This window comes from Argentina silus (genome assembly GCF_951799395.1).
Source record: "Argentina silus genome assembly, chromosome: 22".
Taxonomy (NCBI): domain Eukaryota; kingdom Metazoa; phylum Chordata; class Actinopteri; order Argentiniformes; family Argentinidae; genus Argentina; species Argentina silus.
In genome coordinates this window covers 9,201,275-9,271,627 of record NC_139676.1, presented here as the reverse complement: position 1 = coordinate 9,271,627, position 70,353 = coordinate 9,201,275, and the positions used below count along the sequence as shown (strand labels likewise).

Sequence of the window (70,353 nt, the reverse complement as noted above, 5' to 3'; positions counted from 1 at the left end):
CTTTAATCAGTGAAGTGTATCACTGGTCCAAGTTCAAATGCTGTTCAGGGAACGTGGAAGTCAGTGAACAGCTGCTGCCCCGTGGAAGCGTACAACGAAGACTTCGGCAGAGAGCTGTGTGTTAAACTGTAGGTCCAAATCATTTATCCAAACGGGTTGAGTCGTTTGTCTGTAATCATCATGAGAATAGAAAGAGGAATGAGATTTTCTTTCTGTACTGAAGGCGGTTTGGTAACCTTGAGGTCTGCAAAATAAAAGTAAGTGATATAAGTGATACGCCTCAGAATGTACGTCTGAATATAAAACCCCTAATTTAGCACACTGAACAATACCTTCATATACCACAACAAAATGTACACCATCTCTAATACCAGTTGGGCTTGAAGAACGAAACAAAGAACAAACCTTTACGTGTCAATCCTCGGGTCAATTTAGTTGAGATTAAGAGTCCTGTCATGTCTCCATGTCTGGGGATTAAGAGAGTTTGTTGGCATTCTGGACTATACTTTGTGTGTGTGTGTGTGTGTGTGCGTGTGTTTATGTGCGTGTGTGTGTGTGTATGTACGCGTGCGTGCGTGTGTGTGCATGTTTGTGGGTGTTTATGTGTGTGTGTTTATGTGAGTGTGTGTGTGTGTGTGTGTGGGGGGGGGGGAGGGTGTTTATGTGTGTGTAGATGTGTGTGTGTGTGTGTGTGTGTGTACACTTCTCCCCTTCTTCCCTCCAATAAACCACACTTGGCTTAGAGCTCAAACCCCCACCGAGCCCCCTGTTGCTATCGGATATGCCTTTATTGCCAGCCGTATCTCTGCCAGCGGTCTCCACTGATAACTTGATAATGAGACCAGCCAGGCAAATGTTTTAGACTTAACTAAAGGGACTATTTAAAAAATGGATTTGGAGGATTTGGAGGCATGTGTTGTTGCACGCTTCTGTTTGACAGGGGCTGGCGTTTCAGGAATGGAATGCGGCCGTGTGTGTCGGGCTTTGAAGAGAGAGAGTGAGGGAGTGGGAGAGAGGCTGAGGGAGAGAGGGAGAGAGGGAGAGAGGGAGATAGCATTACCTTAGTGATGACATTTTAACCGTTAGGAATGAGGAGTGGATGAAAGTGGGTGGAAGTGTGAATGGACCAGTGGGTTTTTATGAAAGTGAGCCGGTGCTTGGAAGTGAAAGAAAAAAAAGGGCCTGCTGCTCATTGGGCTTGATAGATTAAACTCACACACACACACACATGCAAGCACAGACATGCACATACATATACACACACACACACACACACACACACACACACACACACACACACACACATACACGCACAGACAAATACACACACATGCACAGACACAGACACACACACACACACACACACACACACACACACACACGCATGCACAGACAAATGCATAGACTTGCACACATACGGACACACACACACACACACACACACACACACACACGGACCACTTCACCAGACCGAACAAACGACTGGACCCCGGATGCTCCTAGAATTTAGTTAACCCCCTGACTTCCAGGCACAAAAGTGGCTTCTATAGAAATGGGACGAGGATGTTAGTTCTGTGCAGCTTCCATGTGAATCGAAAACTTTTTCCCTCCTTTTCATCCTATACTCCTTTCATTCCAACACAAACGGACAGACATCATTCACATCCCATCTCGTTCCAGTGGCCGACCCACAATGGCTGAGGAGCTGCCATTGAGCAGGATTGGGAGAGGAAAGTTCTGGTTCTTTTTCTAAGTCCATAGTCACCTTTTGAACAGCAGACTGTGAATAAGCTTTGGCTATCTTAACGCATTCAATAAATCCCATTAGGACAACTTGAGACACTCTAAGGTCAAAGACACACTCTGAGGGCAAAAACGAGAGCCTCAAATCTCGTCAAAGATAAAGCCAGCTTTTGTGGCCATTTCCCCTTGTGATCTCCTTCTCTTTATCTATCCAAAATGGCGGCTGGTGATTACACACATCCATCTGCGAAGCATCACGTTGGGGTAACAAAACAAACGTTGTCTCCAGCTGGCAGATGTCACTTTGAGACGGCCCTCTTGTAAATCTCTGCATGAAAGTTATGGAGGGTTTTGTGCAGTGGTTAACGTCTACAAAGTGGAGATCCCGTTAAAAAAAAAAAGCCCCTATAACACATCTGGCGTGTCGTTCATAATGAGAAAGCTCTGGAGGTGGCCAGAGGAGAGGAGAAGCAGAGAGTGTCTCAGTAAAACTGTTAAAGAGCTGAGAAGCCTGCTGTTTGGTGGAGTGGAGACACTTTAATTGGACTGTTTATTGTTTTTTCTCTTTTACTCATCTTTCGTTCATCCCTCTCTTTCTGGACGTTTCCCTCTTGTACCTATCTCTGTGTCTCCACATCGCTATCTGTCTAACCCTCTCCATCATTCTGCTCTTTCTCTCTACCCCCCTCCATCCTCTCTGGTCTCTCTCCCTCTTTCTCTCTTTTACCCCCCCCCCCCTCTCTCTCTCCCTCTCTCTCTATCATATACATGGTAGTGTCTGTTGTCCACCAGAGACTGATGTGTCTCCACCTCACTCTGACAGCCTCTATCTTTATCAGTGGGACCATCTAAATCCAGGCTCAGATCTGCGATTCATTGCTGACAGACTAGCACCCCATAAACACTCCGTGGAATGGTAAACGTGTCACATACACACACACACACACACACACACACACACACACACACACACACACACACACACACACACCAAAATGCTCCCCCTCACCACTGAGGACATGTGAGTGATAACCACTAGCACTGCAATGAATGGAGGAGGATAGAGCAGAGTTAAAGCAAAGCCCCCATGGCTGTAAACTAACCCAGATGACTGGAGATTAGAGTTATGGGTCCACTTAGAGGGAGCGTAGGGTCAGTATCTGTGAGGCAGACACTCGGGGGAAGTGTTTGTGGGTCTTAGCAGCTATCTATCAAGGAATTAGCCTAGCTTGCGGCTGATTGGGTTGTTTACGTTCAATCATATATTTTCATGGTGTTTCAAACGGACGTTTTTGTTGGTTATTAGGGCCTTCCTGAATGATTTCCAACACATAAACGATAATTCCCAGCTGAGGTTTTTAGATCAGAAAGGAAAAAAAAAAGTAAGTCTGTGACATTTCACTGCACAGCCCATTACACGTCTACTGTAGGAGTAGAACGTTTATTCAACTGAGATGCTCAGTCCTTGGCAACAACCAACAGATACACAGAGCATCTGGATACTTGGGTGCTATACTGAGAAAATGCATTTACTGTACATCCTCCAAAATGCTCCTAATGGCTCACAGAGGAATAGAGAGATCAAAGAGAGGAGAGAGAGAGAGAAAGAGAGAGAGAGAAAGAGAGAGAGAAAGAGAGAGAGAGAGAGAGAGAAAGCGAGAAAGAGAGAGAGAGAAAGAGAGAGAGAGAGAGAAAGCGAGAGAGAGATAGAGAGAGAGAGAGAGAGAGAGAGAGAGAGAGAAAGCGAGAGAGAGATAGAGAGAGAGAGAGAGAGAGAGAGAGAGAGAGAAAGAGAGAGAGAGAGAGAGAGAGAAAGAGAGAGATCAAAGAGAGGAGAGAGGGGGAGAAAGAGAGAGAGAGAAAGAGAGAGAGAAAGAGAGAGAGAGAGAGAGAGAGAGAAAGAGAGAAAGAGAGAGAGAGAGAGAGAGAGAGAAAGAGAGAGAGAGAGAGAGAGAGAGAGAGAGAGAGAGAGAGGAGCAGCATCATTGCCTTCTCAGCCGTATGTCTAACAGCCCTGAACAAGCGGAGGAGTGGAGGAGGACCCAGGCCCACAGGGACCGCAACCGCACTACATTGTTCCTCGACTCCGACCGCTCAGATAAATCTAATTACGACTATGCAACATATGGACTCTCTAATCTGAATCTGAATCTGCTTTTATTATTGTTATTATTATTGTTATTATGGAGGGGTAATGCAGTAAAGACATGTATCCCTTAGCACCCATAATTGATTTGAACTCTGTTTCCAAGAGGAATATGGATATGAAAATGAAACGGATAGTCCCTCTGGGAAGGCCGATCCGTATTTGCACAGCTGTTCCGAGGGTAGCAGAGCATGTTCCATAAGGTTTTAAACAGCGAAGCAACAATGTTTCCATTAAATGGTGATCTTGCTAAAAGCCCTGGAACGGTGTCCTCTGTTGGTCTGAGATTTTGAGAGTTAAGTTGTTATACAGTGACTGTTAATGCAAAGATAACAGATACCGCGACCTCCATTGAGGCAGTGTCTGGGGATCATTCCAGGCCTCACACACACTCACTGGCCAGTCCTAGATACAGTAAAATGATAAAGATACACATTCCTAAATGCGTATTCGTCTGTACTGGTTCCTGTGTATTCGTCTGTACTGTTGTTGATATGATTTATATGATTTATATGATTTATATGTATATCTGACCTACGGTGTCATTGCAAATATGTTTAAAAAAAGGAAGAAAAACTTGTCATAATTGGAATAAACACAGATGGCTGTAAAGCCTGTGTGACTATGGATCTACTGGTGCCTGTTGGTCTTCAGTGAAAGCTAAGGCCATCTTTCACCTCTCGCCCCGGATGGCCTGTATCAACAAATACAGCCTAGCTGAGAGCCATGTCTTTCTGTACCCACAGACGCGCATGCACGCACGCACGCACGCACACACACACACACACACACACACGCACACACACACACACACACACACACACACACACACACACACACACACACATACACACACACACACACACACACACACACACACACACACACACACACACACACACACACACACAGACACACACTGTACCCTCCAAGACATGCCGATATGAAAGAGTGGATCAGTTCTCCAGGCGCCTGGACCAGGGCGAGGCCTCCTCTCCGCCTGATGTATGGCGAAGCCATGTTGATTTAGCTGTAGATCATCATAGTGTCGTTTAAACCATACCCAGGGATGTAAACCTGCATCGCTGACCCGCGCCATCGCTTTTATGGATGCTCTAGACCGGGTTTAGCTGTTTGAGCTTAAACTGTCATCTCGCCTCTCACTTTGTGGGAACGCAGGTATAAAAACAGGATTGTATGTTTGCTTTGAAGGACATTGCGAGAGGGAGAGGTCAGCCGTCATAAAGTTTGACCACTAAAACGTGTAAAACGGACACTGAAATGCATAAAACGCCATGTTCAACACAGACTTCACACGTGTGGGTGGTGGGAAGATTGCGCGGTGATGGACAGTGTTTGTGTGGTGTGTCTGTGTCTGTGTCTGTGAGAGAGAGAGAGAGAGAGAGAGAACGCAAGAAAGCAAGAAAGAGGAAAAGAGACAGGAGAGACGGAGAGCTACAGACAGAGGTCTTGCGTTGAGTGACACTTTAACAAGAAACCCTAAATACAACATCAGAGACGTTAACTTCAAATCATCGCCGCATATAGAACTCTAAACCAGGCATTAGCACTTTCAAAGTGAACCTACTGCTGAGGACACAGATGCACATGATGAAACGGGGTCAAACGCGTCCTAACCCCCGCTCGTAAAAGGCAATGTGGTTACTTGAGGGGATCATGAGGGCAAAAGGAGGGAGAAGGGGGAGAAATCTGAGTTTATGCACACACACACACACACGCGCGCGCACACACACACACACACACACACGCACACACACACACACAAACAGTTCATGGAGGGGTTCCCTAATCTGCAGAGACAGGAAGAGTGGCCGGGGGGCTTCCGAACCACAGCGCCGCTTTATTGGTCAGCCGTAAACCCTTCACGATCTCTGGGCCGGTGGGTTACCCATAAAACGCTGTTTTAAAAAAACCGACCAGGAATGCTTAAAGCCAGGCGACACGGGCGCCCTCCCCCCTGCCTGACAGTAAAAGGACACCCTTGAGTCCGACAGGTTTACTGCGATCTTTAAAACAGACAGGCTTTTAGCTGCCTCCGAGGAGAGGAGAGAAGGGATTCCATTCCTGTTTATCCGAACAGGATTCCAGGCCCTAGCGAACCGGAACAAGTAGGAGCAACGCTTCCCTGCCTCGACCCAATGACTGGAGAGAGAAGAAGGGGGGGTGGGAAGGAGGGAGAGAGAGAGAGAGAAAGAGAGAGAGGCGAGTTCCATGTGTTTACCTACACACATCGCTGCACGACATTGTGAGGCTGTCAGTCCTTCGGCTCGCCTGGCTGAACGCGGTCAAGAATCCGTGCCAATTAGATGCGGTAGAACTTTCCCATATACGAGCTATAGCTGTTTGTTTGTGTAAACAAATCCCAGGCCTGACGGCTGACAGGGTTGTATACACAGCAATACAAGGAGATTAATCTTTCAATCCTTGATGTAATTAACAGTAGAACGTCAACAGCTTGCGGTCATTAAAAGCAAAGACCTCTAAGCTAGCTAGCTCGATTCATCACGTCACATATGTTTTATTGCCTCGAATTTTTTTAATCCTTCCTCATTTGAGCATCTCATGAGAAAATGAACCATTTTCACCTCTGGTGTGTTTATATTCTTCGCTCAGCACCCCAACCTCCCCGACCACCCCCACAACTTTCACCACCCCTCCTGTTGTCTTTACGCTGCTTTCTGTTATTTTTCGGAGTACTTTGGTGTCAGCGTTAGGCTCCATTATGTGAGGGCCGTGTTGGGCAATCTACAGCGGGGAGGTTCGTAACATAATGTAGAGGAGTCTTAATGGAAGTGTTATCAAGATGATCCAGATGTGAGATTCAGCAGCCCAGGAGTGGTCTAAAACCCCAGCTCAGAGTCACTTAGTGGACTTAACCACACACTTATCATCTATTAATCTTTCATTCAGGCCGTACAGGAATTCCCTATGCACAAGATGTTAATGTATCCATTGAAATTGAAAAAAATAATATTGAGAAAGAATGAACGTTTCTTGAAGTTTGAAGATTTTAATCATACAGATAAAGATTCGCATGTGCACAAAATGTATACAATACTGTAACATTGCAACATTTTCTGCTTCTGTTTCATGTCATGAATGTGGAAATGTGCACTATAATGTCCATCCCTGGTCCTCCACAGATACCTATACCATCACATTACTGTATCATGGATAGGGATCAGAAGTCCCTCTTGAACAACCTAAGTGCAGACATCATAGGAGAAATAGTACCAGTGTAATCTAGTGAGAATGTCACTATTTCCACAACCTTTTTTTCCAGGGCCAAAAGTGTCACGGTTTAGTCTTTGGTATGATGTGTGTGTGCACAGCATGTTGTGTGTGTGTGTGTGTGTGCGTGTCGTTTCATCAGTCTTCTGTTTTACCACCTCACATGCCGTGTTGATGGGAAATCCCAATGTGTCCCACAGAGACAAGCCTGCAGGCTATTTATGATCTTATAAAAACCACATGAGTAAGTAAGCGGACAGCAGTGTCCACAAAATGGACACCTGTAGAAACACCTATCATGATACATTCCAGATGATTTGATTGAATTTAGGTAATAGGTAATCCCACTCTCTTAACTGCAATTGAATTATCTTTATGTTGTTTTGGTCATCAATGGTCATTATGTTGTTTTGTCTTTATGATGTTTTGGTCATCAGTATAGCGTTTCATTGGTATGAACTAGTTAACTAGTTTCCTCCAGTTGTTGAGGCAGAAACCCTTTCAAATGGAATTTGGCGATGCACTATTTCTGCCCTAATTTATTAGCTAACGTGCTTATTGGCACATACAGTTGAGATGATAGACATATTGACCTAGAGACACTGTGCATTGTTCAGAGGTCGAAGTCAATACCTCATTTCCTCTTCTTGCTGACCTTTACGGGTGTGGTCAACCCCCCAATTACTCATGGAGCTCTTAGCCCCCCCGGTAGCCCCTCCTATAACGGGTGGGGAAGGTCAAACATCCCCTGATCCTCTCCTAATGGATGGAGCTCCCTTGAGCTGTCAATCATAGACATGTCTGAACCAATCAAGATGCTTGATTCTTCCCTCTGGGTTAGAGTTCCATTGTGAGTTAATTGGAATGGTGCAGCTTGCATCCATGATGTCATAATTAGGTCATCATCTTAGGAACGAAGAGGTGCATGTATGTGTCTTCTTGGGCCTATGGGGGATGTGTTCGTGAGTTATTGCAATGATTGAAATGTCAGTCAGATTACTTCAGATATGTTTTTTTGTGTTATATCCTTGTTAATCGAAGAATGTGAAATATAAAGGCCATGGCCCTCTAACTCAAGACAGTTAAGCCTGAAAAGTCATCTTTTGATTCTCTGTTTAAATCTATTTTTTGAGAAAGACATATACTGGACTGTACCTCTCATCTAAAAGAGATTATTAGATTGACTCTAACTGGTAGTTATAAGCTACACCATGTAGTATAGGGCTACCCCCTATGTAAGATAACAATACATGTTTTATTAAAGCAATATTCAGTCTTTGTGAGGGACCCAAGGGGGTCTTCCAAACGAAGGATCAACCAATATAGCGTTCAGCGCCTGCCTCAAGCGGGAGATTAATTTCCAATATGTCCACACGCAACTGAGAAGCAGCCAAGAACCTGACACGCTACGATCACCCAGATGTATCGCCTACGAGGAAGGTGGTGGAGTGTGTGACAACTGAAACCGCAATCTGTCAAGTCACAATTAAAAGGAAAAACGTTCCCCTTCGTCTCACATTTGGAACAGAGAAAGACAGGCTAGTTATCAGATAGTCGAACATATTTATAACACATGACTGCTAACATGCTAAGCTAATTTGATTATTTGATTATTTAACCTTTATTTATACAGGGGAAACACACTGAGACCAAGGCCTCTTTTGCAGGTGCACCCTGTTCACAATATAAATACAATTTCAAAACGACACATTATATATAAAATACAGCACAGTGCAATACAAAAATCAATACATCATATACAACCACAACATTATATGTCATATCAAGAGAATATATGATAATAAATGCCCCATGCTAGCTAGCTGCATCTGGTGTTCTGTATGGAATGCTAATGGTTTTAGCCACACCATGGGGAAGTCACGGTGTTGTGGCAGCATGATGGTTTAGATGGCTGCAGACACATGTACTAACAACAGTTCAACCTACTTACTGGTGCTTATTGACTTAAACAAATACATTTGGGTTTTATTTTACTTGAAAAACCGAGGAAATTAGGACAAAACGTTCTTACAGTATTTAAAAAAGTGACAGAATGTCAGCAGATGTTGAAATAAGGGTCATTGAGTGGTAAAAGTGGTATTTTTCTAGGTTTCTTTTCTGATTTCATGATTTTGGCCTTCCTTGATAGCGGCAATTTAAGTGAAATACAGATACAGTCAATTTGACAAAGCACACCTATATGTCAGCAACAAGTGATCCATCATCTGCTGCAACACAAGTAGATTGGACTACCTTGACACAATTCTGAATCAAGTCCAAGTCTGAATATCACATAACATCATCATTCACAACTCTCAGTGATCATATGGAAGTGATTGCCAGAGCGCAGAGGGAACCTATTTCCCCTTCCGAACATCCCCATTTATCATGATTTATAGCCAGTGTTGGACATCAGACAGCATTTGTGGGGCCTTTTGAAACTACAGTCTTGGTGGGAGTGGAGTGGGAGATCGTTTGGATAACTGACTGTAATGTTGCCATTTTATTTTTTTTCAGAACTGAATCGCCCGCCAGGTTTCTATTGTCTCAAAATCCCTCCTCTGCCTTAACTTTGTTGCACAACAACTCGCCGATCTCAGACTCTTGGTATTGCGTGAAAGTAGACACCGCCTACATCAAGACTCTCACCAACACTACATTCACGTTGGGATAATTACTAACTTCTATTTGAAGTTTCTCGTCAAGTTGATTGCTGCTGGCAAGACTCCATTCTTTGCACACTCAGAGATGGGGGACATTGTCCAGTTGTTCCATAGAGCCCCATGCCCTTGACCCTGCAGGGTAACTACATGGCTGGTAAGGCTTTTGTCACGGTCTGACAAGTGTTCTCTCCCCAGACAACATTTAATTACTGACTCACTCACAGGGAAGAAGAGGGAGACATGTTTTATGCCAAGTCCTTTGACTGGGTCTACCTACTGAGCCTTTAAAACAAAAAAAACACCAGAGTGGAGAGTTTGAGCTATTTGTTTATTTAGAGGGGAGTGATTTGTCTAGCCACGATGTCTGACAAGGTGGTATGGTCAACACAGTCCAATTAAATATGTAGACAGTGATCGGTTTCTGTTTAGGTATTAATTCAATACAGTGTTGAACTAAATACAGTATGTAGGACCTTTAGTGCTGCGTTATCTGCTACATCTGTCTATGTATAGAATAAAACATATAAAAACATACATCTATGTCATCACCTCAACATCCCATACAGTATAGAAATAGTGCCTTAAGTACATTCATAAAAGATCTTTCTCCCAGATAACACCAAACCACACTGCTGACAAATGAATGATCTGAAGGACAGACGTACTGTACACTTTCTAAGAGTAAGATAACAACGACACTGTTACTAATGTCAACAACTAAAAGCCAAGCTAGTGTTTAACCTTCTTCACAGTACGGAGTTGTCTGTTTGGACTGCTGACGCTCAGCGCCCGGGCCTCGTCGTCCATCACCCGTCGGTCTGATGTGGTTTCTGTACGGAGGACCGGGACGTGAGTTCCATAAAGCCGGGCTTGTGGTGAGTGGTGTTTCACTTCGTACGCCTGTGGTCGGTTGTTTATTGTTTTTGGCATCGAGCTCAGAGTGTTGGATTCAGATGTGATTATGCACGCTGGGTAAATCTGCAAGATTATGGTTTTCTTTTTTTTGCGGGCGGGGGCGGGCGGGGGGGGGCTGATGCTTTGGGTGTTTGAGATACTAAATCATTATTTTCAACCCTTCTCTCTCTCTCTCTCTCTCTCTCTCTCTCTCTCTCTCTCTCTATCTCCCCCCCCTCCCTTTCTCTCTCCTCCCCCCCTCCCCCCTCTCTCTCCCTCTCTCTTACTCTCTCTCTCTCCCTCTTTGGACAATGCCAAAGCAGGTGATATCATGTGTTGCCTACAACATGGACATAGTTTCCCTCTTGCTAAGCTTTCCTCTTTAAAACCCTTATAAACAGTCTGAGTGGCTACTTCAAGTGACCTGTCAGTCAAATGTCCATCAAGTGTGATCACACAAATTGCCTGACAAACTCAATAACTCAAAAATACAAACCTTTTAACAAAAGAAAGGATTTTCTACGATGGTGTTAATCAGTGTCCACTGTGCTGAAATCACAGAGGTGAGGTTTTATAATAATAAACTATAAAATCTATATATACTGTATATACATGGGACTTCCAGGAGCCGGTGTTTGGAGCCCCTGAGGAGAGGAGAGTTGGTCCTGGCTGCTGTGTAGGATATGTTCATGCTGAAACTCCAATCAAGGAGATCAACTGCAGAAGGGAACAATCTTCACAGTGTAATTCATCATCGGGACTGCAAGGTCATGAAATAACATCCATGGTTGGGGACGTGGTCTCTGGGCTATGTTTTATTAAGATAATATATACACTGACATCTGAATGAGTAAAATAAAAGCGGGCAATTTTGAATCGCTCCTCACTTGATGAGGACTTGCTGTACAGTAAATATACAGTAGGTTCTGTAAAGGATCAAGACGGAACCCAACTGGCTCGTCTGAGAAACGTCCCTCCGCGATAGGTCCTCGGGGGCCTAATTTTGAACTTGAAAATGTTTGTTGACTCAATCAAATTAATCGCGCTGGACCTCTGTGATCCACTGGCTGTTTTACTTCATCGGCAGAGTCACGCATGCTTACTTTGTGTGTGTGTGTGTGTGTCTAAGCTACATGTATGTGCGTGTGTGTGTATGTGTGTGTGTGTGTGTCTAAGCTACATGTATGTGTGTGTGTGTGCGCGTGTGTGTGTGTGTGTGTGTGTGTGCATGTGTGTATGTGTGTGTGTGTCTAAGCTACATGTATGTGTGTGTGTGCGTGTGTGTGTGTGTGTGTGTGTGTGTGTGTGTATCTACTAGGCTATGTGCATGTGCGTGTGTCAGGACATACTGTAAGTGTCCACCTGGATTTAGTAGGATCAGGGTATGCAAGCTCCCCTGCCCTCCCTAAGAAAAATGTTGAAAAAGAGCTTACACTTAGCAAAGCAGGAAATCAAAATAGGGAAATGAGGCAAGCTGGGTGGCTTATTTTACTGCCCCATTCAATTTCTCACTTTTATCCTGGTATTGTTATTATTTTTATAACAGCAAGCTCTGTGTTATTCTGACTTAATTAAAACTGGATGGAGAAAAAAGTATATTCTTGATGAAGAAGTATATTCTCCATGAAGAAGCTTCTCAAATAGACCCTTAGGGCTAGGCATTAGAGAGAGAGAGAGAGAGAGAGAGAGAGAGAGGGAGAGAGAGAGAGGGAGGGAGGGAGGGAGGGAGAGGGAGAGGAAGGAGGCTACTTCTCTTCACAGCTCTACCCTGACACCTACTGACCAGGCATTCCGTGAGGTCAGCTATGTAGACCGGGGTCCTCATGAATGAATCCGTTGTCTAACCTGATCCTGATTCTCACAGAGTTTAAAACACTAATAATATAACATCAGGAGCCTAAAGACCAGTAAAACGACACTAATCTACCCTCACGCCCTCATACCCACGTCCCCCAAGTCTGCACCAGCCGTGATCAGCATCTCTCATCGAAATAAAATCCCCAACAACCCCCCGATTACCTCAGATACTGTCAACCTCAGGCTTGTTTAACACACTGGCTCAACTTCACGACTCGTTTGGCCGGTTGGCGCTCAGCCTCAACGATCCTTTCTTCTTTATCCAGGCTGAACTGAACTGATTAAAGCAGGGCGTGTTTGATACCATTCCTCATTCCATTCCATGCATTACAATGAGCCCGTCCTCCCCCGATTTCTACCCCCACCAGCCTCCGCTGGATGAAAGGTGTACGACAGTGTGACACCTTCTCCATATAAAATAGTGACCTTGATTTAGGAGAAGATTAAAAAAAATCATAGTGATGTTTTGTCACGTCAGTAATGGGGCTCAGCCTGAGTTATTCCTCATTTATGGGGTTCATTAGTACGCCATCATCTGTATGAAGGGGGACTTTGTGGGGCTCTTGTGTTCAGTTGGCCCTGAAGTGAGATCCAGACTGGTGCCGTCTGGCTGTTAAATTGTCTCTTTAAGAATCTTAATTAACTGTCACAGTTCAGGATATGTTCAACTTTAACGACATATCCTTCATAAGCAGTCAAAATGATTTTTTTTTTACTATTTATTCACCGGTATTCACCTTCATTTCATAAGCAGTAAGTATTTTCTCTAACAACCCCAGGCCCATAGGTTAATATTTTCATATTGAAATAATAGTTTCCCCTGCCTGTTTTATATGCAGGACGGTCGAAGGTTTATGTAAGCTTTAATGTGTCAACCGTGCAGAGAGCTGACATGGTTTTGATTGGCCTGTCATCGCTGAGTTGTATTTAAACACAGGAGACGTCAGAGAGAGTTGAAAACCAATACTCCCAGACTGCATCGCAGGTTCGTTAATGGTCTTGCTGGTCTCCCCCCATGACGAGTACAGACCTAAACCTAAACAGGATTATGGGGGTTGTCAATACAGTCCTTATGGGAACCTTTAAGATGAACTCTATGTCACACTATGAACATGTTTTTAAAGCCTTTTGATGGGATTTGCTAATCAGATGACCGTGGCCATTGTAATGATGTGATGGTTACCGTGGAGATGTGTTACTAGTGGGCGCCAGTGGGAGTGTCCCTTGAGTCTATTCCTCCAAACCAGGAACTAGCGAACGGTGCCCCCAGTGTCACCACCAATTACGCTGATAGGAAAATAATTAATTTATTCCCGCTCTTTCTCAGAGTAGCGTCCATTTCCACATAAAGGCGTGGAGCGAAGTGGGGCACTTCGGAATATCAGGTTTACATCTAATTGAGTAGAAATAATAAACGTTCTAATAAGCGTTCTAATAAAAAACTGCTGGCCGAGGGGAACCGTGGGGACGTTAGCGCTGCCCTGGGTCTCTCCGCTGACAAGCTGATCCCGTGTGTTCGGCGCCGTACTGTAAAAATGTTTGCGGTAACACTTTGCACTGTTGAGATGTACAGCACCGTGACAGGCTTTCTGGAGGGTTGTTATGAGAGAACTTGTTTTTACTGTGTGTGTGTGTGTGTGTGTGTGTGTGTGTGTGTGTGTGTGTTTGTGTCTGAGACAGGCTATGCTGTGGGAGTGAGGTCTTTATGGGCCTAGGGTCATTTCTGCTTTATGTTCGCCTGTGGGTGTGTAGCGCTCATTGTAACCTTGTGAAGCAAGGATCCATGGAAAAGGAGTCACTTGCAAAGAATCAATCATATTTCGTCATCCCTGCTCCATGCAAGGCCATCCAAGAGCCATTTATATTTGACTCTGATTCATGCTGTAGATGATTCATCAGTTCATTTGACAGTAGTTGTGACATGGAATAATCCCCTGCCATGGAATTATCATGTATAGTGTTCGCAGTCCACTTATGAAGTCATGGTGGAATTCAGACCTCCTGGCCTAAGGTTTGACCTCAGGTTTGAAAAACAAACTGTAAGAAAAGTTAGTCGTCTTTTGGAACTGAAACAGAATGACGTATGGTGTGTAACTGAAGTGTGAAAAGTAGCTGCTTCGCTTCGCCAAGAGTGTAACCAAAAAAAAAGAGTTGAGAATGAAATGAAGGATCTGATTAATCAATTACATATAGCATAAAAGCTAAGTAGCAACAATATATGCTAAGTAGCACTCCAACTACAGCAGCTACTGTTGTATTTAAACCTGTGGTCATAAACCCTAACTGTTTTATTACATTAACCATGGTGCTTAACAAAAATGTCTTAGCAAAGTAAACTAGGAGTAGTCTATGACTTCCTACCAATTCCCTGCTGGGTCGGAGCATATTGTTTATGACCGATGATGATGTGCATAATGTCAACATGGCTTCGGTCCAAATAGTAAAAATAAATATTGTATAGAGTAGGTAGAGAATCCATGACCCTTTATGAAACGCATATACACTAATGTCCTTTGGGACTGATATTGTAGAAGGCCCACTGTAGGAATTGAAATATAGCCAGTTAGAATTTGGCTATTCATATGCCCCATTAAAGTTTCATTGATGCCTAAATTGCCTCAATTGGGGAGAATAAATCATTTCTAAATGCTCGAGAACATGTTATCCTAGTATCTGTATAAGCTTGTTGCCAGTGTTTGGTGAGATTTGTTTAGAATTTCATCAGCATTTCAACCTGTTCTTAATGTTCTTAATTTTCCGTGAAGACAAATATATACGTTTGACTAGTGACTACCATTCATCATCTCTGTTTGCGGTCTGACGAAACACTTGAGAATGATTGGAGAATGATGGCACGATACTGATTTAGAAAACAGATTTGAAGAGCTCATGCACTCTAAACCTGTAGAATGCCTTGCTCAAGTGTCCCTTCAAAAGAGAATGTAGCTGAGATGCAATCTGTACAAGGTTGTACATAGAACATGGCTTTCTCAGTGATAAGGTAATTGTGTTGTGTGGTTCATGGTTTGACAGTTAACAAGTGGTATTCATTTCACATAAACACCATCTATCTTTTTGAATATTTTCTTCTTTGCTTCAGCGTACGTATTTCAATAGGTCATGTTATTGAATTCTCCCTCTTGTACTGCACTGTATGTGGTTTTAACCTATAACCTGGTTTTAACATTTAAAAGTACTCTTAAGAGATTACTTTTGGAGAAAATATCATTATAAAAATCCATATACTGGTACTTTTTTAGAGCAGTTGTAACAATGTAATTTGTTATCGCTGTGAATATCTCACAGCATGCCAATGTACACCTGGGGGATATGGAGGGAGGATATAATTGGTCTTCATGATCAATTGACCATCAACTAGCAACCAATCGCATCCTGGAATTTCCATACGTAATACTGGGTGCTTGTGTGAACCTGAAGCACTCTGCGTTGGTGCTGTAAGCAAAGCACATACTAACTAAATGCAATGAAAACATTTAAGATTTAACAACGTTAAAAAAAGGTTTATTGACATTCATTTACATCAAATTACATTAACAGTGAAGCTAATTGCAATTCTGTTCCAATATCAAAATCCCATTGGATGATCATGCCTGACTATTGTATGTATTCTCTCTCCACCTCTCTCTGCCAGTTAACCACGGTGGTCTCACTGCCATCAATTCACTACATATTTTAGATGTTGACAGGAGAGCGTTAGATGAAATACTCCCTTTTTGCACAATGTCCAGAGCTCCAGGCCTTCAAGTGGAGCTCCACAACCGTCTCCTGCAGCTGCCAGAGGCTTTACGAGAGTAGCCCCACCAGTGTGTCCCGTCTCTGGGGACAAAACTCTATACCCCCCCCCCCCCCCTCCATCCCCTTCTCTCCACGCTTGGACGACTGTGCTCACTACCGTGAGCTGTAGCGTATGTGATTTCACTGTTTGGGTTGGCAACTGCTACCAAACCTGTCTGATTTTGAAGGAAAGCCTGCTGGATAGTGTCGAAAACAAGGCATCATAGTGCAACTATTAGAAAAATTCCCCTGGAGCAAGCACTCTTTGATATCCCTGTGTTTGTGCGTGCGTGCGTGCGTGCGTGCGTGCGTGCGTGCGTGCTCATGTTCATCATTGTGCCTGGATGTTATGCAGCTGTATTTGATTGATATCACTCTCAAACCTCTGTGTGCTTTTGAACCATTCTTCAATGTAACGTCATTTGATACAGCACTGCAGTCTCTCTGATGGGGCCTGTATGCTTGTATGCAGGCCTTTGCATGCTCCAACTCTGATTTCCTTCGATCCGATTATTTGTGCGTGGTGGCCCATGCTATAAATACAAATATAATATCAATAATAATATAAATAATGAATTCATTCAATAATATCAATATAAAGTAACTAAATCTAGTTTTTAGTAACTGAAACCTGCATACAGAAGGGTCCCTTAGGACAAGAGCCATCTGGTGAGAACCACTAGTACAGTATGAGACATGAGGGTGAGAGCCACACTGGGTGTCTCGTGGTGCATCAGCAGAAATCCTGCCTCTTTCCCGTGGCCCACCCTGTGAAAACACGAGTCAAGTCACATTCTTCCAGCTGCCACCATGCGAGAGATGTCCGTCTATTTTTGGCCCGCAGCTCCCTTCCACATACATGATTCCCCTGGAGTGTCCGCGACGTCGTTTCCCAGAGTTCTATGTATACATGTGTCCTGGTTCTTCTTTATTTGTCATACGGGCACTCGCTCCCAGATCAAACGCACTGCACTCCGCTGCGCTACTGTAGGTTCCCAGGGACAAGTGGAACAGTCCGTGTATCTTGTCAAGAAATAGCAAAGACAGGCCCAAGTTTGGAAACTCTACTGCAGGGTGTAAATCATAAGATTTGTGTTTCTGTGTGAAGACTTATTGAGTTGTTTCTTGCTACTATGCAATGATTTAAATGTCTTGAGGATATGAGTAGCGGGTGATTACTGCACAGCAGCTTGACTAATGGCATGATTCCACACGATTAGGAGTTTGGAAATGTTAAGAATCAGCGTTTTTCTGACAAAACATAGGGTTTAAAAGACGTTATCGTGTTGACTTGTTTTTGGATTTCCAGCCACAAATCCCATGCAAGCATGCCAGATTGAATCACTTTGACTTGACACTCATCATACACTTGGTCAGTACGCATCCTCTCCAGAGAACAGCCATGGAAAAACTCCCAGACCACAACTGCTCTGGAGCTTCTCCAGTGTTATAGCTGCCCAACCTTTCGCCTCGTGTTTTCGAAACATGTTTTCAGTCAGATATTCTCCTCTCACGTCTGACAGAAATGAGATGCCAGCCATTTTGAGGAGTTCAAGGTCACTTTGAGTTTCTTCCGACGTATTGCCTTTCGAGAACTCCTTAGCTCAGCAGATATAAAGCCAGATATGAGAGAAATGGACGTCTTTGCTTACATTTCCTTTGGGCTCTGAGCCACGTTTATACCTTTAATGCATTAGGTGAAGCTTCATAACATACAGTGCATACTCTGCTGCTATTACATAGGAGAGACTGAGAGCATTCGTATGCCTTTTGAGTGTTCCACAATATGATTTCTTTCTCCCATCCCTGTTTGTACTTCGGCCAAAAGCACTTATTTGACAAGACTCAAGAGGATGCGATTCCATTTTGAGAGCACTTTCAAATAGATCCACATTCCTTCAGACGGAGATCCACAGATAGCCGTCGTACAATATAAAAAAAACTGTCCCATCCGGATAAACATTCCGTATGGTAATGAATAGATAGAATGTTTCCATACTTGAATTAAGAGATGAAAGGGTTTGAATTTTACATTCAGAGATCATATGCACTTTCTGCAAGAGCGGGGCTGGTTGATAATGTGTCTGGCCTAGAGGGCCACTTCCCAAGTGGATGGTCATGGAGTCACCAACAGCTGTAACATGTTCATTAACCCTCCCAAAGTCTAACCCCCTTTTCCCTAACAGATATGTTTATAACATTGTAACAACAATCAAGTAACAATAACAATAACAATCAACCCATTTTCTTAACCAGACCAGGACTATTGGACTCAGCGTACCACAGCTGGGGTACAGCTCCATGCAAAGCAGAGGTGACAGAATCTCCTGGATGGAGCAGGAGAGGAAGGAAGAGGACAGCTCCTCAACAAAGAGCTGTCAGAGATCTGGAGATCAATGGTGCCTCAAAGGATGGATTTAGACGGGGAGAAGCCCATTCTACCACATGACCTTTGGCTGTACTTGCTTTAGATCCTCATTGTAGAAGCACATGGAATACAAGTATACATTTACGGAATACAAGTGATACAGTTGGAAATTGTGAAAGGATTGATGGAAGACAACCTTTTCCATTCATGATGCTGCCTTTTATTTCCATGTAGCTAATTATAGTGTCATGATCAAACCACATTTATTAAACTTTAATTAGACTTTAATTGAACTTTAATCAGTCAATACATTTGACGGTTCCTCCATGAGCTAAAACATGATCTTTCCAAACAATACAATTCCTGGCCAGTCTCGGACAGACTTCAAATTCAGCCTCAACAGTGTTTATATCCGCCTGTGTAAAGCGTTGACATTTTAGCACTTATACAGCCTGTTGATCCTCAGGATGTCAGTATCAGACAGCTCCGATCTCTGCCCAATGGACACAGAGGCATCAGGGATGGGTGTGATGGTTTTCTTTCCGATCTGCTTGTTGAACGCATACTTGTCATAATGCATAATGGAAGCGTAGTCATAGGGAGTGTCCAGGTTGTTAGTGTCCTGTTTGTTAAAGTCGCCCTTTGCAGGGGGCCAGATATTCTCCCAGTTGATCCTGACGTACTGGTCCCGGTCGCTCCTGGTGTGCTCGTGGTAGAAGCCCAGGGCATGGTTCAGCTCGTGTTGGATGATACCATTGTAGATGCAACCCTTTTTATTCAGAGAAATGACCTGCACACCTCCAGTTTTCCCCAGGGAAGAGAAGCATCCGGATTGGCTCACGATGCTGAGGTAGTCGGCCTCGTTGCGGCGTGGGACAAAGCGCACGCAGGTCTTGGCGTGGAAGACGCTCATGGCATCGGCGATCTTCCTCCTGGCGTCGCTGCGGAACTCAAAGCTCAGCTTGTATGGAACCTCGACTTTGCCGTTAGCGGATTTCTCCCAGATGCAGTCTGTTTTCCCCCAGCAGTTGATGGCCGTCCTGGTTTTGGGGAATAGGACATCTCCTTCCATCAGCAGCTCAGTGGAGTCCTCATTGGCCTCCAGGATCCTGCTACTCAGTCCCACCACATCTTCTGGGTCATCAGTGAAGACCAGGTCCTCAGTGCCCCCAGATCCAGTGGTGTCCTCCTCTGTTAGATGGTGTGCCTGTGAGAGGCCCAGCAGAAGCAGCAGGATGCTCAGAGAGAGAGGGTGGAGAGGAGACATTCTCTGGATGACCTCTCTTGTTGAGGCTGTGGAGATGAGATAGCTTCCAAGGCTTCGTTGTTGTATCAGTCCAGTCAGGTCATGGCTTTTATACACCACCTCTGCAGGTGTGTCTTAGGGGGGATGGGTCAGGGGATTACAGGTTAGGGTCTGGTCTTCATGTCTTGTATACACGCCGTATGGGAGTACCTGATAGCCAAGCCCACTGTTTCAACAAGGTGTTAATCTAAGGTGGTCAAATTGCACAACATTACAGTATACCCACTGAACGCACTTAGTTTTAGTTTACACAGGGTGTGACAAACACACAAGGAGGACCTCTTTTAGCCACGCTGTTTTAAACAGGACTTAGTGAACAGGTGTTCTCTTGCTGCTATTGCACAACCATGTCAGACAGTCAAGTAAACAAGTAAGTAAGCAAAGCATCTCTCTGTCTCTCTCTCTGCTGCATGTCTCCCAACATTGAATGCAAGAAGTATGTTTACAATAGTGTGTATGTTTTGGTACAGTACAGTATGTATTTAGGTTGGCGTTGAGAATGTAGGGAAATCAGTATATCAAACAAACATTGTCATTGGAGTCAATTCCCTCTTTGGGAGCTATCTAGGCACACACTGTATGATACACACACACACACACACACACACACACACACACACACACACACACACACACACACACACACACACACACACTCCTACTCGTAAGCCCTTCATGCCCTGTTTAATAAACCCTGATTATAATTGCCCCATCCATTGGGGCAGTTGCGGCCATTGTGGCCTTGCAAGCATTGAGGTCCTGATCTTACTGCGTACAAAACATACACCCATGGCAGATGGTTCTGTACATTAAAATCAGCAAGTGGAAACAATTTGAATTGATTGAGTAATCCGGTTTAGGTAAATACATAGTTTAAACAGCCCTAGCTAATCATTCCAATCCTGGCTAAAGACATTGTATTGAATACCACCAGCCGTAGTCTCTTTGTCTGGACTAGTGTTTGTAGTGCAATGGTCCAGTGGAGAGGGAGGAATGCTGTTGTTGATTCCCTCAGACGCCACGGTGGCTCTGCAGAGATCCTAAAATGGTGGTGTGTTGGAAAGGGTGTAAGTGGGTGGCATGCTGTATGGATGAGGTAAACCCAACGGTTGGACAGGCATGGGCCACACTTTTTCTGCCTCTCTCTCTCTCTCTCTCTCTCTCTCTCTCTCTCTCTCTGTGTTGTGTGTATGTATGTATATGTGTATACTGCATGTGTGCCTGTGTGTATCCATCTGTGTTCCATGTACGTGTCTGTATATATGTACATGTGAGCCCACTGACACTCTCTCCCTCCTCCTCTAACCATGTCATCAGACATGGCCACTGTTCCACTGTTCCACTGTTCCACTGTTCCACTGTTCCACTGTTCCACTGATATGATTCATCACGGCTGCAGAGGCTCCAGAGGTGAGGGAGCGAGGATAGGTTTCTGTTATCTCCTCTCCTGATGTATGGCCTTGGACCTGACACATGGACACTGTCCATGCGTTCTGCTTCACACACATTACATTGTCTGAGAGACCACCTTGGCACAACCTTGGGATATTGAGGAATATATGGCCTAAAGTTTTGTTTTGTTTTTCTCCGTTGTATACAGTAGGCTTACAGTATATGACAGGATAATACATATTGCACCCTTCATAGTAGTAAGGCCTAGTGAAATATTATGCTTGACTATAGTCTCTTTTATCAACATCACCCTATTTTCCCAACATTCACATAGTACATTCATTAGATAACCAGTTGTCCGAAGATCAAAGACTGTTTTTCGTATGTATTAAAGATTGTAGATTCATATCACTTTTAAAAAGTGCGTAGTCTATTTGTTTTACCTTTGACTTTTTGTCTGCTTAGCAACATGATAAATGACCTTTTAATCTTACCATAATCTACTATAAAGCTATTTAGATTATAGGTTCATCGTGGTACTCCATCATCGTGTGTTTTCCACTACCATGTTTCTATATGACCTTACCGTCTTGTGCCATGTTTAGTTTAATACACGCTTGACAGCTCTTGTTGTATAGCAGATATAGCCCCGTGCTACGCTTATCACACACACACACACACACACACACACACACACACACACACACACACGCACGCGTGTGCAAACACACACACACACACACACACACACACACACACACACGTACTACGCTTATCACACACACACACACACACACACACACACACACACACACACACACACACACACTCCACACACGCACACAAGGGAGTTGGCCTTCATTATCATAAAGATTAATATAACTTTAATGGGGTGGATGATCAAGACAGAGACGGTTGCTACCCACTGTGTGTACTATAGATAAAGATGTCAGTGTAAACGGGATGGATGGGTTTTACACTTCTCTATGGACTACAGATGGTTCCGTACCACGGGAGGCTGCTGGAGGTAGAAATCGGAGGACTGGCTCATTGTTGATATTTTCATCATATTTTCTGCCAGTTATCAGGCAGTTGGTGTTCATCCGTAAGTGAAAATACACAGTACTGTTTACATTGAAGACCACTCTTATGTCTGCGTGTTGATATGGTACAGCCCCACCTTGGGATGTGGGCTGAATCAATGCCCGTCTGAATCTCTCCAGCCATTTCTGTTCAGGCCTTCTCTGGCCAGCAGCAGCTCAGAGAGAAGAGGGCTTGCAGGGACTGTGTTTTACCAAGCCTCCCTTGTCGGCCTGTCAGAGATATGAGTATTAATGGACATCTGATGGGTTTTGTTCAGATAACAGAACGGACTTACAGACGTACAATGTCACCATGCCAAAGTGTGTATCACACACACACGCACACACACACACACGCACACGCACACGCACGCGCGCACACACACACACACACACACACACACACACACACACACACACACACACACACACACACAACCACACACACTCAGACACACACACACACACACACACACACACTCACACACACTCACACACACACTCACACACACACAGACAAGGGAGTTGATCTTCCTGACAGAGTGTGTTTGGATAAGTAAAAAGCACGGACTGTGGGTACTCTGAATGATGACAGCACACACAGACACAGATCAGGGTATTTGTGTGGGCTGTCAAGCATCCCCCATGGCCACACACACACACACACACACACACACACACACATTCACACTTTTGTCTGAGAGAGGAAACCACGGAGGAATTAAATCACAAGGGAAAAACTACCTTTACTTAGTTTGCCCTGAAAAGTCCACACTTCACAGACAATACGGGAGAATAACGGAACGTTTTATGAGAATGACCTTGGGCTTTTGATAAGATTCTGGGCAAAGCCATTTGTTTACAAATATGTAATTCACTCGCATTCAGTTTAATGTTTTGTGTGGAGTGTATATTCAATAAAAAACACCACATTGTTCCCATTGTGTGCTGGTTCTCTTGTGACAAAGCCCCAGAGAGAGGCAGAGCTGGGTGGTCTGGGTGGTCTTGTGTTCGCGACACGTTTCTGCATTCACTCATTCTAAGTGTGAACCAATTAACTTAAGTAGCACAATGTGACGAGGGGCCAAATCTCTCCCCTGTGGCACATGCATGCATGTAATGTAATGTACAAACAAACAAGACCCAACAAGACTTTGGGTCTGTTACGGCAGTTATGAGGTGCATGCTCTCGTCAGAATTTCCGCTAAGACATGGACTTCATCATGTCACAAAATCAACAGAAAAAACACGACTGTTAAAATCTCAGTTACTGTTTAAAAAATGCAGACATTGAGAAGAATCACATCTCATGGATTTAAATCCAAGAAATCCTTTACTAGATATTCAGCCTGCATATATCTCAGTCCACTGACAACCATATCTAGCAGGACTAGGATTCCTCATGAATTCCATGCATTACAATGAGCCCGTCCTCCGATTTCTACCTTCACCAGCCTCCCCTGATTCAGCCTGTAACCATCTACAACAAGTGTCCTGCTTAAGGTCTGCAGGCAGTTCCCACACTGTCTCCATGGTCCACTTGCTTAACAGTATTTACAACCGCGGGCCAAAATAGAAGGCTTGTCTAGCCTCAGGGGGTTGAGGAGGGCCTTGGTGCCCAGCCAACAGTGCATTGAGCTGGGCTGAGAATGAGCACAGGCCGGGGTGCCCCTGGGTGGATCCATGCCCCGGTTGTGATGAGTTATGAGTTATGACAGCTATGTGTAGCTCTGTGGTGTGATTCATAGATGCAGCAGAGTCCAGCATCGTTGGATCCAGCATCACCAACTGAATTCTTCCCGACAAAAGTAAAGCAAGACGTCAATCAACCTCCGGTCCGCTCCCTCTTGGAAAGGCGCTCGCTTGTTCATGTCTAGACAGACCAGCCGATAGATAAAGAAACTTACATTTTGTGATTCATGAGGTTTACACACATCTCCTCCACATCTGGCACGAGGTATACACTCCCTGGGGGGGTTCAGTTAGTATCTTCATCTGACCTCTGCCCAGTAAAGCCTAGGATTGAAACAGGACTTCTCTAAATTATGTTTTTCTATATTATGAGATCATGGCAAGTTATATTGTTTATGAAAACAGGGATTTTCATAAATAGTAATGAAAATATGAATTATACAGCTCAACATAAGCTCAGTTGGATATGTATAGGTGAAAGCTAACTCTTGGCATGTCATTTAACGTACTCACGCATGCACACACACACACCCCATTCCTTACGCACGCACACACACACACGCACACGCACACGCACACACACACCCCACTCCTTACGCTTACGCACACGCACACACACACGCACACACACACACACACACAGCAGCTATGTATGTACTGTACTGTATGCGCGGGTCAGACAGGGTCATGGAGGCAGTGCATTAACTAGTTTTATGGGTCATGCACCGTATAAAACCTGCTCTTTGATAGTTTCACAGGGACCTGCTGTGTATGACAATAACATGTATATGGATCTAATTGGATGGAACAGCATTGACAGCGGGAAGCATTAAATCATACAGATAAACAATGTCTTGTCTAGCTGCTCCTTTTGATTGGTCCACAGTGGCTCTTTTCTCAGCGAATCTCAGCAAGGTTACTGTTTTGTTTTGTTATCGGTCCCACATATCTCTGCTAATGGATTCCATTTGTAAATAATCCCTGAAGCCAATATGTCGGCACTATAAAAGTCACAATTCAATATTCGTTGAAGTACATTAGCTGACACGGTACGGTATGTTCTTGTGAAACCCACCGGTCTAAAACGTGACGCCCTGCCTGAAATGACAACATTTTTACCAGGCAATGCCAGTGCTCACAAAACAGCCTCAGGGATACGTGTAACATGCGACGTTTGATTACAACGATATGATTGGATGCAGAGCATATATCAGTCATGCACCCATACGGGATGAGGAGAGCGGAAAAATAACGTGTACCCTCTGCGCCATGTTTAAACAGTACCTCAAGCATTAGAACTGACATGTGTAATAAATCAATGGAGAACCTTCGCATTGAACCGGGCGAAAACAAATGTATCATGTCGAGAGAGCTAATTCCCAACCAGCCATTACATAAACATGGAGCAAGGGTGGGGAGGGGTGAGGCCGCGGGTGAGGGTACTGGGTGGGTGAGGAGCGGGGTAGAAGTGGAGGGGAGGGAGGCAGTAAGGGGGTGAGGTGATGGGTGATGGGTGAGAGAGGTGGGAAGGGGGTGAGGTAGCAGGAGAGGGAGGGGGGGGGGGAGGGGGGAAGAAGCTGGATAAGAAAAGTGAGGCAAGGGATGAGGAAGGGGGAGTGGGTGGCAGTGGGTGAGGGAGTGGTGGGTGAGGAGGGTGAGAAAAGGGGTGAGGGAGGGCATTAACGATGACTAAGAACATCATGCCACACCAAAAAGCTGGCGCTCTCATAGAACATGTGGTTTATTTACGCTGGAAGCACATCAAGCACAATAGGTTTATACAAACAATTAACTCAGACACTTTCCCTTCCTGTAAACTGAATTTGTGGCCCCTGCCCAAATAAACGGTATTAACAGTTCCCACATGTACACACTTAGTGGTTTGAGGACAGGAATGTTAAACCTTCACGTGGCGTCGCATGTCATGCCAACTCTTAATCTAGCGGTGGCGCATTCATTGGGGTGTGAGTAACTTATCACGTTTTAAAAGTGTTAAGATGTGAACAGAAAGGAAGAGGGGGGACACTATTGCGATATTAATTGTGTCATTCCCACGGTAATCACCCTGGGTATAGTTTATCCAAAAAGGCCACTAAAATAAACCTTCCTCATCTTAATGCCATAGACGTGCCCTTAAACAAAAACAGTCCAGCTACGCCATATCCTCCAATATGACTGGAATATTAAACAGTTTTAGTAGAGGAATAAACAGATATTTAAGTGCCAGTGTCACGCTTGATTTCCTTATCAGTCAATCTCTCTCCATGGTTGTTAAGCTTTACGTCTACTTTACGTCAACTGTATCGTAGAATATAGGTTATAACTGTCACTCAAATGCAAGTATGCAATATAGACAGAGATGCAGTGTATTGCCTTTAGGGGCACTCAAGACTTACCAGTGGATCATGGGGATACTGCCATCTAGTGGATAAAACCCTAAACGATTCCTTCAAACTCCACCAAAGTTTTAAAGTTTTATGGTCATACTGTATGTACTGGTAATTGGATACAGTGGGGGGCGTATTACAATAAAATGACACTGACAATGACCCATATAGGCTGGGTCCCATTGAAAGGTGTAAGACACTTAAATAAACTCATCAAATCTAAATAATTAAATATACACAATAACACAATTGCAGTAATACAACGTCCACTACTGTTTGTCTCATAACAACACTTCTTCAGGATGACGGAGGAACAGAGGCACATTGACCAGGATGTTGTATCCCACAGTCCAATATTGAATATATACACTACCAATTCAGCATTACATTTGTGTTTCCAGTAATGTATATGCATTAAACCATTTACAATATACACTCACCGGCCACTTTATTGGTACTAAGGGGCCCAAAGTGTGCCAAGAAAATATCCCCCACACCATTACACCACCACCACCAACCTTTGAGTTACTGTTGCCTTTCTGTCATCTCGAACCAATCTGGCCATTCTCCTCTGACCTCTGGCATCAACAAGGCATTTTCGCCCAGAGAACTTCCGCTCACTGGATATTTTCTCTTTTTCGGACCATTCTCTGTAAACCCTAAAGATGGTTGTGTGTGAAAATCCCAGTAGATCAGCAGTTTCTGAAATACTCAGACCAGCCAGCCTGGCACCAACAACCATGCCACGTTCAAAGTCACTTAAATCACTTTTCTTCCCTATTCTGATGCTCGGTTTGAACTTCAGCAGGTCGTCTTGACCATGTCTACATGCCTAAATGCATTGAGTTGCTGCCATGTGATTGGCTGATTAGATATTTGCGTTAACAAGCATTTGAACAGGTGTACCTAATAAAGTGGCCGGTGAGTGTACGTCTAGTGTCTGTGTTGCTTGTAGCCAACAGTAGCGGGAGGGTTGTTAACCAATCAGTCTCGGTCATGACGGTCAAATAAGCAGCAGTGAGAGTTTGTCAGGAAACTATTTCTCCCACGTTCCATTGGTTTACAGAGGGGAGAGAGAGAGAGAGGCGCTTAATATCCCCCCCACCAACAGTGTCTGGAGAATTCACTCTCATGACCCCCTTGTGCGTAATCTCTCTCTCTGTCTCCCTGTCTCTGTCTCCCTGTCTCTGTCTCCCTGTCAGTCTGTCTCTCTCACTGTTCTCTCTTTCTCACTGTCTCTCTCCCTCATTCTGCCAGTCTGTCTGTCTCTCTCTCTCTCTCTCTCTCTCTCTTTCTCTCTCTCTCTCTCTCTCTCTCTCTCTCTCTCTCCTCTCACTCTCCAGGCTTGGTGCCAAACTCATCACAATAAAGATGGTGGGATATCAACAGGAAACCCCAAGAGTAGAATAGGAAATAGAAATTGTTTATTAAACGTCTGCAGGGACACACTATTAATACATATCTGGCACTCTACGAGAGAAGGGACTTTGATACAATCAAAAATAGTATTGTAGATGGCGTGGAAAATATGTTATACATGATGGGATTGTTCAAGAAGTATATAAAAAACCCAGTTTTTTACCATTAACAGATATGGACAGTAGGTCTGCTGTGGCCAGACCTATGAACTACAAAAACATACAACCTCATGTCAAATGTCCACTGAGAGGGTTTACAGCAATTGGCATTATGTAGCATTTGCAATTGTCCATACAGTATGTGTCCTTGACAGTAATGTTATCATGGAATTTCCCAGATAGTGATCAGCTACATCGGCTAACTTTATAACCTGGTAAAGCCATGAGACACAATATGGCCACTGTAAAGACAACGTCCATCATGTTCATTACATACTGCACATAATGCTGCATTCAATTGCTCCTCGGAAACTCTGAGCTTCGCACCAACATTTAGTATTGGATTTTGCATAGGGCTCCTTATTGGCTAATTCTGAGGTAGCGCAGAGCGGGAAACTAGAGACGCAGAGTCAGAAATGTCTGAGTTCCGTAGTTCCAAGGAGGAGCAAATGAACGCAGCATAATATCCCAGCCTCTCCTCATCTTCTCTTGTCAAATTAGAGGCTGAATATATTGTATTGATGTGTGTGTGTGTGTGTGTGTGGGGGGGGGGGGGGGGGGGCATTACGTAATACGGGTTGCGTCCCAGTGTGAAATGAAGCATGAAGCATGAAGTCTGGGGAGAAGGCTTCCTTTGTTGCACTCTGGTTGATGCTGCCATGGTCCACTGACACCATGGATACAGTCTGGTAGTAGAAAGGCCTTGACAATGGCTGTCAGTCAGTATTTGTGAACAACGCACCATAGTTTAGCAAACTAAGCCACCTAATATACTGTACTATATGTACTGTACGTCATTCAGTCAACATATTTCTCTCCTTTTCCCCAACAGATCATGAGAAATGTGAGCAGCCAGTGTACTCATGTACAGCCAGTGCACTGTGTGTGTGTGTGTGTGTGTGTGTGTGTGTGTGTGTATGAGAGGAACAACCCACTTGTCATTATGATGTTCTCACTTTCAAGAGAGCTTCTTAGATTGCCATGCGTCTTGTTTGTGCTGAGAGTGGTGGCAGGCTGGTGTTGGTCTGCCAGAGATAAGAGGTTGCCCAAAGTTGCTCACTCTTTAAGCATTGTAGCGGCGCACCACACAGAGCCTGACAGAAGTTGGCCACCTTCCACCCCTCCACCCCTCCGCCCCTCCTTCCCTCACTGTCCCTCAAAGATGGAGAGAATAGTCATGTGTAAACAGGGGGTGCAGAGAGGGGGGTAGGGGGGTAGAAGAACTAAGGGGTACAAAGACTGGGGGGGGGGGCGACAAAAGTGGGGCGAGTTTCCACAGCGACGGAGCCCAGCCTGTTGGGTCACATGACTGGGGCTATTGAAAGTCGGCAAGCGGAGCTTGAAGCTGGGGATCAGTTCATGAGCGGGACGCCAATGTCAACAGCATGAGTGGGGACCACAACCACAGTACGACGACCGCAGTCGCCTTCACCCTCAACAGGACCGTGGCTCTGGGGACGGTCGACCAGGAGATGAACTCTGCCTTGTACGGTAAGTAAACCATGCTGTTTTCATTTTCATGTAAACTTTATTAATCCGGAAAAGTTTAATTCAGATGAAATCTCTTTTCAATTGAGACATCACTGGGGCTCTGGTATACCTCATCACTTAATGTTAACATTGAATTAGTCGTCTGAATATGAATTAATGGAATTTTCGATGTTTTGATTCAATTGACAGTTGGTCTTCTTCACTTGTTCAATCTCTTCCCCAGAGTTCAAGGTCTTCAACATCATCATAACATCCCTGGCATTGTGTATTCTGACTTTCACAGGCCTATTCTGCAGTATCTCCTGCCACAACCGCAGGAGGTACGTACACTGTCATAAAGCATTACTACCACACTTGCTACACTCTACATAATCCGAATACTGTCCACAAAAGAGCAATTACACAGTAATATGGCCACTATTATTGTAAACTTTTCCCCCCCCAGGCAATCAAAGAGGGCCCATGTGTATGAGAGCGCCGTGGATCGAGAGGAACCGGTCAACCCTGTGGACTTCAGAGGAGTGAAGAGGTCCACCAGCTTCAAAAACCCTCTCGCCTTCTTCAGGAAACAGGACGCGTCCAAGGACAACTCCAGGATCTACTACATCTATAGTAACCCCCTGCCCATAGGGCTGGAGGAAGATGAGAACAGCGCTCCCTCCCTCCCTGTATCGGAGGAGCAAGACGCATGTACAACTGCACTGACGCTACAGGACTACGCCAAGGACCCGAATAGTGGCATCATCCTGGACCCGCCTAACTTTTACATGCAGCTCTAGAACAAGGTGGAACGTTCCACTTCATGGGATAGGGGGGGAGGGGGGTTGTTGTTGTTTTTCAATATCCGAAACAACATTGCCTAAGTGGATCAAACAAGCTTATTTGTTTCCCACACGTGATTTTTATTGAATTGTCATAAAACAGTTGATGGTGTGCTTTACAAAAGAAGCGTAGAGTGAAACACAGAGTTAATGAGAGGTTCTCAGAGGGAAAACAGAAAAGATTATCACTGCTGAGCGCTCAAATTGATCGTACTCCTGTGCAAACCATTTCATTAAATTAAGAGTCAGTCAAAGAATACTCTTCAGGCGATTGGCTGGGTTTCCCTCATCATCCAAGCCAGGGCCTCCTTGCGACCCTGCCTCTCCAGTTCTGCTCCAACCGTCTCCCGGCACTGCCTGTGGTAATCGTTCAACCAATCACGCTGCAGGGAAGAGAGCGGTGTGTCAGAGTGCTAATGGCAGAAGTACTGGTGAGTTCATGACAAATCGGAAACTCAGAACCTCAGAGTTAAAATTAACTCAGTTATTTGTGTAGAGTTTCCTACTGGTTGATTCCGATACTCTGTCAGTGGGAAACTCCAGCATCATCTGAGTACAACAAGTTTCCAAGTCAAACATTTCAGAGTTTCCTTTTCCGACATGTCATGAATACAGCATATGATGATTGTGTGAAAGGACAACTGTGCTCATTTAGATATTCACGTGTACATCTTTTTCTTCACATGATAGATTCTATAAGAAACTCAAATGTTTGTTTTCTTCAGCTATTGTATATTTACAAGACAACATAACTTGTATACTGTAAGTACATCTATTAAAAAAAACTTTATTTTTCAATAGCAATAAACAGATGATACTTCCTAAAGATACTGTGTATTCATTGTGTATTAATTAAAATCACAGGAATGAAGGACAACTCTAACCTCTTTCTGAGTGAGCAGGTCTGTGTTCATCATCTTGACCTGGATGGGGACCAGTGTGAGAGCCTCGAACGTCAGGCTGCCTCTGTTCCGGTAGTTATACTGGGGAGACACACCAGGACAAAATATCAATACTGGACCACACACTAAAACATCTCCTTTACTCTAAGGTGTTATTCTACACGTAGGTGTCTTTACTTGGACTGAGGACAAGTGTTAGGACCACACATTAATACCGTACCAAACAATAATACTCAATAATACTAATACTAATTCTTAACTCTAGTCAAATGTTGTTTTACACTTAGGTATTTGTACTTACACCAGAGACAACAGTTAAGACCACATATTAATATTGCACCAAACATTAAACCTCATTCTTAACTCTAGTCAAAATGTTGTTTCACACTTAGGTATATGTACTTATACTGGAGACAAACAGAGCTTGTGTAAACAGCAGTATTGTTATTATTCTACTACAGCCATATGCTCTATCATTTAATACTGTGTCAGTGACTCACCTTGGGCTTGGCCGGAACCACGAGGACAACATTCTCAATTCTAATGCCGAAGGATCCATCTTCATAGTAGCCAGGTTCTGAGGAAACACATGAGACATTCCACATGAATTGAAAGTTCAAAATGACCGGGAAAGTTCAAAATGAAGGGAGTCAATCAATAATGGAGAGAGTGTGTGTGTGTGTGTGTGTGTGTGTGTGTGTGTGTGTGTGTGTTTGAGAGAGAGGGACACAAGAGAAGAGAGAATGAAAGAAAGATTGTTCAAAAGAAAGAAGTGAGAAAATAAATAAATAAATAAGTAATGCGTGTGTGTACCATCACTGACGATCATGCCGGCCTCCAAGGGCTCGTCAGCGAAGGTCTTGTAGCTGATGCCACAGGGCCCCTCGTGGACATTGAGGAAGCAGCCTACCCCGTGGCCAGTACCATGGAGGTAATCCAGCCCAGACTCCCACAGGGGCGCGCGGGCAAAAGAGTCCAGCAGGTGGCCTGAGGACAAAGGGACACAACAGGGAGGAGGAGCGGGGGTTAGAGTTTCTCATAGACAGAGCTGTATACGGTCAAAATACATAGATGAAATGCTTTCAAATACTTGAAAAGGTGCGCTTGATTTCGTTTCCTTGGTACAATGGAACGATGAACTAGTCCCAAAACTACCAACTCTGAGCTAAATCAAGCACAGAGTAGGCAGAGTTGGAAGTATTTCATACATGGATTTGATCACAGATCCGCATACAGTACAATACAAAACACTGCACATGAAAGATCCTATCATAGAGACTTTAACATCACATTTCAACAAATATTAAAACTGTGTTGCGAGCGTGCTAACGGTGACACCCACTGGGTACTGTTGTACCTTTGGTTCCGTTTGGGAAAATGGCGGCACTGACAGCTATGTGTCCCTTCAGAACATAGGTGAAGCATTCCTGAGGACAGACATAGAGACAAGACATGAGTTAATGAGATGGGACATTGAAATGGGACTTTCCAAAGGGCCTTATTACGCAATACTGGATGCTACATCCGGTACATAATAGTTATTATTCTTATTAGCCCAGACACCATAATAATACGTAAGAACTTGAGTGACTGGTTATTTCCCTGTACCTTCTCGTAAGCAGAGGGTGTTCCAAAGTGCATGGTGCGGGTGACATCTGTTGTTCCATCACTACAAAAGGAAACAATAAAAAATATAAATCATAATAACAATAAAAAAAAATAAAAAAAATAAATAAAAAAAAACATGTTGTGCAGTATTCTCTTGCTACTTCATCCTACAGCACGTGAGCGTTATAGGCCTCTGTGGCGTGGTCGAGGTGTCTGCTCAACTTACGTGAACTGGGCTCCAGAGTCGAGGAGGTAGACTTCGTTTAGAGAGAGAGTTCTGTTGGTTTCAGGGAGGGGTCTACAGGAACGAGAGACAAAAATACCAAGTCAACAACACCAACAATATCAACAACAGCCATCCACTTGGTTAATCTAGAAGAAGCATTAGACAAATCGGTGTTAACCACACTAAAATACATATATCTAAAAATACAACATATCTAAAAATACATATATTCAGTAAACAAGCCTTACCTGTAATGTATGATGGCTCCGTTTGGTCCCACACTGGAAATGGATGGGAAGCTCAGGCCGACAAAGTCTTTCTGTTGACTACAAATACATACATACACATTCATATTAGCACATTGGGACTGAATATGGAAGCTAAATTTCCCTGTATTACTAATCTCGTTCCCTGAAGTGTCAGGTAAGCAAAATTAAGATGAGTGTATTTCTCGGGGTGCTCACTGTATGATGTAGCATGATGATAATCACTCCACTGGATTGAGATATAAGTCTACAATATTCTCACACACATTACTATCATCTAGTCTTGGAACTCAAAATGAAGTCCCTCACTTGGCTACGAATCCAGGAACATGGGCTAAATGTGGACAGAAACTTGTTCTATTAAAAGCTGTTTGTTAGGAAAAATAAACACCCCACCTGCGGAATTCTTCTGCCTTATCTGCCGCAGAGATCTCTGTCACCGTGCCTTTTGGAATCTATAACAAATAACGTCACGTTACGCTACTGTCACGCAGCCCAATAGTTTGTTCCCAGAAATGACTGTACTTCAGATAATTGGCTTCCTTTTGAAAGTAATGTGTGGTGTGGGCAAATGATTGAATGATATTGTACAGTATTGCCTTTTTGGGAAAACCCTTTAAGGAACCCTTTTGGGTTCCACATATTTTTATTTATAGATATTTATTTGAGTTTTGGAGACATGTGGTTACATAAAAAATAAAAAAACAGGGTAATTCCGAATCTCCACAGTTCTTCTTTTTTCCATGTTCAGTGGGCATTGTTAGGAGTAGTCCTTGTGCATAGAGTTGTATGGTTTGTTAAACTTTACCATCAAGTATGTTTGAAAGCGAAAAATCCAGTCCCAGCAGCATTCTGTTACAGTGAAATTGCCCTTATTGATCTATATTTTTATTATATTATTTATTATAATATTATTATCTATATTTTATTTTTATTTATCTATATAACATATCATACTATATTTTATATTTTCATCATTGCCGGAAAATACCTCCTTTTCCAGCCAAGCGAAAAGCTCACACAGAGCAACAGCGTCCTTGATCTGTAGGGGGTAAGATAACATGTCATAATGATTGAATGTGATTTCATCATGACAAGTCTACAATCAGATCAAGTACATTTAGGGTTGCTACCCCAGACCTGGATTAAGCATAATCTTAGACTAAAAAAACATTTTCAATAAAAAAAATAAAAAAAACACGTCATTTAGTCCAGGGCTAGATTATTAATCTGTGTCTGGGAAACCACCCCTTAGAGCTCACGGTTCAAAGGTCACCTACATGGGCCATTTTCATCCCTTGAATCTCGGTGGTGTTCTTGACAGCTTTGGCGAGGCAGAGGGGAGTGTAGGGGATAGGGGACCGGTGGGCCTGGACAAAAGCAATAGATAGATCAAACAACGAGACACACCAAAATCATTATGCACTCACAGTACAGTACATATTTAATTGATTGAGTCTCGTGTAGAAAAGGTCCTTAGTGGCAAATATGCTAGAAGTGTTAGTCCAACAACGCCATACCATTGCCAGTCAAGTGAACAATCCAAACAGTTATGCACATCCCACACATGACCCCGAATATTTTACTTGGTACTGCATGTAATATGGATTACTCTATTCACCACCACATTGGGTGCAATACAAAATGTGTCATTTAGCATTCGCTCCAATTCCAGCGGGAATCAAACCCACAATCTGAGCCTTTCTAGTGTCAATCTCTACCAACTGATCCACAAGTGTGTAGGGTTGTAGGGGTTGATTTGGGACTGGGTGTGTGTCTGTCTCTCCCTCTCTCACCTTGGGGATGATTTGTGTGAGGGCGCAGCTGGCCTTGTCACTGATCCAGACCTTCTCCTTGGGCCCCAGAGCAGCGCATATTGCCTGCAGCTCTGTGTAGACCGCCTCGTAGGGCGCCGTCTGGATGTTCAGCTCTGGCTTGCTGGGGGCGTCCAGCTGGAGATGCTCCCTGACCCCAGGCGCCGCCAGACGCTTCACATCCACAAACAGCCTAAGGGACATCAACCAGGGGTCAGGGGTCAGGTATAGACTGTGATGTGTGTTCAAGGGTTCATCTTAGTTTACAGTACGAGGGACGTGTTTAGTAGGCACGGAATGGGAGGATTTGTTTTGAAAACGAGGACAATAGCGTGCCACTGACATGCATGCCACTGTGTTCTAGAAGGAAGTGGCATGCATATTGCATTCCTTTCTGGAACACTCTAAATTATCTTGTCTTATGTCTCTTATTATGTCTTATGTCTCATAAAAGAAAGAGCATTGTGATGAAGCCAAACAAGTAAAATGTGATAGGGAAACTGTCAAACTGTCAGACAACATTTTACCTTATTGTGCTCATGCCCACAATGGCGTACACAAAGAACACTGGGTTGTACTCGATGTCTGAGCCTCGGAGGTTGAACAGCCCTGGAAAGAACAAAGTTCAAACACAAATTCAGTTTGAATGTATTTCAATGTGTTCAAATTAGTATTTAGACTGGTCCAGAACTTTCTAACAGCAACTGCTAAATTTGCTATATTTTCTGCTATATTGCCCAAATAAATAAGCTAGTACTGTGTGTTCTACCTATCATTAGTCTTCCATTGCCGGCTATCCTCCTCACCATCTGGAGGACGCCCATACAAATCTACTTATTAAGGCCCCTCTTGTCCAAGTGTGACCGGACAGTAATCAAAACACAGACTGTCCTAATTAAACACAAACACTCTGGCCGCCCAATCAACTGGGAGAGCTCATTAAGGCAGGCTAACGAGGTGCTCAGGCAGGCATCTTGGGGGCCACCCCTGCAGCAGACAGGGTCCTTGGATCGTGATTCGGTGGCCACTCACAGGGTTATGTAACCCTGGAGACAGATGATTGGCTGTACCGGCTGTCTCTCTTTGTTAGATGTGATATCATTGGCTACATCATAGGACATGGACCCTGGTCTTGGAGGGCTATTGGGTGTGCAGGCTTGTGTTCTAGCCTGCCTCTAACACAGGGGTTCCCAAAGTTATTTCTCTCACGACCCCAAATTGACATCAATAATTTCCTGTGACCCCGACAACTTGATTGGGGGCTATGACGTCCATGTGTATTCTAATCGCCTAAAAGATGCTCTTATTGGTTGGATTCAAACCCCAAAAAACTGCAAATTAGGCGACAGGTGCAATACACAGACATTGTTTGTCTTCATACACAATAAAACATGTTTGTGTCTTCTTTATCAAATCATAGTTTGATTTACTCAGGGGACCTCACATCAAATTCAGGTGATAAACTGCTCATCAAGACCTTGGACTACACTGTACTACCTCTTCTCAGAATCTGAATCAAGCATAGACTGCTACCATGCTCATAAGGTATTGTTAGGGATGGGTTAGATGATTTGTTCATTCGTCAATCGCTAGCACCCAAACCGATTTTAAAATAGGTCATCGATTAATCGAAAACAAACATTTCAGTGGCACAACTGAAGAAAGCCACTTGTCTATGAGATTATGGGTGTGATTTGTCTCATTTTACCCAGCGGAAGTAGACCCTCCTCTATCCTTCACTCACTGTCACTATCAAATCACTCCTAGCGGCTTGGTCAAGCATGAGTTCTACAGTCATAATAAAAACAACTTTGAAATGACGCACCACAGTGCGAGGTCAATTCATCTATTCATCTGTTCTGGCAGCCATCAATTAATCGATTACCAAAAACTTGCAGTCGGACCCATCCCTAGGTATTGTGCATGTTACTATGAATGGGAAACTTGTCTCTGTATTGTGTAGTATTCATATCGCTCTATAAGAAATCTTACATGCAGTCTCGTCCAGCGCCGTGGCAACAAACCAGCTGATTTTCCTCTCCGCCATCTTGGATCTAAGAGCTGTTACCTTGTCCTGCCAGGTCATACCTATAAAAGTGGGGGAAATGTATTTCATTACCTAAAGAAGACATTTTGGTTCATTACATACTCTATATACTTTCTCACTTCACTCCTGTGACCCTTCACATTATATTTTATTATCATATTATTGTTTTGCCATTCCACCTCATCTTCTAAGAATCGTACAAAGTGCTGGTATCAAGACATCTCCAATTCACTATTCATACTATTATCTTTGGTAAAAAAAACAACAACAACAACTAATATTCAACACTACTTCATATCTATATAAATCTTCACTAAATGGATCATCTGTTGTCAGTGTAAATGACATGGAGTGGTGTGGGTTGGTTCTGACCGGTGCACCCCAGGGTGATGAGCTGTGTGGTGGGTCTGGAGAGGGCGGTCCACCCAGATGAGACATCAATCTATTAATTGAGTGTAAATGACTAGGTGTGGTGTGGTATGGTGTGGAGAGAGAGAGAGGGAGAGGGGGGGGGTTCTGACCGGTGTACCCCAAACCCAGGGTGATCAGCTGTGTACTGGGTCTGGCGGGGCGGTCCACCCAGATGGCATCTATCAGGTTGTCCTGCACTGCCACCAGAGAGTGACCCGCGCTGGTCAGGGCCTTGGTCATGTTCTTCCACTGGTCTTGAAGACACACACACACACACACACACACACACACACACACACACACACACACACACACACACACACACACACACACACACACACACACACACACACACACACACACACACACACACACACACACACACACACACACACACACACACACACACACACACACACACACACACACACACACACACACACACACACACACCCTTATGAGCCTAGACAATGACTTGAATATGGTGTAGCATCATTTCTGTGTATTACTGTCTGTATTTAGTGCACTTCCACTTTGAGATGAGTGATTAAACTGCTGAGCACCAATGTCATGACCAGGTCATCACCAGGCACCAGGTCATCACCAGGCACCAGGTCATGACTAGTCTCTTCACGTTGAATAAGTATGTGTCATGTGCATGACATGTCTTCATGACTTCTATTACAACGGAGGTCCTGTTAAAACCCCTCTGCTGACGCCCATCCTCCGATTTCTACCTCCATCAGCCTCCCCTGCTCTAGTGTGCTTTACTCTAGTGCTACTGACCAGCAGCGATGATCCAGGGGTCCACTCCTACTTTAGAGTTCTCAGGCAGAACGCTGATCAGCCAGTCCTCCTGAGTGGGGGTCTCCTTCAGCCCTGGTGGAGGGACAGACACAGAATAAACCAACATCCCCCATGATAGAAAACATATTATTCATGATACAAAACATATTATTCACACAGTCTGATCAGAAAAAGTACTATGTTCATGAAGCAAAATTACATTGAATTTATAGGGTATGGTTTCACCTAGATTAAGCCGAAATTCTAGACTAAAAATAATCTTCGACGGAGAGTCTCCATTGATATTAGATTTAGTCTGGGACTTGACTTAATCTGTGCATGGACATTTGCCCCATACTCTAGCTATTGATATAAAATAACATTTTACAGATTCTAAGATGTACGCCTATGGGTCAATCAGGGGAGGCTGGCGGGAGGTAGAAATCGGAGGACGGGCTCATCGTAGTGCATGGAATGGAATGACAAATTCCACATTCTATTTCATGCATTACAACGAGCCTCCGATTTCGACCTCCCCCGGCCTCTGCCGAGGTCAATGGATGACCTCAAGCCGATGCCAGATCGTCAGACGAGAACGCAACGAGTGTTGAGTTGTGTTTTACCCATCTTCATGAGGGTCCAATTGTTGTCCATCTGCTGGCTGGCCTGGAGGAAGTAGCGACCGTCTGTCCACATGGCCGCATGCTGCTCTGTCACTATGGCCGTACCTACGGACAGACGGACGGACGGACGGACACAGAGCGCCAACCTAAGGGCCTGGAGGTTTCCCTGAACATGTGACCTGACCAGGGGAAAACTCTGGCCCCTAGCCATATCCATTCATATCTTTCCTGTTATAGGTAGCGCCTTCTCAAGTGCTTCGAAAATAGGATCACATTCATTCTATCATAGCGTGTCCATGTCTACTCAATCTTATAGTACAATGAGATACAAATGTAATTGTCCTGTAATACACTCTCCTGTATCCCAGTAAACATGACAATAAAACTTTGAACTTGAAACTTGTTAAATTCTTGACCTTGATTCACTTCCAAAAAAACATCGTTTTTTTATTGTTTATGGACAGACGGATTGTATAAGTTCACAATTGCAAGACATATGTGTTTCTAACTTCAAAAGCGCTAGAATATTAACGGGAAGTTACATTGAATGGCAAAATGGAGTTATTCAAAAGTGTAGATTTCATCCTGTATGACAACTGGATACTTTAACAATATCTTACGCCTTTGGCAATTCACTGTTGTTATCAAACTCCTTTATAATGAGGGAATTAGAGCCTCAGTCTTGGCAATATCACAGAAATTCTCCCATGCGCGCGTGCGTGCACACACACGCACACACACACAACTATACCTGCAGAGCCATTGAAGCCACAGATGAATTCACGTCTGCAGTCACATGGTGCAATGTATTCACTCTGTGGAGGGTGAAGAAATGGGGGAGGGGTAGAGAGAGAGAGAGAGAGAGAGAGAGAGAGAGAGATCTATCAGCAATCAGCTATGAGTGGTTACCAGCAGTTAGTCATCTTAATTACTCCCCTTGCCCATTCACCCATCACGACTCATGAACAGAGGGATGGAGAGAAGGAGGGATAAAGAGGGAGACAGGGAGGGAGAGGAGAGGAGAGAAACCTCCTTTTCACATTGTACTAGAGGTCAGGCAGGTTACAGATGATTACAGATGAGTCCACTGACACAAACAGTCTGGATTGTGTGTGTGTATGCATGTGTGTGTGTGTTATCTTCAGTATATAGCACCTGGTGGGCGTCTCCTGACGGGACAATGTAAGCCTGTATGGGCTCTGTGATGTACTTCCCGTTCCTCATGGCCTGCCGAAGCTGCCGCAGCAGTTCCACCGTGATCTTTGGAGACATGCCTGTTTCTATGGAGACATATACATATGTAGACACATACTGTACGTCTTAGACGATTGACCAGTACCAGAAACACAGGGGAGCCTGGCAGAGGTAGAAATCGGAGGACGGGCTCATTGTAATGCATGGAATGGAATGAGGAATGCCATCAAACACGTGTTTTTGCGTTGAATAAGTATGAATAAGAACGCATTACAATGAGCCCGTCCTCTGATTTGTCTCCACCAGCCTCCCCTGCAGCAACCCCCAAATGAGCAAGAAAAGCAGTGCAGAATTCAAGTCACTATTCCAATCAATAGGCTAAGCCAGCATATGATAATAATACACTGAAATAGTACACTTAAATATTAATTTAGAGGAAATAATCAGATAGAAATTAACGAAAAGACATTATGATAATTAGGCCTACCTGACTCTAATGAACCCATGTTCTCTTCAAAGGACTGAGATCTGTCTAGTAAGGTGCAGCTCAAAGTGGTAGTCTACCTTTGGATCTTTAACCTTTAAATGGCTCCGTGTACTGATTAAGCAATGGTCTAAGACAGACCCATGGTTAAATATTCACAGATTATGATGCAGTAGTCTATTAAATTACTGCATGTATGCTCTCTTTTGTGCGCCATAATAATTCGACCACCCATTGATTCAACACAAAAGTTGTCCTCTGTTGCTCAATTGGTAGAGCATGGCGCTAACAACGCTTAGGTCTTGGGTTTGATTCCCACTGGGACCATAGTTACTGAAATGTATGCACTCGCTGCAATGTAAGTCGCTTTGGGTAAAAGCGTCAGTTAAATAGCATATATAAAAGCCACCGATTGCAAGACATCTACACAAACATGCCATTTGTGGTTTAATACGTTATAAATGCATGGATCGAGTGAGAGTCCGGCGGATCAAATCAGCCCCTTTCATCTCAGCGTATAAAGTAGCTCCCCAGTGGTGAAACGATACCATCTTGGTGAGGTTTTATAACTCAAGTCACCCAATCACATCAGTAAAGCACCGTTGAGCTCACGGATTGGCTCAATGTGCTGGACCGTGCATGCGATTGTTGTTTACCAGTCAGAGAAAAAAAAACATTCATGAGGTTTCTACATACCTAACTATTAACACTGTAAAGAACTAATAAAGGCATACAGTTCATCCTATTTTTAAGGCTATTAACATGTATGATATTGTACGATCCAAAACGATGCAATTATTGTGTCGTTTGCTATTCTTCACTCAGTAGGTGTGGCAACACCGTTACAAATATGGACTGATCCATGCAAAGTTGTGTTGAGCAATTTTACAATAGCTAGGTTATTACTAGTAAGATATCATACATTCAGGCAATGAGCTAAAACATCGCGTTCAAGTCGAAACATGTTTGGGATCATTCTAGACAACACGAATGGGATGGCGCACGAGAATGTCAGCCTAATTGACAACACAACACCACGCACGATTCCCATTCATTGCTCTTTTTCGCACTGGGCAACCCATTCCGATTTCTAAAGTTTCCTGGCATGCTGTAGGTAGGATATGGCATATTGAATTTGTACATTTACCTTCGAAATGCGATTCTTGCGTTTAAAACACTCTTTATACGGTTGTGCCTTGTGTTAATTTACAAAACAGGACGCTGCCATTTAATCGTTGACGTTTCTGGTCACGTGACACGAGGCTCTTCCAGTGAATGCAGAGAGATGAGCCTCGCCTCCTTTCATTGAAAACACAGTGGATAAGGTAAACATGAACATCTATTCACTGAAGTACTGACATTTTCAGATTGTTTTATGATTGTATGGTTTTATCTTTCAATTAATTGACCAGCAGATATACCCAAATATGATTTATTTTCATGACATATAATTTTTGCCCCACATTTTTACTCAATAAAGACATGAACAAATGACATACAAATTTAGACTTAAGAAATAAACAGAACAAAGAACAAGGCAGCGGCATACATTCATGCATGAGATAATGCATATTTACAACGAGAGATCAATGCAAAATGTACAGCAAATCCCTTCCCATTGAGATTACAATTGCATGCTCTGGTACAAACAACTGCAACAGTCTTACATTTACTTTAATTGTATATCTAAACATTCCCATTTTTTATATATATTACATATCTATATATATATATGTCCATATTGAATACAAAAAAGTAGAATGAAATCAATAATAATTTGTTATTATCATATAAATCAATTTGTTTCCCGTTTTAACGGATTGATTACTTACTTAGTAAGAGAAAAAGAGATGTTATCTCAATGAGACTAACCAGGACAAATGAATGTGAAATAAAATACTAATAAAGGGATTGGCTTCAATAAGGTACGGTTTAGATATAGCCATAGAAGTGATGTTTGTTCCAGTGTTGATTCAGGACAGTAGTCTGTGAACTACTGCTGGGTCAAGAACCAAAGGACGTAGGCTGCAGCGGTGGTGAGCACCATGAAGTATCTTCCCGGCTCCAGCAACAGTCCAGCACTTCCTATAGGAGAAATGTTGAAATGTACATTTTTCATTTAAACCATTCAGGAATATATACCATTTCATTTGTTTGGCACTATTAATTCATACATAGACATGCACATCATGATTATTCAAGAGCAAAGCGGGGTCCATTTTGGTGTGTTTACTATATACCATACAGCATTGTAGGCCTACTTACTTGTGCATTCTTCTGTCTCCCTGAAGATGCCCATTAGGGTGCTGTCTTTGACGGAGTTCAGGCTCTCCATACTCACATCCCCTGAGAGACAGACAATAAAGTAAATAAAATCAGAATTGCTGATTGGTGCACATCTTTATGATCACATTTTGTGATCTTTTACCCCTGTCCTAACATTGAAAATGAATATAGAGCCAATCTCATTCTCCAGGACTATCTGTTGAGCTCTAGTAAATAAGACATTGAGAACAGATTTTATTTGACAATAATGGTTCCAGTTCCACTGTTCCAGTAACTTTGAAATCTCTCCTTTTCCCTTATTCTTTTTGTACAGTAGGATGAGTCCTCTGAATCAGGGGAGGCTGGTGGAGGTAGAAGTCGGAGGATGGGCTCATTGTAATGCATGGAATGGAATGAGGAATGCCATCAAACACGTGTTTTTTGATATTCCTCATTCCATTCCTGATTCCATTCCATGCATTACAATGAGCCCATCCTCTGATTTCTACCTCCCCTGCTCTGCATACACATCAAGGGTTCCCCTGTGCGATACTACTGACAGGTGCTATACTGTGAGGCCATTTGCTATACACTACTCTGTTGTTCCCTATAAGAACAGTGAACTGTTGAGGGACATAGACACTCAACTCCAGAATTGGGTTACTCTGCCATGTTAGGTGGCTTTTCAATGGGCAGAATTGTTCATTGTCCACACAGACACAGGCCTGACTAACAATCTTTGAGAAGAGCTTCACACAAGGGCTGAGAAAAGAACAAAACTCTATGGAAGAGTGAATCAACACCTTTAGGGTAGTTCTGTAACCCAAGCATAGAGACCCAGTAGGACACTCCCAAAAATAATTCAATGGTAATTAGGCTACCCAAAATGTGTAATTGGTCTGGCAAAGGGCCGCTTTTGAATGGAGGTCCCTGTTTTTGAAATCTCTGGCGAAATACAGATGTCCTTGTTATTCATTTACCCTGCTAGTTATTTTCTCTCATTTTCATTCTTCGTCTTTTGGCCTGTCTATCTCCTCTGCAGCCTGCTTATCTTTGTTCAACATACTGTATAGTCCCATCCTCTTGCCTCTATCGTCCTTTACTTGTTTTGTGTAACTCATGTCATTTTCCATTTTCATTCTTCCTCTTTTGACCTGTTTTACCTCCTGCTGTTTTACCTCCACCCAATCTTTTTCCAGTAAATCCTCCCTTCTTATCATTTTCTTGGCTCGTGCCTTGATTTGCGTGACTTTATCATTTGCCATTTTCAGAAGCCACTTCCTTTAAGACCGACATAGATATATAACATATTTCTGTGGTTTCAATCTGAACCTGGTCACAAAGCTATTTCGGAAGTGTGCATTCCAGGCATTACAATGAGCCTTCCTTGAGTTACTGGTACTGGTGAATCATCTAAGATGTATAATTGGCTCAGCCAATAGCCTATTGATCACTATCCCAACAGTTCCCAAACTGGGGGTCGGGACCCCATGTGGGGTCACCTTGTTTCAATTTGGGGACATTGAGAAAATCGAACTAACCTCTTTGATTTGTTAAATAAGACACTATGATGTTCACTATGTGTCCTTTGATATGATTTGCCAGCATGATACTTTGTAATGTAATGTATTATACATATTTTGTAACCTGGGTGCAAGTCTATTTTTCTGTAGGCCAAGACAGTGTGTCGCTGGCTTACAGTATGCAACATAGCCATGATAAATTAGATTAGATTAGATTCAACTTTATTGTCATTGTGCAGAGTACAAGTACAGAGACAACGAAAAGCTTTATGAAATGCAGATTACTACTGTAATGGTCACGATTTTAACTTACCTGATACTAGGAAGTTGACTTGTTGACATGCTCCACTCACTGTGGTGTGTGGCAAGATGGTGACCCTCGATGTGTCCACCTCAAGGACTCTGGCTACTCTGCTCCGGAAGTCATATCTGAAAAGACAACAACAAAGATGTAGTGATGACACTATTTATACGTAAGTAATCAAACAATAGTAGTACATAGCACAGGGATGAAGGCGAAAGTAGAAAGTTGATCACATTGGTGTGACTCATAAAGATTTCCCTGGAGGTTCTTCTACAGTATGACACTTAAAGACATGAGCCAAGGGTGTCGACCAAATTAACAATGAATCATCACTCATCTAAAGATTTGAAGATATGGTTGGATTGTTTGTGGTTCATCTACTTTGCTTCAACTTCCCTTGATCATCATCATTGGCGTTGTTCCACTACTTTTACCCTACATGGGCCAAGTGTGGAGGCTAACATCTTGCTTCCTTGATGGTTTGAATAGTTCCTGAAGCTTTCGATGCTGTCTTGCTGGATCTGTGATAAAATGTTGTTTATGACTCAAAACCATCAGTGTCATTTAGGCATTTCTCACTTTGTGTCTCTTCGACGTTAATTTCATTTTCAACTTAAGAGAGCTTTCTTACGAAATGGGGAACTGTATTCATATTATCGACTTGGTTTTGTAAACATTAAATATTGTAAGAAATTCATTACAATTAATTAACAAGATGACAGCTGTCATGTCTTATGAACGGCCCTCAAGTTCATATCAGGCCATTTATACAGCTGTCTTTGAATGTGAAGTGTGCTAACATTGGCTTAAGTCAGGTTTCATCATTGCCGCTTTGCCAAGTTAACAATCAACCATCACTCATCTAAAGATTTGAAGGTATGGTTGGATTGTTTGTGGTTCATCTACTCTGCTGCAACTTCCCTTGATACATTTCCTTGATCATCATCATTGGCGTTGTTCCACTAATTTTACCCTACATGGGCCAAGTGTGGAGGCTAACATCTTGCTTCCTTGATGGTTTGAATAGTTCCTGAAGCTTTCGATGCTATCTTGCTGCATCTGTGATAAAATGTTGTTTATGACTCAAAACCATCAGTGTCATTTAGGCATTTCTCACTTTGTGTCTCTTCGACGTTAATTTCACTTTCAACTTAAGAGAGCTTTCTCACGAAATGGGGAACTGTATTCATACTATCGACTTGGTTTTGTAAACATTAAATATTGTAAGAAGTTCATTACAATTAATGAACAAGTGTCTTATGAATGGCCCTCAAGTTCATATCAGGCCATTTATACAGCTGTCTTCGAATGTGAAGTGTGCTACCATTGGCTTCAGTCAGGTATCGTCATTGCCGCTTTGCCTGAACTACTGTGTGGATGGAGTCGGCGATCTGTCCTAAGACACCGGGGTGCGATAAGATCGAACAATCTTCCCTGGTGAGTTAGATAGATAGATAGATAGAAACTTTATTTATCCCAGGGGGAAATTCAGGAATATGTGAGGATATGAGAGGAGAGATGAACTCAAGATCAGGTGAATGTTGATGTGAATGTAGTCAGCTCCATATCTAGATAGCAGGGTGTGGTTCGCTAAACTATGCTCACATGATGAGTAACTATTTGCCTCAAGACTCATGTTGGCTCGCAGAGGTAACACTTTGGCTTTAGCTCTAAGGGCTAACACAGTCTTGAGTCCTGCAGATGACGAGGGTTCAATGCCAGGTTGGTCACACCCACCTGTTGAAGGACGCCACGGTTGGGAACCTCTGCTCTGCAGAAGGGGATTCTGGGAGAATGTCTGCACACACCATGGCCCCACTGGCACTCTTGAGAACCAGGGACCTCTGGACAACTATGACACAGCAACATGCAAGAGTCAACACTGAAGTCCATATGGAAATGACTTCACATGACAGAATAAGTTAAGGAAATTAAGTGGTAACAATGGCTACTCTGGTTGTTTGTTGTAAATAAAAATGGTGCAACTGATACAAAAAAAGTAGCATCAACTTTCTCATCAAACTTGACACTATGTTTTGGATTGCAGTTCAAATAACAATGTCAACAAAAAAATAACTTTGTAACTTTGCTTTTAACCCAACACATCTACAGTACGCATATCATTTCTATCTGTTGCCATGTGTGATATGCAGGGAAGGCTGGTGGAGGCAGAAATCAGAGGACGGGCTCATTGTGATGCATGGAACGGAATGAGGAGGGTATCAAACACAATGAGCCTGTCCTTCGATTTCTACGTCCACTAGCCTGCACTGGTGATATGGTATGACACTGTACAGCATGACACAGTATTGGATGTTTGTTACCTGTCATGTCGCCTGCCAGCTGTACGTTGGTCTCTGTATACAGCTGTCTCAGGGTCAGACTGATCAAGCCGAGCCTGGCTGTCAGGTTTCCCACCTCACAGCTCAGAGCGTTGTCACGGGAACAGCTAGGGCTCTGAGAAAAGGGACAGATCACAAGCTGAAACCAAAACCAAACCTACCGTCCTGGTTCTCACTTCTGTTCTGGTGTACCAGTGGGTGGTTTAGTCATATGACTTTGTAACATAGAATCATTTAGGCTTTTCACAGGTCTCAGATCTCAAGCGGTCTTGTGTACTACAGTAACTGGTCAAATAGCGAACATCTACTGTAGTCGTACTATAGTAGTAATACATTTACTAGTTAGTGTTTGTGGCTTTGTAGGGCAGTAACTGGTCAAACATCAAACATTTACAGTAGTACAGTTAGTGCACTTTGGCTTCGGTCAAATAGCGAACATCTACTGTACAGTATTAGTAGTACAGTTACTAGTTAGAGTACTTCGTTTTGTATGGCAGTAACTGTTTATAGAAGTTAACTGGTTTGAAAGATTAGTCACCACATCTCTTAGCCTACTGTACATGTTGCATTACCCACATACACCTGTTAGATTTCAAATACCGGTGCACAGTAAAACATATCTGTACAGATGTATTCAATTCCACAATGTCAGTTGATAAAGTAAGACTATAGTTAAACTACAGAAACCAACATTACAGAAAAAAGAAAAAAAAAAGAATAACATTAAATAAAAAATATTAAATATAGAAAATGAAATTCTCCCAGTCCTCTATAGGATAGAAACACAGAAGTGTGAAAGAGTGTATGGACTCACTGCAGACTCCATGTTGAAAGGGTTAAACGTGCCTCCGACACCGGTGCATTGTGTATCCGAACGGTTCTCCGCAATGAACCAGGAAACCTCTGTGGCCTGGTGGGAATAGACAGTTTGGCACTCTTCTGGGTTTGTTTTATCAATGACATGAACAGCAACAGTAAGATATCAGATTTAAAGTTGATAAACAAACAACATAACACTATAATCCAGTTCCACTTCCAGTAAGAGATGGCCTTCCAGTAAGAGATTAACAGGTACATGCTTACGTCTAGTCTCTGCAAGTTTCCGTTTCGGACGTCTACCTCCAGAGTGATGTCACTGTAGCTACCATCAGGAAATGTCTGCTGGGACTGAAGCCAGGTTAGGCAGTTAGTTGGACAGTTCAGTTGTTGGACAAGTGAATCAATTTGGCTTTACAAGTTGCCGCCTCACGCTTTGGCATGGTTTTACCGGACACAGATTAAGCCTTCTCCTGGCCTAGAAAGCATCCTCAAGGAGAGTCTTTAGATGACTGTAGTCCCGAATTTGGCTTAATCTGTGTCTGGGAAAACTGCAAAATAATATCTTATCTAATGTAAGATGGACTGTAGTACACAAGTCAATGACCATAATACTAATAATAACTCCTTTATCTGATCATAGGGATGAGTGCCTTGGTCCTCCTTTGCTTTTTCCTAAGACTTTGATATGGGCTCTAATTCATAGTTAGTCTAATTCATAGTTAGTCTAATTCATAGTTAGTCTAATTCATAGTTAGTCTAATTCATAGTTAGTCTAATTCATAGTTACTCTAATACAAGCAGTGATAGATATTATCCACCGATCATGGTTTTAATACTGCTCTATATGAAGCTCCTGGTGGGACCTGACACATACAGCTGTTCCCTGAAGGGTTTGGGCTAGGGGGTGGGGGTCTCTGGGGAAGGGGGGGGGGGGGGGTCTCTGGGTGGGGGGGTGGGGGGGGTCTCTAGGGTCCATGGGGACTGATGCGAGACTAATGCTACAGTACATGCCTCCAATAGGCTCCTCCTTTACCTCCCTCTGCCCCTCCCTCCCTCTTTCCCTCTCTCTACAACAGCTCTAATGAATTCACTGTCTGGTGCAGCAGAGATACAGTGTCATGTTTTTGTGGCAGGTTCCATGATGATTCGCTTACTTCCTCTCTCCACCTGCATTTGTATGGAGTTGGATGGTGAATCTCATCCCACTAGTATTGTACTTGTATCTCTGGATATAGTTTTGCTGTTCAACTGTTGACATTTTGTATGAATTATTTGTAATGTATTGTAATGTGAGGATGCATTTTTTTTTCTCTCTTGTGCTTCTGATGGTTGTGAAGTCAATATAAAGTGCTGTCATACACTCACCGAGCACATAATTAAGAACACCTGTACACCTTCTCATGGTGGAGGTGGTAGAACACCTGTACACCTTCTCATGGTGGAGGTGGTAGAACACCTGTACACCTTCTCATGGTGAAGGTGGTAGAACACCTGTACACCTTCTCATGATGGAGGTGGTGTAATGGTGTGGGAAATGTTTTCTTGGCACACTTTGGGCCGTTAATACCAATCAATCATCGCTTGAATGCCACAGCCTATTTGAGTATTGTTGCTGACCATGTGCATCCCTTCATGCCCACAGTTTACCCATCTTCTAATGGCTACTTCCAGCATGATAATGCACCATGTCACAAAGCAAAAGTCGTCTCAAACTGGTTTCATGAACATGACAATGAATTCAGTGTTCTTCAGTGGCCTTCCAGATGACCATCATGGACCATCTCAAAGGAATGTTTCCAACATCTTGTAGAATCAATGCCACGAAGAATTGAGGCTCTTTTGAGAGCAAAGGGAGGCCCTACTCAGTATTAGTGCGTGTATTGCAGGCTTACCGTGTATGAATAGTTTGGATAGAACAAAGGAGGCTGTTCAGTGCAGGTGTGAGCCTTACCAGAGTCACCGTCCCTTGGACTGTACTGTTGAACACGGCCTTGGCGATAACCCAATGTCCATCTGATGCATTCACTGCTGAGATGTCAGTACACTGCATCCTACATTAAGCACACGCACGCACACGCACACACACACACACACACACACACACACACACACACACACACACACACACACACACACACACACACACACACACACACACACACACACACAGTATTAGAAACCACATGCAGAGACTGGTGTTTCAGACATCCCATGCCTTTGTAGTCGTCCTGGTTTAGCTGGTCGAGCATCTTGTGGTGCCAAGGCACCATTGTTCAGGGTAGTGATATGATCTTTGTGCCCACAACAGTTATTCAGCTCCAGTAGTTTGATTTAAATTTGGAAATGATTCTGTGTGAGCTGAACGATCTGTAGAGGAATGTTAGGGTGTAGCATTTAAAGTTCAGAAAGTCCCTGCAGTATCTCAAAATAATTAAGTGTCTGTTTTTTTGTTCACAAATACTGTAGGAAGGTACTGTAAATATGATATGACACAAAGAGGAAGTGGATATGTCAGAAATGAGTAACCCACCACCTGTTTTTCAATGGGTTCTCATGCCTAATTTATACAAAAAGGAGAACACCAAATTTGTACACACACACACACACACACACACACACACACACACACACACACACACACACACACACACACACACACACACACACACACACTCACAACACACACTCACAACACAAACGGCTGTCATCTCACCTAGACCCATTAGGGTAGTGAAGAACCAGCGATCTTCCCACAATACTGTCTGGTCCAGTTAGAGGCAAATTCCCATCTGTGTACTGAGCCTGTAGTTGGCTCAGATCGGTCAACATCCCGAACTTCCCACTGATGTCCCCAACCTCGTACTGGTCCACGGTCCCGGTCCCAGGGGCTGGAGAGGTGGACACATTGAAGGAGAAGGGGTTGAAGTGGCCCATGATGTTGCTGTTGGAGCAGGGCTCTCCAGTGCTGCTGATGGGTAGGATGTGGACGTGGTAACCCCCAGACATGGAGTTGAGGCCAGTCAGGGACACCGCCACCTTGGTGGGTCCCTGGGGAAACATCTGGGAGAACTTCACCTGCCCACGGGTGGCTCCAGGACCCAACCAGGAGCCTGTGGTCACCGCTGGGGCACGGACCTCTGTGAGGTTAGCGCAGGCTATCCTTGGGCCCCCCTGGTTCTCCCTGTGGATGACGATGGAGCGGCCAATCAAAGAACCCGATCCGGACAGCCAGGAAGTGGTGTCGGTGAAGAAGAGCTTCCCCTCCACCCCGCCCACTCTGGTCCCTAGGTCGAGGGTGCTGTGCTTGTTGGAGAGGTCGCCGACCTCACAGGAGAAGGGGCTGGATGGACGGCAGTGGAGGGCGTAGCTGCTGTCACTAGCGTTGATGTTGAAGGGGTTCCAGTGGCCCCCTGTGGTGCCACAGCGGCCCACGTCATCATCTCGCTCCGAGCTGATAGGGCAAGTGTGGATGTGCCAGTTGTGGGTGCGGGTGGCATTCATCGACGGTCTGCCATAGGCCAGATCTATAAACAGGGACACATCGGAGAGAGGGTTGCTCGTCAGCTGGGTGAACTGGACGGTTCCCACCACAGGGCTCTGGAACCTAGCCCTGGCTACGATCACCTCTCCTGGGTAGCCGATGCTGGCGCAGGCGAACCTCGCCCCACCCATCTGATGGATGACCACCGAGCGACCCACGATGCTGTTCTGACCAAACAGAGGCAGGTTGAAGTCTGTGAACACCGCCTCCACCGCATCCTTGCCCCTCAGTGACATATGCCTGGTGCCGAGGTCACCGGCTTCATAGCGATCGTGTGTCGACCCGGGCCCCTGGGGGTACGCGGGGTCCTCACTGTCCAGTTCAAATGGGTTCCAGTGTCCGCCAGCGTTGTCATTTGCACACAGGCTTTGCGGCGGCGACCTAATCAAAGGCAGAGGAAACTGGTGGATGTGATAGTGTCCCACCAGACTCCTCAGATTTGTCAGGTTCACCCTCAGCTCTGTGACGTCGAACGGGGAGGCTTGGCGGAAGCTGAAGTATCCCATGATTCCTCTCATGTTCATGAGTGCGCTTACTGTCTTCTTTTCCATCACTCTGATCTCCGCGCAGATGTAGCTCGACCCCAGTTTGAGGAGAACGTAACGGGTGGCCGGGGTAATGGTTGTGAGGTCCAGACGAGACTTTGCGGGCTGCGTAGGTGTCCCCACCTTCAGTTCTCCAAGGGGTGTCAGCGGGGGTACTTGGCTAGCCAGGAGCGTCTCACAGTTACTAGCCAAGTTCTGGGATGTAAACACACTGATGTTGGATGCTGTAGCAGCGACCTGACCAATAGTGGCCAGGTCTGAGAGGACCCTAATTTGGGTCTCTCCCATGTTTTGCCTGATGTAAATGTTGCCGGCAACAGAGCTGGAAAACCTGACCTGCCAGGTCATGACCTCTTGACCTTGCCTTACGACAGTGCAAGCTTTGGTGGCATTACACGTCTCCAAGGTCAGAGAGAGGTCATCTAGGTTTGACCTCTGCTCAAATAGACTGGACACATTGGTCGTGTTGTTGGACGTGGAGTCAATGGTGAACATGAAGACGCTCTCTCCTATATTTGTCTCCAGGCACGGCTGGGCAAAATGGCCGAACATCACTGGGAACACACTCAGGGTGACGTTGAGTGGGCCACAGGTTCCAGCGCCGGTGAGGTTCGCAGTGGCTGTCCGTGCGACTGAGTCAAACTGTACCCACCCTGTGACTCCAGCCATATTTAGGTTAGCCTGAAACTGTACACAGGAAGTGGAACCTGAAACACATACCAACAGAGGAAAGGGGGCAGGTGTAAGTGTGTGAAGTACTTCAGGTTGTTTGGTTTTTTGGCACATGATAAAACTGAAACTGACATATGATCTTGATAGACAAATGTTCTGTCTGCACGCATGCTTTCTCTCCAGGACCTTTCTCAATTAATATTCCCTCAAGTCTGAGCATCACCAGGACAATGGCACAACTAAAGTTGTTTTTCTAAAGGTATGCAGGGGATTTCCCCCACTTTAGTATATAATACATTATACATTAACAACACCAAAATAAAGTGATGATAGAATAATAGAATAAAATAAAATAAAATAAAATAAAATAGACATCTGAAACAATATATATAGTAAGAACAGTCCGGTATATTTTAACATCCCCCAGCCTGACTCTGATCACCCTGATCAAGCCAGCCGGAGGAGGAGTCTTATTGCAGCAGGCAGAAAAGATCTCCTATAGCGCTCCTTAGTGCACCGGGCTTGTAGTCGTCTGTTGCTAAAGGAGCTTCTCTGCTCGACCACAGTGTCATGTCGGGGATGGGAGGGATTGTCCATGATGGCCAGGAGTTTGGTCCTCATCCTCCTATTGGCCACCTCCTCCACAGTGTCCAGGGTGACACCGAGGACAGAACCAGCTTTCCTAATAAGCTTGCTCAGCCTCTTGGTGTCACCCTCCTTGATGCTGCCCCCCCAGCATACCACCGCGTACAGCACTGCGCTGGCCACCACTGACTGATAGAACACATTCAGCAGAGTCCTGCAATAAACCACTGGTTCAGCTCGTTGGCCTTGTCCAGATCTCCAGCCACTTGGGGGTCGTTAGCCTGCTTGTAGCCGGTGGTTAGTCAACAACCAATATCATGGCAAGGTACAGTATATGATAAAGAATAACTGCAGCAGAATATTACCAATGCGACACAATTACAATATACACGTATATTATCGATATAAGTATCGTAAAATAACAGATAGATAATAGCAGTCAATATTTACCACAAAATCACTTTTACTCATTCATTGTTCAATTCAGCTATGATAAATGCAATGACTAAAAATGCTGTTATGAATGTGTGCACTAAACCTCTGAAGCAAGATATCTGAAGCAAGCAAAGAGAACATATGTGAATCCTAACCAGTTCACCAGCATACCCGATGTGAACATACCAGACTCCAACTATCTGATCTACAGCAAGATGCTGACACACATTCTGAATAATACTCGCCTCACGTTACCTCCTGAATGAAAGTATACAACAACCTACTCAGCCATAGACGATGCTGGCTCCAAATACGGCCAAAGTGAGCCAATATGTTTATAAATGATGTATTAAATTCCATATCTCTGCGTCTAATGGGTGATAACATTGTCGCTCACCACAAGTAATTGTATCAATTAACCAGGAGATGCCAGTATCAGGTGTCAGTCATACTTTACCTGCCACGGGCTCGGCGGTCTGAATCAGAGGCTGAACATATGTGTCGTTACGACTATAAAGAGAACTATGTAAATACACTCCACAGGTATGTTTTAATACTGTGGGCATCCATATAAATTTATTCTATTTATTCTGCTATAATGCTACTGTTACTCATATACTGCTATACTGCACTGCTATATTATACTGCACTACTACTGATCATATATTGCACTACCTGTAAATACTGTTCATTGCACTTTCTGCTATTTTGCACTTCTGGTTAGACGCTAACTGCATTTCGTTGTCTCTGTACTTGTACTCTGCACAATGACAATAAAGTTGAATCTAATCTAATCTAATCTAATAAAGAGGTAAAACTATGTCAAAACAGCATATAACCTTTTTTGAAAGAAAGAAAGAAAGAAACATCTCCTCTGATCACAATCATCTTAATCTCTTTCTTGCAGCATACTATGTTTCAGGGTTATCTTTCCATCTCTGCAGCATAGTATTTGAGTTATGATCAGTTTACAGACCATTGTGGTTTATTCCACGATAGTTGAGGCTTTTACAAAAACGGTCAAATATGAGAAATCTAAACAAGTGCAATTGTTAAAAGTAGATGTCAGAGAAAGTCAGCAATCCCTTTCCCCGCTAAATTATGGAATTTACACAATGTACATTTATTGTCAAGGTTACCCCACCTTGTCACACACCCTTGTCACATACCTTCTAAGACACACAACTTCAAATCAAAGCATTGCAAATACTCACCTAGCAGAGCAAACAGCAGGAGAACTGTAGACAGGCACATGTTGACAGGTGTGTGTACGATGTGTTCAAGACACAGAGAACATAAAAACAGTGTTCCCGAACAATAAAATGAAATCTAAATGTGCGTGTGAAATCAAAATCAACGAAAGTGCATAGAAAACAAAGTATGAAATGAAAACGTGTCTATGTATCAGAGAGGTCCAGAGAGTGTGTGTGTATGTGTGTGTGTGTGTGTGTGTGTGTGTGTGTGTGTGTGTGTTCGTCCTCAGAGAGACTGAGTGTGTGTGTGTGTGTGTCTGAGGTGTGCAGCCTCAGCCCCTGGTGTCTCAGCCTCTGATTGGCTCACAGTGCTTCTCTATAGAACTCAGGGTGGGAGATCTGATTGGCTCAGAGTGCTTCTCTATAGAACTCAGAATGGGAGGTGCAGGTTGACTGCATCCTCTTTCTTGTCACACACATGTGGGCTGGAAATATGGGTCATCATCACACACACCAATTATCCAGAGGTGGAATGACTGAGTTATTATGTTCAGCTTTTTATAGCCTGATCCGATCTTGTCTTTGGGTGTGGACTTCTAGGAAGCATCTACAGTACTGAGGTGAATACAATTCTCAGGAAATCACCATGGATTGAATAGGTGGATAACATTGACCTACAGCAGCAGAAAAAGTGGGTAAACACAATTCTCTGAGTATTGTTTACTTGGGTTTACCCACCACTGCATGACTGCTTACCAGTTAATATAGTTTATTACACCACAAGGAACAAGGGAAATGAGTGGTGCCACCAACATGATAATATGCCATTTAACTGACGCTTTTATCCAAAGCGACTTACATTGCAGTGAGTGCATACATTTCAGTTTATATGGTCCCAGCAAGAGTCAAACCCACGACCTAAGCGTTGTTAGCGCCATGCTCTACCAACTGAGCCACAGAGGACCACATGCTTAATATAGGAACTCACGTGCTTATTATATAAAACGAATACATTGTTATTACAACAGATTAACCATGCTCACTGAAAACAATATTTCCTCATACTGCTTCTACTGTGACCTGGATTTTGTAAATACCCCCGACACACCCTGCTAAAAATAGCTTTCCATCAGGTGTGTTGTTTTGGGTAGGTCATGCTGAAGGGGGCATTTACACGTTTTGAAGGGTCCTTGAGGTGGTGCAGGTACTTCACTGGGCTTATTTTGGACCCTGATTGACCCTGATTGAACATTCAGGATCATGCGGATCACCTAGTCAGCTCCAGGCCATAAGACTGCTGAACATCAACAACAGACAATTTGCACTGACTGTCTACCCACCACCAACCCACTGCATTTCACTTCAAATCTGACAACACAGTTGTCAGAAGGAGTACCTAGCCAAGGTATTTGGCGAGGTAATCCTTCACTGTTCTTCTCCTTTGTTGTAGAGCCATGTCAGTTTTAGGAGAGAAGGTAAGAGAGGCAGTATTGTCAGTGCTACCAGATTTGCCTGAGCAGACACTTTCATCCCTCCATTGGGGGTGGTGGCGGTTGCCCCAGGCGTTATCCAGGTGTTATTCGTGTCTGGCTGAAGTCATTGTCTGTGAGCGGGGGATGCCCTGTGCCGGTGGATGGGTCAAGGCTGGTTCGGCCTGGGTGCCTGGTGTTGACCCTTATACCGAGTGGGTACAGGTTGGGGGGGCGGCATCTCCTGCCCGGGCCGATCTCAGGTCCTGTTTCCCGTTCAGTATTGGGTGGGCTCTTGTGGTGTGCGGGCTTGGGTTAGCTAGGGCCTCTGCTGTAGGCCCTCACAGTGAAAGCGTACAGCCCAGTACCACGCCGGTATCTCGGATTCATGCTGCTGCCCCCTCTACCCCCCCTAATGTCCCTCTGGTGGGCCACTCCCGTACACCCGTGACAGAGTGGATGTGGTGTAAGCGGGCGCTGGCCTTGTCCTTTAGATGTATTTTAGATGTGCCGGGGGCCTCAGGCTACCTGCTTTATGCTGACTCTCTCCTACTGTTTAATGTATCAGTTTGTCTGTTTGCATTTGTTACGCCCAAACCCCCTGATGGTAGGGGACCGCCGGCGCAACACAGGACAGTGAGAGCATGAACGAAGGAGACCAGCGACAACCAAAAATCTGTTCAATAATAATTTATTTGCAGCAGCACGGGACACAGAGAACGAGACACAACATAGACCCAACCCCGAGCTATGCAGCGACGACTAAAGGAAAAACCCCAGGAAAAAACTAAATCTAAACTTATAACTCAAAAACAACCCCAAAACTAACCCCCTAAACAAATCCCCATGACCGGCGCCGAAGCACCTAAACAATACAAGGGTTAGCGTCGCCGCTCTCTCTGATGTACTAATACAAGGGGTACCCTACGTGTTGTGCAGGACAAGATGTAAACCTGCAGGTTTGTAACTAATTACCCTACCTCTCGAACTCTGTGCCCGGCTGAAAAAAGAGAAAAAAACAAGGTTTACAAAAAGGTAAACAAACTGAACAATAAACCAAGTGAAAACTCAGGAACATAAACTACATCCTAAACAAAGTATCAAAAAACAAAAGGAGAGCTGCCACCTCTCTAACTTAGCCAAACCAAATGAGGACTGCCACTCCTCTTGAGGAACCAAACAAAATAACTTAAATAGGGTGTGGTAGGGGTTAATTGATGGACAAATGAGGACTTGATTGAAGGATCCCAGCTGCCAGGCATTCCCACTGATTCACCTGACAGGAGGGACCTACTGGAACACAAGAGAGGAACACAAACAAACAAACACCCCAGGTCTAACAGAAAAAGACCTCTCCACCCGTAACACTCCCTCCCTCAAATATCAACCCCTGGTTGATACAACCCATAACCCTTGGGGAGGAAAAAAACATGTTACATCAACAAACACATTTCAATAGTGGAGTAAAAATAATATGATGTTATCAAAATTATGACTTTCAAAACAAAAAACAATATTTTCTCATGGTTGTCCACACCGGGACAAAGCATCCGCGAAGACATTAGCAGTGCCTTTCTTATGGCGGATGACTAGGGAGTAGTTTTGTAGAAACAAGGACCACCTCATTAGTCGACGGTTGTGGTTATACATTCGGTGAATGAAAACTAAGGGATTGTGATCAGTGTAGACCACAATGGGTACCGTACTGGACCCCACGTACACATCAAAAAACTGTAAGGCCAACAGTAGGGCCAGGGTCTCCTGTTCTACAGTAGAGTACCGCATCTGGCATTTGTTGAATTTCTTTGAAAAGTACCCGATGGGATGATCTAAACTATCTTCATCAGACTGAATCAATACTGCCCCAGCACCAATGCAACTGGCATCGACCTCCAGTGCAAAGGGGAGGCTGAAACTTGGTGCACTAAGCACGGGAGCACTGCATAAAAGAGCCTTACAGCTCTCGAAGGCCGTCTGACAGGCATCGGTCCACTGGAAAAAAAGTTTTGGACTCACAAGATCGGTCAAAGGAGCAGCAACAGAGGAAAAGTTTTTACAGAAACCCCTGTAATAGCCCGCCATTCCTAAAAACCGGCGCAACTCCCTTCTAGTGGTAGGAACTGGAAAGTCACGGATCGCTATCAACTTGGCAGCAAGGGGGCGCACTTTGCCACCACCCACTTGCTTACCCAAATAAGTCACCGTTGCCTTTCCAAATTCACATTTTGCCAAGTTGACGGTCAGAGATGCATCTGCCAGATGCTGAAAAATGATGCGGAGAGAGCACATATGCTCCTCCCATGTTGTGGAATGAACCACTACATCATCCAAATATGCCGTACAATTTGGAACGTCTCCGAGTACGGTGTTTACCAACTTCTGGAAACAGGCTGGGGCGTTCTTCAGGCCAAACGCCATCACGGTGTACTGCAAGAAGGTATCGGGAGTGACAAAAGCTGATATATCAGAAGCACGAGCTGTAAGGGGCACCTGCCAATACCCTTTAAGCAGGTCTAACTTTGTCACAAAAGTAGCAGAACCAATGGTATCCACACAATCATCAATACGTGGAAGTGGAAACGAATCAGAAACCGTGATGTTATTTACTTTTCGATAATCCGTGCAAAATCTAAAAGTCGAGTCTGGTTTCGGAACAAGTAGGCAAGGACTACTCCACGGACTGGAACTAGGCTTAGCCAGACCATGTTCTAACAGGTACTGAGTCTCCTGTTTCATAGCTGCCCTCTTGACAGCGTTAACGCGGTAGGGATGCTGTTTTATTGGTCGAACATCACCCACATCTATGTCATGCTCCAGGACATTAGTACGAGACGGAACGTCTCCAAACAGGCAGGAGAAATCTGAGATTAATGATACCAGCTCTGATTGTTGCTCAGCACTCAAATGTGACATAAGACTCGGAAGGTTGTTTAGCATCTCTGAATTGGTCAATCGAGGGATTTGTTGCTGAAATCTACGGGTATCTAACCCGTCTTCGTCACAATCAGACGGATGGGAGCTAGGACCAGCCACTCCAACAGTGGCCACTGAGGGCACTCTGCTTTCGGGACTGAAACTTTCTCGGTCGTGGTATAGTTTAAGCATGTTAAGGTGACAGACACGTGTTTTTCTCTTCCGATCAGGGGTTCTGATTATATAATCAGTTTCACTCAACTTTCTCTCAATGGCATAAGGACCTGAAAATCGTGCTGACATGGATGACCCCTGAATAGGTAACAGGACCAACACCTGGTCTCCTGGTACAAGAGATCGAAGAAGAGCTTTCTTGTCATACCGCGTCTTCATGTCACCCTGAACTCCCAACAGACTCTCTTTAGCCAGGCTGCATGCTCCGTGCAGCCGCTCACGAAAACGACTCACATAGCTGAGGACATTGTTCTTTGTTGACAGACCCTCACCCAGGATTTCATCCTTGAGCACTTTCAATGGCCCCCTCACAGTGTGGCCAAACACTAACTCAGCTGGACTGAAACCTAAGGATTCCTGTACTGTTTCTCTAACTGCAAATAGAGCCAACGGGACCCCATCATCCCAATCTTTGTTGTTCTCCAGGCAGTATTTGCGCAACACAGACTTAATGGTGCCATGCCATCTCTCGAGGGCACCCTGCGACTCCGGGTGATAAGCACTAGAGACACGGTGAATAATAGCTAACGATTTTAAAACCTGTTCGAAGATGCCTGATAGAAAGTTAGTACCTTGATCTGTTTGTACTATCTTGGGCAGCCCGAATGTAGAGAAAAACTTGATCAGGGCCTTCACTACAGACTGCGATGTTATCTTTCTAAGAGGGATAGCTTCGGGGTATCTAGTAGCTACACACATCATTGTTAACAAGTACTGATTTCCACTCTTTGTTTTTGGTAGCGGACCGACACAGTCGACCAGGACATGCTCAAATGCCTCGCCTATAGCGGGGATCGGACGAAGAGGAGCAGGTTTAATAACTTGATTGGGTTTTCCAACCATCTGACATGTGTGACATGTACGACAAAACTGAGACACATCCCTTTTCAACCCTGGCCAAAAGAAGTGTCTAAGCACTCGGTCGTATGTTTTGGTCACTCCTAAATGACCTGACCATGCATGATCGTGAGCCAGGGATAAAACTAACTGTCTGTGTTTTATAGGAATAACCACCTGAACTACGGCACTGGAATCACTATCAACAGCACCACGAGACCTCCACTTTCTTAACAACAACCCATCCTCAATGAAATACATGGCATCCTCGTCTTTAACTGAGTGTGGTTTCTGAATTGCATCATAACACTTTGATAAACTATTGTCAGCTTTCTGTGCTTCAATAAGGCTGTCACGAGTCATAGGCAAATGTGTAGCATTAAACACTGTCTCTGGTTTTAGCATAGACTTAGCATTTGTACTACTCTCTATAACTTGAGTGGGGACAGAAGGCGTAAATACCTTGTCACTCAAACTATCGGCGAACACAGTGTCAGACAAATCAACTACTTCTCCCAGCTTGCGGGCCTGCGCACGAGTGACTGCGCACACAGGAAACACATCCGGATAGGTTTTCCCAAGAATATCCGGCTGTAACATATCAGGCTGATCTAAAACCTCCAGGATGGGCATTACCTTTCCACCAGCAATGTCATTTCCTAAAAGAAACGTAACACCTCGCATAGGTAACGAAGGGCGAACTCCCACAGAAAATTGACCATTTACCAAATCGCAAGACAGATTCACACAATGCAACGGCACAGAAACATAGCCCATTTCTATTCCTTGTACTAGAACACTAGAGCCACATGAGGACTCCCCACTGAAAGGCAAAACGTCACTCAAAATGAATGATTGAGCAGCACCTGTATCACGCAGTATGCGTACAGGATATTTTCTATCTGAGCCCAGAGAAACATAGCCGTCCAACATGAACGGATTGTAAGTTGAATCAGGGTTTTCCCCCTCTATGTTGTCTGGCACAGCAACTAATGGACATAATCCCGTTGGCGAAGGAGAGCCAGTTTTACTTGCTTCCTTCTTTTTAAGCACAGCACAGTTGCCTATCAAATGACCAGTTTGGTGACAATAATAACACTCACGGAGATCTGAACGAGGAGGAGACGGCACCCATCTAAGCGGGGCTTGAGACTTTGGACTAAAAACCATAGCCTTGCTTCGATCCTGCCTCTCAAACCTATCCTTTCTTTCAGGACCCGGTAGACTAAAGTGCTGTTTATGTGTTAAAACATACTCATCAACTAAAACAGCAGCCTCTGCTAGCTTAATGATTTTTTTCTCATTTAGGTATGTAGCTAAACGCTCCGACAGAGAGTTTTTAAATTCCTCCATTAACATCAAGTCACAAAGAGAATTGAAATCAGAGACCTCAGTAGCTTTAAGCCACCGATGAAACAAGGTCTCCTTCTCACTGGCAAATTCCACAAAGGTCTTATCCGGAGTTTTTTTGTAAGCACGAAAACGCTGCCTGTATGCCTCAGGCACGAGACTATAGGTACGAAGCACTGCTGCTTTTAACATGGCATAAGTCAGACTTTCCTTAAGAGGCATTTTATTCATTACTTCACAAGCTTTTCCAGTCAGTTTGCTCTGCAGCAAAGGAGCCCAGGCCTCCTCTGGCTATTTAAAAGCAGTTGCAATTCGCTCAAAGGACTCAAAATATTCATCTACCTCTAGTTCGCGGAACTGAGGGACCAACGATACCTGTCGGCTGGCATCAAAAGGCTTAGGTAAACCACCAGGAGTGCCTAGTGTTTTCAAATCAGGCAGATTTAACTCAAGTCTTTTCATCTCTAGCTCTATTTCAATTTTTCTCATTTCTAGGGCATGCTGCCTATCTAGCTCTAGCTGGCGCATAGACTATGTGTCGATATTCTCTCCTTCTCCCTCTCCTTGGCCTCTATCTTAAGACGGGCCACTCGAACCTTCACACGGGGACTAGTGGAGCCTTCAGAGAGAGAGGAGGTGTTTGACCGAGTCGGGCTAGGGGGAGAGGACCCCTCCTCCCTTTCAGAAGCAGGAACAGGAGGAAAACCCTCATCTGTTTTCCTCTCCCCAAGGTTCACACCCTTTTCCTAACCCCCAAACCCCCTGATGGTAGGGGACTGCCGGCGCAACACAGGACAGTGAGAGCATGAACGAAGGAGACCAGCGACAACCAAAAATCTGTTCAATAATAATTTATTTGCAGCAGCACGGGACACAGAGAACGAGACACAACATAGACCCAACCCCCTGAGCTATGCAGCGACGACTAAAGGAAAAACCCCAGGAAAAAACTAAATCTAAACTTATAACTCAAAAACAACCCCAAAACTAACCCCCTAAACAAATCCCCATGACCGGCGCCGAAGCACCTAAACAATACAAGGGTTAGCGTCGCCGCTCTATCTGATGTACTAATACAAGGGGTACCCTACGTGTTGTGCAGGACAAGATGTAAACCTGCAGGTTTGTAACTAATTACCCTACCTCTCGAACTCTGTGCCCGGCTGAAAAAAGAGAAAAAAACAAGGTTTACAAAAAGGTAAACAAACTGAACAATAAACCAAGTGAAAACTCAGGAACATAAACTACATCCTAAACAAAGTATCAAAAAACAAAAGGAGAGCTGCCACCTCTCTAACTTAGCCAAACCAAATGAGGACTGCCACTCCTCTTGAGGAACCAAACAAAATAACTTAAATAGGGTGTGGTAGGGGTTAATTGATGGACAAATGAGGACTTGATTGAAGGATCCCAGCTGCCAGGCATTCCCACTGATTCACCTGACAGGAGGGACCTACTGGAACACAAGAGAGGAACACAAACAAACAAACACCCCAGGTCTAACAGAAAAAGACCTCTCCACCCGTAACAGCATTGTAGACGGATTTTGGTGGCACCAACCTTGATTTAAATGTGTATACCTATTTACAGTTGAATGAGCCTGGCAGACATCCTGAAGAAATCGCTCCCTCACCATTTGTCAATTCCTTTGCGATTGTAATGTGTCTGAAGAAATCACACCCTCACCATTTGTCAATTCCTTTGCAATTGTAATCTCACACCGTGTCCTTTGTTGGGAATTACATTTGAAGGGAGGGACAGCGAGACATTCTTTGAGTTTTGGGTTAGGCCTGCTGCAGGCACCATTCTACTGTGTTGTCCTTGACACACGTCAAACGACAATTTAGATTTCTAAATGTAATTAGTACTTAAAGATTTTACTTCCAGGACAAGCAATGAGTGTCACACTTTGTGTCACTGACACCATTGAAGCCATCAAGCCCTTCCCCTTCACAGCCATCCTTCACATCCAGCACAACCTGTTCAACAGCCAGTACAACCACTACAACCACTAACTTATAAAGATAACTTCACCATCCCTTGGGGAAAAATGTCAAAACATCAATCAATGTTACTGAGCCTCATCTGACAAGAACAATTTGCGACACGATAGCCAAGAGCATGGTAAAAAAAAAAAAAAGCTTCACCGACACAATGAAAGATGGCACTACAGTACAGACTTTCCCACAGAAGAAACAGAAGATACTTTGGAGGCAAAGCATAATGAAATAGAGGAGCGTTATTCCTGAGAAGGGCCAGCAGGGGGGGACAGAGGATAACTCTCACAACTGATGCAAATAACATTTTACTTACTCTTTAGACAACTATTGGAAAAGATAAATGTGTTATGTTACGACAAATGTGAAGACATCAGGGGACCTAGTCATGTTTATAAAATGTTGTCTGGATGTGCTTTGTTTTTACAGATGTTTTGCTGGAATCAATCCATTCACTGGCTCGAAGATCGCCACAGCAGCAGAAAGGCAGTGAAGTGGAAGCGAAACACAATGAATACACGTCTGTACTCTGTTCAGGAAGATGATGGACCTCGACTGGCTATAGGCTAATTCCATTTGGGCATACATTTCATTAATTTGATTTGAGTCAATTGTAAATTAAGTTTGTCATGGGATTGACACTTCTTTGTGTTTTACACCTTAAGTGATTGAAAATTATCCAGTATGCACTGAAATTGACACATTATTGAGGAATTAAGCAAAAGTTAGCAAAAGTCTGGCATTTATTCAAAGCTTCAGTAGGCCACAATTATTAAATTGGGAGTGAAGGTAATGACAAACCTCCTGAGATAAACCCAGGCAGTGAGAAGCTAAGTGGACATGCTATATTCTCTATGTTGAGAGTACTCCCCCTCTTAGTAGGACACAGGATCAAAAATTACTATTTTGAGGTCAAAGCAAGGCACTAACATTTTTGAGTTACCTGTGTCTGAAAGGTTATTTTTATTTCAATCGCTAAGATACCTTTATAAGTGTCTTTTTATCAGTAATTCTGTCATACTTTTATGGTGGAACATTTTATTTGTTTTCTATAAACATGCAACTTATTGAGGACTATTTTGAAGGTTAATACATTTGCAACCTTTTTGTTGAGAAAACAGTCTTTGCCTCTGGATGCGGAATAGCCTGGTGACAGACTTTATGTCACATACAAGCTAAAATATTAAACACCAAAGTTGCGCAGTGCAACTTTGATTAAAAAAAAGTTCTCAAATGTCAGGTTTTCAGTTTGTAAAGGAAGATGCTTCTCAGTTTTGTAGATGGGATGGTTGCATCCAGCCTAACTAATGGTAGAATGGAAACCCTTGATTTTGTGAATGTTGGAGTTGGAGTACTATAATGTTGTAATTCTGATTTACAGTAGATCAGCGATAACATCTTATTCTGCAGCAGTAGTAGTAGTAGATACAATCACATTGGCTATGGTCATACAGTCAATGTGATTTGTATTCAATAGGCTACTGGTTACTGCATTCTGAGCCAGTTATATTCAAGAGCAGAGTGTCTTGGTGGCCACTAGATGGCGATAGTGTGACATGGAAAGGGAAACTCAAAGGGTCCCAAATAAAACTTTAGGCTAGAATCTGGGTTATGGGCAGGAGATCAACTGCAGTGAGAGGTCTGACTAAACTCAGGACTTTGGTATCTCTCTCCTTTTTTGAGATGCGTGTTTTTGAGAGTGATTAGATAGATGGATGGACCTTATAGCCTACAGCTAGATACATACCTCCTGCGCATATGCTGACAACATAGACACCGCCCTATATTCCCAAATTCATGTTTTGCTATATAAAGTGTTATTATGTAAAGTGTGTGTTATGTAAAGACCGCTCCTGCTAGCTCACCTCATCTTCCAAGTTTCATTTTTGAGAGGATCCAAACGTGTGGACGACATCAACATATTTAAATGTCATGTCCTTGATTTGGCTGTTTATCCCCAATGATATACATGGTGGCGCAACCGGTCCACATTGTCAATTCAAATGCGATGCAGCAAAGTGTCTAGACATCAGGACCTGATGAGTGATGTTGACACGTACGATAGGCTACTGTATGTACATCTACTGAGATCATTCAAACGACTATATATACATATTGTAGTGGAGGGATGCGGAATGATAAGGCCTACCTGACGTTCTGTTCTGGAATGCACCTATATTGAGCTATAGCCTGTACTGTAGCAGAGCGCGAGCTGTCCCACGAGACGCGCGCGGTGCCCGTTGAATGATGACGTATAGGAGTGGCACCGTCGGCGGGCGGTAGGATGATATCATCTGTGGTCTAATAAAAGTGAAACTGTGGTGAGTAGCAAGCTAGACCTATGGCACGCATTCAATATGTAAAAGCTTTGGTTTGCAGAACTGTGTGGAAATGGCTATGGGATAGGCTGCCTAATAGCCTAAATATGAGAGGTTTCTAATGCACTTGCTTGCTGAATTCATATAGGATAGGTCTAACATGGATATCAATACGAACCAGAGACGTCCCGCAGATTGATGTATGTATGACATATGACATACATATGATGTATGACACTTTTGCATTATTATTGCATACGTCATGCAATGCTCCCTCCTCACGGTTTTACGCGTGCAGAACAGACCCTAGGCTATGATTTTAAAGTGTTCCAGGATACTATTAATTAACGCCTATCGCAAAATAAATGCCAGGTAAGGTTATATTCGCATATTATATCCTATAAATTAGTAATGGGACTTTTGGGGATTATTTGTGTTAATTAGTCACACGTAAATTAATCACGTGCTTTAGATTGGGACACAGGGACCGAATGCCAATTTATTGCCATGCGTAATTTAGGCTCCTTATTTTAACAGTAGCCTGACCTACTCTGTGATCTCCCCAGAATTGCGTTAGCACATTTTGTATCTCTCATTCGTGTCAAGCAAAGGGAAAGCAGAACAGACTTCCTGCCAAATAGTGACTCTGAGGTTCCGCATTCTCAAGCCTGCACAGACTTCAGATCTCTGCACCATCTGACTAGACCTTTATGTATTGCATGGGAGAGGCCTGCGTCCATCATCTTTAGTTGTCGTCAGTGCAGGCTTGCAAAAGAGGCGCACTCCTCATGCTACAACTGACCCGTTGAATTCAAAACGTGAATCAGGAGTTCAGAACACTCGAAGTGGTGCGGACTGAATGAAAGTGTGATTTTCACTTGATGAGTTAATCAGGTAATTAATGCACTTTGAAATGTCATGTCAGATAGACTGGCTTTGCTTTGTTTATTATGCATTGTTAGACGCACGCGTTAGATTGTGTTATGTAGCAAGTAAGAATGTTTGTCAACTCGTGGGTGAATTTGATAAACGATTCTTGATCGCGCGGGTCATGCTTGCACAAGTTATTATTTTATACCCTGTGGCACGCCTTTAAATGTAACGCATTGTGTTACATTTGGCTGATGAGCAGCAATTGTTCCAACAATGTATCGATATGTATCCACCGTTAATCGAAGAAGCCACTTGCCTTTGATGCGGCGTGGTGTGGTGGCGGTGGCGACGGACTGTGATTATGGCAACCTATGTAGTCTATTACCGGGGGGCACAATTATTATGAGTGATTCGTCTTAGCTACTTTGAATATATTTCTAACAATACATGCGACACTTTAGTATGTTGGTTTGTTGCACGAAACGGCCGTATCGTTCGCCTGGGCCAAAAAATGTGAAAGTTGTCCGGGAAGAGGTTTCACAGGCGATGCAAGCCACGCTAGTGGCCATCCGAGGAATGTGATGCGAGAATGAGTAATGACGTAGGGTACCAATCCACCAACAGCATCATTTGTGATCACTTAATACCCATTAATCGCTTTTTAGTTCGCATTTTGGGTGCTTAAAGTAACCTAAATCAATAAATCACGTGGGTATTGTAGACTACAGTGAGCTAAAGCTTTTACAATTAACAATTACTGTTTTACTACAGATGTTGCAGAAGTCCCCAAGTTTCAGTGAAATAGGCTAAATGATGTCATTGCTCCACATCCTTATATAGACCTGCTATGACAGAGGCGTCTGTAACTGATTATCCAGACAGTTTCCCTTCTTTATGGGTTTGTCTCCTGAACAGGGTCCTCTGCTGACTGATAAGCTCTCTGATCATTCTTGACACAGTCCAGCTGCTTTGCCTTTCTCAAACCGGAGTCATCAGTGTATCATTTAACACAGATACACACCATGTAGTAACATGGCATGTTGATGTCTCGGTCTAATTGCATGCAATTATATCTAATGCATGGTATTACACCGTACACAATACATAATACATGCATTACTAAACTGAACACAGCAACAATCAGTTGTCTCCCACATTGAAAATAAGCCACAAACATTTCATTGCTCTGACCAGATGGATACCAAATGCATTTAATCACAGCTCTAGTTACAGTGTTGGTTTTAACCCATGGTGTCCAAAGCAGATTAGTTACAGCCCCTCAGAGGGCTTGTGGTTGTGTGTGTGTGTGTGTGTGTGTGTCACTCTCTCTATCCCTCTCTCTCTTCCTCTCTCTCTCTCTCTCTCCACCGTCTCCTATGTCTCCTACACTGGACAGATGAAAGCCCCCAACACACACACACACACACACACTCTCTCTCTCTCTCTCTCTCTCTCTCACTCTCCAACTCCCAACTCGACTATTACCCATCAAGAGCAGCTCTCTCAACGCTCTGATATTTCTGAACGTGTAACGACTCTCCAAGGATATCAGTTTCCACACCGGTCCAGAGCTGCCAGAGTTAAAAGGGCCAGCCGAGACAAATATCATAATGGTTTCTGATGGGGCCTCCGTACTCTGAGATGCTTGATTATACATTACGGTCCCCACTGCTTTAAGGCTGGATTGTTCACCAGATGGACCCACATCCAGGGCAGTGGTCTCTCTAATATATCTCAGATGGGTGGAGGGGGGGGGATACTTAAAACTGTAGCTCAATGCCTTGAGGGAACATATGAGTGCATGAGTTTCCCCCCCCCCCCCCCCTCTCTTTTAGCCTGTAGCCAATGACTTGAGTCGTTAGAAAACGCAAACATGCTCTGTATTTCTGTTTTCTTCTCCAGACTCCGCGCCCCTCCTCCTGGTGTCACCTCCTATTTCTTCCCCCTGTTTCTTCTCCTCCTTCTCCAAGTGTTTCTAAAGGTTGTCATGAATATTGCAGTTGATCGGGGCTTAGGCCGACTAGACCTGTCGTTTTTGGTTTTCTCTCTCATCTCAACAAGCTCTAAAGCTGCGGGGAGAAGGAGGGAGATGCTAGAGGAGGATCTTTGACCTCCCCTCCCGGCCTTGCGTAAACGTTACCTCACAAAACCTCCCTTTTCTCAGAAATGTGACGCAGTATTCTAGCTCTCGGAATGGTAGCCGAACAGAGTGTAGCAATACATTTGAATTAACTTTGCGTGAATTGGTGCATTGGAGTCTTTGACATTATATACATGAGAACGTTAGACATGTAACCTAGCATGTCTGGGGGGTGGGGGGGGTTGTGTGTAACACAGAGCAAAATAAAACCATCAAGATGTGTCCATCGAGTCCTCTACACATTTCTGCAACAATCTCTCTCTCTCTCTCTCTCTCTCTCTTCCCCAGCCCTGAGAGCGAGGGCCCGTTCCTCCCTCTGTTTATTTTCCTTTTCTAAATGAATGGCTTTACAATTGCCTCAAGGCGAGAGGGAGCCGGCCAATACTAATGTCTATCTAAGAGTCAGGAAGTATGGTGTCCACCATGGTCCATTTTACCCTGGGAATGCTGCTCTGAGGACTGGGCTCTGAAGGACTCTTGATGGCGGGCGGCTCCAACAATAACAAGCCATAAGTGACTGGTTAATTGGCTACAATCAGTTGAGAACACACTACACCCTCCTAATGAAGGAAGTCTATAGGAAGTCTAGTTCACGTGTTAGCATTGTATTGCATGAAGTTGAACTTGAGGTACAACTGTGTAACAGAAAAAAATAAAATAATAATGTTTTGTGGTAACTTGTCAATAGGCAACTTCATGTAAAAGCAGTGGTCATGTTGAAACATGGTGTGTGTGAGAGAGAGAGAGAGCGAGAGAGAGAGACTTTTTATTTGAACCTGTCCAGAAGACAAACATGACTTCATCATTACCTCACTCTTCTCAGTTGAAGCTTATCAAAAACATGTGGCTTGTGTCTCTCCGCACTATAAATTGATTGAGTTGGGCTGGAAAGTTAGTTTTCCCATTGTTAGGGTGTGTGTGTGTGTGTGTGTGTGTGTGTGTGTCAGCATGATTTGTTTTTATTATTTGGATTTTCTTTTCTCTCTGGTCACTGGCTCCATCTGTTGTTCATTAACCCTCTTTTATATCAGCCTAGTTTTGGGTCGGTCAGGCCTGTGTGTCGCTGCTCTCCTGGACACGCTCAGAAACCACGCCTGAGTGTCTTTCAGTGGGGTTGTAACACCCAATGAAAACAAGGTATTAGAGGAAGAAATGGTTTCTATTAAACATG

The 70,353-nt window shown here is 43.9% G+C and overlaps 4 protein-coding genes across 5 annotated transcripts in view; 1 reads left to right on the top strand and 3 right to left on the bottom strand.

Annotated features, from left to right (window-relative positions):
- Window positions 1–19,154: 19,154 nt before the first annotated feature.
- Window positions 19,155–19,985, bottom strand: LOC310822064 (hatching enzyme 1.2-like; the record flags this gene model as incomplete). The annotated part of the gene is made up of 1 exon (XM_083694354.1): window positions 19,155–19,985. One exon carries the CDS (start codon window positions 19,983–19,985, stop codon window positions 19,155–19,157), a length of 831 nt encoding a protein of 276 aa, XP_083550480.1.
- A 10,547-nt stretch (window positions 19,986–30,532) lies between these two features.
- On the bottom strand, window positions 30,533–42,065 carry xpnpep1 (X-prolyl aminopeptidase (aminopeptidase P) 1, soluble). Of its 2 annotated transcripts, none has more exons than XM_083693618.1 (20): window positions 41,975–42,065; window positions 40,305–40,429; window positions 39,901–39,964; window positions 39,150–39,254; window positions 38,527–38,619; window positions 37,851–37,994; window positions 37,275–37,370; window positions 35,810–35,891; window positions 35,265–35,475; window positions 34,749–34,838; window positions 34,460–34,510; window positions 33,865–33,923; window positions 33,451–33,528; window positions 33,203–33,274; window positions 32,977–33,037; window positions 32,726–32,795; window positions 32,182–32,355; window positions 31,869–31,945; window positions 31,351–31,449; window positions 30,533–30,849 (listed from the first exon to the last, which is right to left on the bottom strand). In XM_083693618.1, exons 2-20 carry the CDS (start codon window positions 40,419–40,421, stop codon window positions 30,730–30,732), a joined length of 1,863 nt encoding a protein of 620 aa, XP_083549744.1. In that variant the 5' UTR covers window positions 40,422–40,429; window positions 41,975–42,065; the 3' UTR covers window positions 30,533–30,729. The 2 variants fall into 2 exon arrangements, with proteins under 2 accessions (XP_083549744.1, XP_083549743.1); XM_083693617.1 differs by lacking the exon at window positions 41,975–42,065 and adding an exon at window positions 40,831–40,937 and having other exon boundaries at window positions 40,305–40,423.
- A 180-nt stretch (window positions 42,066–42,245) lies between these two features.
- On the bottom strand, window positions 42,246–55,331 carry cusr (Copper-only SOD repeat protein). Its single transcript, XM_083694120.1, has 10 exons — window positions 55,073–55,331; window positions 50,794–52,873; window positions 50,032–50,131; window positions 48,345–48,428; window positions 48,076–48,171; window positions 47,244–47,376; window positions 46,657–46,771; window positions 44,929–45,044; window positions 43,093–43,173; window positions 42,246–42,912 (listed from the first exon to the last, which is right to left on the bottom strand). The coding sequence occupies exons 1-10, from the start codon at window positions 55,110–55,112 to the stop codon at window positions 42,821–42,823; spliced, it is 2,937 nt and encodes a 978-aa protein (XP_083550246.1). The 5' UTR covers window positions 55,113–55,331; the 3' UTR covers window positions 42,246–42,820.
- Window positions 55,332–66,953: 11,622 nt separating this feature from the next.
- Window positions 66,954–70,353, top strand: part of add3a (adducin 3 (gamma) a) — an 85,800-nt gene continuing 82,400 nt past the window's right edge. Inside the window, exon 1 of the mRNA XM_083693984.1 lies at window positions 66,954–67,063. The gene's annotated coding sequence lies outside the window, so the exon portion shown is untranslated. The remainder of the gene's footprint in view (window positions 67,064–70,353) is intronic.

Excerpts from the sequence above, each read along its gene's own strand:
- cusr (XM_083694120.1), bottom strand. The coding sequence starts at position 55,112 with ATGTGCCTGTCTACAGTTCTCCTGCTGTTTGCTCTGCTAG. Across the intron at positions 48,429-50,031 it reads TCCAAGGGACGGTGACTCTG|TCCCAGCAGACATTTCCTGA; the intron begins GTAAGGCTCACA and ends ACCTGGCTTCAG. Across the intron at positions 48,172-48,344 it reads GAAACTTGCAGAGACTAGAC|GCCACAGAGGTTTCCTGGTT; the intron begins GTAAGCATGTAC and ends TATTCCCACCAG.
- xpnpep1 (XM_083693617.1), bottom strand. Across the intron at positions 33,038-33,202 it reads GACTCTGGAGCCCAGTTCAC|TGATGGAACAACAGATGTCA; the intron begins GTAAGTTGAGCA and ends TTCCTTTTGTAG. Across the intron at positions 30,850-31,350 it reads ACCTGCTCACTCAGAAAGAG|CGTGATTGGTTGAACGATTA; the intron begins GTTAGAGTTGTC and ends TCTTCCCTGCAG.